At 49.8% G+C, this 71427-nt stretch overlaps 1 protein-coding gene across 1 annotated transcript; it reads left to right on the top strand.

Annotated features, from left to right (window-relative positions):
* The first annotated feature begins 26957 nt into the window (after window positions 1–26957).
* Window positions 26958–36882, top strand: TBXT (T-box transcription factor T). Its single transcript, XM_052645993.1, is given in 12 exon segments — window positions 26958–27163; window positions 27794–28058; window positions 28984–29118; window positions 30160–30221; window positions 30335–30396; window positions 32850–32872; window positions 32874–32930; window positions 32932–32994; window positions 32996–33029; window positions 34294–34386; window positions 34389–34422; window positions 36609–36882. Coding segments are annotated over 12 exon segments (1308 nt in total).
* Window positions 36883–71427: the final 34545 nt, after the last annotated feature.

Here is a 71427-nt window from a genome sequence, read left to right as displayed (position 1 = left end):
GAAGCCCGATGGGTGGATAAGGGCGACACAAAAGCAAATATTAAAAAGACACATACTTTTTTTTTTTTTCAATCAGCTCTTCAATCACTCATTTTAGTCACATAGAAAATACGCTCCATGCTGTGTTGACAGTTTGATGGTAAGATGTTTAAACATCAAGGTAGGAGATAAAAATGACAAGTTATGCAGTGAAGTATATGAAAAGGTGTTTACACTGACATGTAATATCTAGGTTGATTTACAGCTAAACAATAGCTGTTGTAAATCTCAGAGCAGGCCTCGAGGCCGTGGGCCACATGAGTTGATGTGGCAGCTCAGCATGTCCGAAGGGACCTGGTCCCACGTGGAGGGAGATGCTGTGCTGATCAGACGCTGGTCAGGAGTGCGCGGGGGCTGCCTCTGCGCCCCTTCCCTGGGGGCGGGCTGCCTGCATGCATGCCTCTCAGCCCTACCTCAAAATTTAGTTTTCCAGATTTTCGTATTCATAGAAGTGTCAGATGCCCAGCCAACCATTTTGTTTTAAGACATGGGACTTCCCTGGAAATCCCATGCTTAAGACTCTAAGCTTCTGACACGGAGGACACGGGTTTGATCCCTGGTGGGGGAACTTGGATCCCACATGCCGCAAGGCAACTAAGCCCGCACGCCATCAATAGGGAGGCCAGCACTCTGCAGCTAGAGCAGCACAACCCAGCTCATCTTTAAAAAGTAAATTAATAAAACACATTTTTCTGATTTAAACCCTCCCAACCCTGCAAAAAAACAAGAACAAGACCTAGTTTCCCCCTCAGTCAGTCTCTCCTATCAGGAGTCTTCCATAAGCCTCTTATCTTTCTCTGTCAGAGGGCAGACACGATGAAAACCACAATCACAGAAAACCTGCCAATCTGATCACATGGACCACAGCCTTGTCTAACTCAATGAAACTATGAGCCATGCCGTGTGGGGCCACCCAAGATGGACGGGTCATGGTGGAGAGTTCTGACAGAATATGGTCAACTGGAAAAGGGAATGTAAACCACTTCAGTATTCTTGCCTTGAGAACCCCATGAACAGCATGAAAAGGCAAAATGATAGGATACTGAGAGAGAAACTCCCCAGGTCAGTAGGTGCCCAATATGCTACTGGAGATCAGTGGAGAAATAACTCCAGAAAGAATGAAGGGATGGAGCCAAAGCAAAAACAATGCCCAGTTGTGGATGTGACTGTTGATAGAAGCAAGGAAGGTCCGATGTTGTAAAGAGCAGTATTGCATAGGAACCCGGAATGTTAGGTCCATGAATCAAGGCAAATCAGAAGTGGTCAAACAGGAGATGGCAAGAATGAACATCAACATTTTAGGAATCAGTGAACTAAGATGGACTGAAATGGGTGAATTTAACTCAGGTGACCATTATATCTACTACTGTGGGCAAGAATCCCATAGAAGAAATGGAGTAGCCATCATGGTCAACAAAACAATCCAAAATGCAGTACTTGGATGCAGTCTCAAAAATGACAGAATGATCTCTGTTTGTTTCCAAGGTAAACCATTCAATATCACGGTGATCCAGTAACGCTGGAGAAGTAACCGACCAGTAACGCTGAAGAAGCTGAAGTTGAACAGTTCTATGAAGACCTACAAGACCTTCTAGGACTAACACCCAAAAAAGGTGTCCTTTTCATTATAGGGGATTGGAATGCAAAAGTAGGAAGTCAGGAAACACCTGGAGTAACAGGCAAATTTGGCCTTGGAGTACAGAATGAAGCAGGACAAAGGCTAACAGAGTTTTGGCAAGAGAACGCACTGGTCATACCAAACACCCTCTTCCCACAACACAAGAGAAGACTCTACACATGGACATCACCAGATGGTCAATACCGAAATCAGATTGATTATATTCTTTGCAGCCAAATATGGAGAAGCTCTATACAGTCAGCCAAAACAAGACTGGGAACTGACTGTGGCTCAGTTCATGAACTCCTTATTGCCAAATTCAGACTTAAATTGAAGAAAGTAGGGAAAACCATTAAATCATTAAGGTATGACCTAAATCAAATCCTTTATGATTATACAGTTGAAGTGAGAAATAGATTTAAGGGATGAGATCTGATAAACAGAGTGCCTGATGAACTATGGATGGAGGTTCGTGACATTGTACAGGAGACAAGGATCAAGACCATCCCCAAGAAAAAGAAGTGCAAAAAAGCAAAATGGCTGTCTGGGGAGGCCTTACAAATAGCTGAAAAAAGAAGAGAAGTGAAAAGCAAAGGAGAAAATGAAAGATATACCCATTTGAATTCAGAGTTCCAAAGAATAGCAAGGAGAGATAAGAACACCTTCCTTAGTGATCAGTGCAAAGAAATAGATGAAAACAACAGAATGAGAAAGACTAGAGATCTTTTCAAGAAAATTGGAGATACCAAGGGAATATTTCCTGCAGAGATGGGCTCAATAAAGGACAGAAATGGTATGGACCTAAAAGAAGCAGAACATATTAAGAAGAGGTGGCAAGAATACACAGAAAACTGTACAAAAAAGATCTTCATGACCCAGATAACCATGATGGTGTGATCAGTCGCCTAGAGCCAGACATCTTAGAATGTGAAGTCAAATGGGCCTTAGGAAGCATCACTACGAACAAAGCTATTGGAGGTGATGGAATTCCAGTTAAGCTATTTCAAATCCTGAAAAATGATGCTGTGAAAGTGCTGCACTCAATATGCCAGCAGATTTGGAAAACTCAGTAGAGGCCACGGGACTGGAAATGGTAAGTTTTCATTCCAATCCCAAAGAAAGGCAATGCCAAAGAATGCTCAAACTACTGCACAATTGCACTCATCTCACATGCTAGTAAAGTAATGCTCAAAATTCTCCAAGCCAGGCTTCAACAGTATTTGAAGCGTGAACTTCCAAATGTTCAAGCTGGTTTTAGAAAAGGCAGAGGAACCAGAGATCAAATTGCCAGCATCCGTTGGATCATCAAAAATGCAAGAGTTCTAGAAAAACATCTACTTCTGCTTTATTGACTATGCCAAAGCCTTCGACTGTGTGGATCACAATAAACTGTGGAAATTTCTTCAAGAGATGGGAAAGCAGACCATCTGACCTGCCTCTTGAGAAATCTGTATGCAGGTCAGGAAACAAGAGTTAGAACTGGACATGGAACAACAGACTGGTCCCAAATAGGAAAAGGAGTACGTCAAGGCTGTATATTGTCACCCTGCTTATTTAACTTATATGCGGAGTACATCATGAGAAACGCCGGACTGGAGGAAGCAGAAGGTGGAATCAAGATTGCTGGGAGGAATATCAATAACCTCAGATATGCAGATGACACCACCCTTATGGCAGAAAGTGAAGAACTAAAGAGCCTCTTGATGAAAGTGAAAGAGGAGAGTGAAAAAGTTGGCTTAAAACTCAGCATTCAGAAAACTAAGATCATGGTATCTGGTCCCATCACTTTATGGGAAATAGATGGGGAAACAGTGGAAACAGTGTTAGACTGTATTTTTTTGGGCTCCAAAATCACTGTAGATGGTGACTTCAGCCATGAAATTAAAAGACACTTACTCCTTGGAGGAAAAGTTATGAGAAACCTAGACAGCATAATAAAAAGCAGAGACATTATTTTGCCAACAAAGGTCCAGCTAGTTAAAGCTCTGGTTTTTCCAGTGGTCATGTATGGATCTGAGAGTTGCACTATAAAGGAAGCTGAGCACAGAAGAATTGATGCTTTTGAACTGTGATGTTGGAGAAGACTCTTGAGAGTCCTTTGGTCTGCAAGGAGATCCAACCTGTCCATCCTAAAGGTAATCAGTCTTGAATATTCACAGGAAGGACTGATGTTGAAGCTGAAACTCCAATATTTTGGCCACCTCATGCGAAGAGTTGACTCATTGGAAAAGACCCTGATGCTGGGAGGGATTAGGGGCAGGAGGAGAAGGGGCGACAGAGGCTGAGGTGGTTGGATGACGTCGCTTACTTAATGGACATGACGGGTAAACTCCGGGAGTTGGTGATGGACAGGGAGGCCGGGCGTGCTGCAGTCCATGGGGTCGCAAAGAGTTGGACACGACTGAGCAACTGAACTGACTGAACTCTTCAAAAACAGACCCATACTGTGATAATGGCAGAGAGAGGCTGAGGAGATTTCCAAGCCTCTCCATCAGGCGAGACTTTGGAAGCCTTTGTTGGAAAAGGCTGCAGGTCAAGGGTTGGGTGCTGTCCTAATTCATCTTGATTCTGACCTGGCCTTGCTGCCACTGTGCTCCCCACAGCCACATCCCCCGACCCCAGTCCTCCCACCAGCATGCTGCACCCCAGCGCTCTGCTTGCTGGGGAGGCGGGACAGCTGGGGACAGGCAGCCTTGGGGCCGGTGACCCCAGTTCAAGTCTTGCCGTTCAGGGCGTGGCCTCGGGCCCGTTCCGTGCTGTGTGTCCCTTGCAGCCTGAGTCCTTAGGGGGACGGTCTCGGGAAGAGAAAGGCAGTATTTGCCTCCCCAGGCAGGAGCACACGGATGCCCCGTGGGGCACACCGGCACCCCGCTCCAGCCTCGCCCTGGCCGCTCAGCTGGCGTCCGGGGGCGCCCTTCTGTGACAGCCCCTCCTGTGACACCGACGATGCGCCGGGAGGTGTGGACGCCAGCGCTGTGCCTGGTGTCACGCAGATCTTGTCACTTCTCCCTGGACGTGTAACAGGAAGAGGAGAACTTTGTTCAAACTGGAGGCCCTCGTCTCTTCTCTAGGAACAGGCTCTGGAGCCGGCCCGGCTGGACACCACCTCGGAGCCGTTTCCCGTGAAGCGACTTCACAGATCTCACAGCCTGATGACTGGGCGGAGCCCGCGGGTTCTTGGGCGAAGGAGTGGCCTTGTGGGCATTTGCAGGGAAAAGTGTCTCCCTCTCTTAGTGGCCAATTTAGGCCCTGCGATTAGCATTTGAATCAGGCCGCCCTGCTGTTTTGATTGAAAAGAGAAACCCAGCCTTTGTTGTTGCAATTCAGGGGCGTAAGTGATTTTCTCCCCTCCTTTAATCAGGGCAGAGAGTTGGGGGAAATGGCGATATATACGGGGGGTGGGGTGGGGGGGAGGGGTGGAGGGGAAGGTGTGGTCTGGCCTCGGAAATGCAAACGCAGCTCCTGTCCCAAAGCTGGAGCTGCCGGAGACCAGCCCCTCGTAGGGCAAGTGACGCTCAGCCTGGGAGACCTCCGCCCCCATTAACCTGCTGCCCTGTCTGTCAGAGGCTGGCTGGATATCTTCAAAATATTATTCTCTTGTTTGCGTTAGACCAACCCCAATAATTATGGCTTCCCAGGTGGCGCTAGTGGTAAAGAATCCGCCTGCCAGTGCAGGAGACATGGGTTTGGTCCCTGGGTCGGGAAGGCCCCCTGGAGGAGGAAAGGGCACCCACTCCAGTGTTCTTGCCTGGAGAGTCCCATGGACAGAGGAGCCTGGCGGCTGCAGTCCACGGGGTCACAAAGCGTCGGACACGCCTGAAGCGACTGAGCATGCACGCCCAGCGGGACAGACATAGCCGGGAGGTGGACAGTCCAGGCCTCCTCTCTGCTGGCTGATCCGTGGCCTGCGCGCAAGGCGGGAAGGGGCAGCTCCTTGGCAGGTCCAGAGGTGACACCAGCACACCCTGGAAGCCAAGGTCCTGGGCCCAGGGAGCAATTTGCTTTTAATTTGTGTGCATAGGAGACACTCTGTTCACTTTCCTAGCGAAGAAAAGCTGCAGACTTTTAAATTGATGCCGGGCCAAGTTCTCAAAAGCCCTCACTTGCCTCATTGGTTCCTTTATTTCGCTCACATTTTCTCATATTATGCACACGCAGACATGATGATTTTGGATTCTTAGAAACACAGATGACTAAAGGCCACCCATCTTGTGAAAATAAAGGTCTTTGCTAAGTTGATGAGTTGGTAGCCAAATTCAGAGCTGAGGTCAGCAGGATGGCTTACTTCTGCACCCTGACACCCAGGCTGGGCCGCCACCCTCCAGGAAGCTCTTGGCTGCTCTTTAGGGCCTACGACTCCTGGGCCCTGAGGGTGACGGGCTTGGCGACATCCCCACGGAGCATCCGGAAAGCGAGACTGTAAAACCCTAGGAGTCACGTGAGCCTGAGGCCCAGGGGAGGGTCCTGGACCCATGGTCTCAGCTCCAGCTGGGGGGAGCCGAGGCTGCCCTGCTCTGCTCTGCACGTTCAGAGATGAGACGCTTCTGGCCCTGCTCTGTCCCAGGTCCAGGCTCAGCACAAGGAGAAACTGCTCCCACATCACCCTGGGCCTGCAGAGGGTATCCGAGCACACCAAGCAGCGTCTTGTCACGGGTCCAGCTGAAATAGTCCCTAGCTTCCTTTCCCCGCCTACTTTGGACATCTGCAGAATTCCCCTCTCTGAGACTGGGTTGACCCGTCCCCTTCAACTCCCCTTCTTGTTCACAAATCACCACTTCCAGGAAGTCCTCCAGGATGCCTCCCCTTCACTCCCGGGTTCCCACCTAAGCCAGGGCTGAGACCACCCTTCCACCAGTTGCATTCTTCAGCTATGTGAGCTCTGTAAAGACCTCAAAGGCAGGCACCGTGTCTTCTAATGATTGTGTGTCCTCCCACAGGCCTGAGCACTTTCCCGAGGAAAGCAATTTGTCAAGCAGCTGCTCCCCAGGAGGGAGAAAGGCTGTTTGTTTCTGCCTCGGTGTTTGCGGTGTCGTGTGTACAGAAGACAAACGGCAGGCCGGGCGTTCAGACACCTGTCCCGTCCCAGCATGCGGGCACCCGTGCCAGGGAACCCCACTTGCCCCCTGCTGCTGGTGCCAGCACCCCCGGAGCTACCCCCTGGGGCAGGGGGCCGGCTGTGCTTTGCCAGCTGCCCCGCCTCTCCGGGAGAAGCTACTCGGGAAGGAAGGGTGAAACGCTGGGGGTCTAGTTCCCCCACCCGGTCTAGAGTCTGTTTCCTCAGAAATCAGTGACGACCCCATCGCTCCGTGTTCTGGCGGAGCTGTTGTGAGACCCAGGGGAGAGGGCGTGGGGCCACTGACAGCCACGGAGCTGGGACACGTCCTTGTCACCGTCCCCGGGGGGTCCGAAATGGGCCCCACGCATAACCCTCTGGTCCCAGCGCCCTGAAGCGAATTCCCCATGAGACCACAGTCTCCTGGCCTCCGGCCTCAGCTTCCCAGGCCCTCCAGGATGCAGGTGAGAGAGGCAGACGGGACGCGGCCTGGTGACGAAGGCTGCCCCTGCTGTTAGCATCGGCAGAGAGGCGGCACCTGGTGGGACTGACCAGGGTCCAGGCACTGGGCACGTGGGTCCCTTGTCCCTCGCAGGCCTCTGAGTCATCAGGGCTGCAGGTCAGAGAGCAGGCTCAGAGGGGATTCTCAGGGCCACAGCAGCGGGCAGCCTACCTGGGCTGAGGGTGCAGGTCAGGGGACCACATCCTCACCCGCCTCAGGGAGGCCCCCTCCAGCCACGCGCTCTCCGTCAGCCCCTAACTTTCTGCATTCAGGCGCAGTTTGTGCCGGTTTTATTACTGATGCTCTGGAAGAGGAAAGGGAAAATGGGGTCTTACGATGGTGGATTCAACATGCTTCACACGGAATCCGTGTAGATGGCTGACACGTGAACGCACGCTGCACGGGGTCGGGAATGCCGTCCCCCCTGGTTTACTGTTGCTTCTTTCACGAGGAGTGCGCGCGCTCGGCTTCCAGCCAGGAAAAGCCTCGAGGCGTCCTGACTAGGCGCTGTGTGCTCGAGGCGCCCAGCCTGACAGCTTCTTCTGTTTGCTTTTCTCTGTTTGGTGCTACCCCGAGCAGCCTGCTGGAGGCGAGCCACCGGGGTGCAGACGTGGGAGCGGACGGTGCAGACCTGGGCGCAGACGGCAGAGCCGGTGGTCTGGTCAGTGTCTGGGTCTGGCAGGCGCACAGGGAGGCTCTGTCCCCGATCTGGGTGGGGCGGGTGGGCAGGGGCCACGGCTGCACAGCACACCCCGCCCCTCCCACTGCTGCAGGTCAGCAGGTTGTACGGTGAAAGTCCTGATGCACCCAGGAGGGCTGCCTGGAAGCAGCGGCCACCGTTTACAACCTAGGATGAAGGCATGTCCATCTGCATTCTGGGTCTTGATGTGGTGACCAGAGGACAGAGCCGTTAGGTCTGGGTTTAGAGACACAGATCTAACCTTGACTCTGATTTAAAACCAACGCCAAGCCAGAACCACACCTGCCTTTCTGCTCTGAGTTTTCTCCCTCTCTTCTCCACCCACCCTCACGACCCAGCAAAGCTCCCCACCCCTTGGTGGGCGATCATAGACAAGATGAACTCGGGGACTTCAGTGGTATTTATTGTCATGATTTATTAATAGCAATAGGTACTGTCTTCCAAAATATCAAAAAGAGTCTAATGAAAATTTGAATACACATTTTAGTGATTATTGCTGGTGCAACTGTATCAAGATCTTTTTTAAAAGTTGTTTCTCACATTTTGAATGAAATGAAAACCATAACCACAAAAATGACGCTTGCTTCCCAAAGTGGGACCCCGCGTTCCTCAGTGGACACAGGCAGCACCAGGTGCAGCCCCCCAAAAGGCGGCCGGAGGGTACCCAGGCCTCTGGTCGTCAGCACGAAGCCCGGCCTCCTCTCGTCTTCCTGAGATGCGACAGCCTGGCCAGTGGGAAGAAAGATTCCAGTGAGAAGGCAAGAGGACACACGGCAGCCCTGGGTGGCATGTGAGTGGTCTAGAAAACTGCCGGAAATGAGAAATACTCCAAACAAAGAGGAAAAATTAAACAGAACAACCCCTGCTATTTTTTTAAAAAAAGCTTTTTATTTTGTATTGGAGTGTAGCTGATTAACCATGTCGTGACAGTTTCAGGTTAATAGCAAAAGGGTTCATCCACACATCTCTCATCCATGTATCCGTTCTCCCCCCAAATCTCCCTGCCATCAAGAGTTCCCTGTGCCGGTAGGTCCTTGTTGGTTATCTATTACAAACACAGCAGGGCGTGCGTGTCCATCCCACACTCGCCGCCTCTTCCCCCCATCCTTCCCCCTGGCAGCCGTAAGTTCGTTCTCTAGGTCTGTGAGTCTGCTTCTGTTCTGTAAACAAGTTCATTTCTGTCATTTCTTTTTAGGTCCAGCGTATAAGGGATGTCATACGATATTTCTCTTCCCCTGTCTGACTTACTTCACTCAGCATGACAGTTGCTGGGTCCAACCACGTTGTTGCAAATGGCGTTATTTCTTTTTCAGTTCCGTTCAGTCGCTCAGTTGCGTCCGACTCTGCGACCCCGTGAACCGCGTTCTTTTTAGTGGTTGAGTGATAGTCCATTCTATGTGCGTGCCACACCTTTATCCATTCTTCAAAACCTCTGCTGTTTTTGAGAAGAATTTGGCAGGGGGAGGGGAAGAGACTTGGGAGATTGCAGACTGTGGCTCCATTTGAGATTTCAAGCCGGGTATCACCTCCTCCAGGAAGCCTTCTAGGATGCCGGTAGCAGGGAGTGGGGCCCGCACTGGGCCCCTTCCTGCCCCATCCTCCCCATCTGGTGTTTTCCTCCTCTCATCACCGTGGAGGGAGGGATAATGGCTTATGATCTACGCCCTCCTCTCTCCCCCTATCCTCCCCCCGTGTTGGAAACCAGTGAGTGTCTCGGTCACTGCAGAGTCCCCTACTTCAGGAACAGTAACTGGCCCGCAGAGGAGACCCATGACTTGTCCCGAATGAACGAGTGAGTGAGCTCCTCCCCGTTCCGCTTTCCATCCACCAAGTCAGTGCACTGCCCCCCTCTTCTCACGCAGAGGCCGGTCCTGCTGGCCCCGTCTCCCCACGTGGCCTCAGTGAGGTCCGCCCGTGGTTCTGAGCAGTGTCCTTGTTCTGAGCGGTGGGTACAAGGGCGCCTGCTCCAGGGTTCTTGTGAGGATGAACTCAGCAACGCAGGCAAGGTGCACACATAGCGCCTGCTCGTGGTGCAAGCTCTTGACTGTTCAGCACTTTGTACCGTGGGTTGCATCCATCGAGATGGTGATGTGATGGAGCGTGCCCTCTATGCCAGGCAGGACCTTTCCCAAAGTGAAAGTGAAAGTCACTCAGTCATGTCCGACTCTGCGACCCCAAGGACTATACAGTCCATGGAATTCTCCAGGCCAGAATACTGGAGGGGGTAGCCTTTTCCTGCTCCAGGGGATCTTCCCAACCCAGGGATCGCACCCACGTCTCCCGCATTGCAGGTGGATTCTTTACCAGCGGAGCTATGAGGACAGCCTCATAAAGAGTGGGAAGGGGAGGCCTGGGCTTCCAGCTGGAGCCGCACTGGTGAGGCGGCCTCTGATGAGGAGAAGCTCGGCTGTGGCCTGGCTGCTGGTCTTATCTGATTGTGTCTGTGAGAAAGACGCTTTTGGCATGAGCTTAGCTTCACGTAGCAGACACAGGAAAGCCAAGACAAGACACTGGGGTTCCACATCTCACTACTTTGCTAACTGGTCAACTCCTCTTGTCTTTTTGGAGAGAAATGAACAGAGTTCTTGTTTTTAAGGCCCTTGCACTGTAAAGAAGCCACCATAACTCAGAGCTGGGCCTTATGGAGAGACTGGGAAAGTCAGGATTCAGGGGGGCCCTGGGAATTCCTGAGATAAGGCTTGTGTTGAATCTAGATGACTTTTGGTGACATTGAAATTTTAATAATATTAATTCTTTCGGTCCATGGACATGGGATAGCTTTGCATTTATTTGTATTTTCTTAGCTTTCTTACATCAACGGAGAAGGCGATGGCGCCCCACTCCAGTCCTCCTGCCTGGAAAATCCCATGGGCGGAGGAGCCTGGTGGGCTGCCGTCCATGGGGTCGCTGGGAGTCGGACAGGACTGAGCGACTTCACTTTCCCTTTTCACTTTCATGCATTGGAGAAGGAAATGGGAGCCCACTCCAGTGTTCTTGCCTGGAGAATCCCAGGGATGGGGAGCCTGGTGGGCTGCAGTTCATGGGGTCGCACAGAGTCGGACACGACTGAGCGACTTCACTTTCCCTTTTCACTTTCATGCATTGGAGAAGGCAATGGCACCCCACTCCAGTCCTCCTGCCTGGAGAATCCCATGGGGTCGCTGGGAGTGGGACACGACTGAGGCGACTGAGCAGCAGCAGCAGCAGCTTGCTTACATCAAAGTCTTACAGTTTTCAGAGTAGATAGCTTTCATCTTTTTGGTCAAATTTGTTCCCAAGTATTTAATTGTTTTTGACGTTATTGTAAATGCAATTGATTTCTTTCTCAGAAGATTCACTGTTGGTAAATACAGTCTTTAAGACTCTGTCTCTTTCCTTCAGGAGTAACCTTCCAGAACAAACGAGGAGTAAGCCTGCCTCTTCAGGGATGACCACAACGCCCCCCACCCTGGAACAAGCAAGTCAGATGTGCCGTGTTCTGGTTGGCTCCTGTCTTTTCTCTGCCCGTAGAGTTAGACGGTGTAGTTCCCAGGAGATCGAAGAAACAAGTTAAAGTGGGAGTAAAAGCAGGAGATGCCCAAGGTGGGAGGCTGGGGCCAGAGCAGGACGCTGAGCTGAAGATTAGCGTCGGAGCAGCTCTGGGCAGTGCCTGAAGGCAGGAGCGTGAGCGCCTGCCCTCCGTGGAGTAGGGGTGAAGTCACGGCGGTTTTAGGGAGACCGAGTGAGACGGGTGAGCAGCCGGAGGATGGGGACGTTCCCACGAAGACGCAGCAGGAGGGTGCAGGGCCGTGAATTGCCCCCCAGTTCCTTGGTGAGTGAGAGCAAATAGCCAAGAATCACAGTTATAGTAGAGGCGAGGGCACATCCCCACGGCACTTTGCCTTCAGAGTTTATATGTAGTTTTTTCCTTTCTTGATTCTAGGAGGCTAAGACAGCAAGTCGATACTGGACTAACTATGTGGATTGAGAATGCAAGTGTAGTGTCCCACCTGCATGAAAAGAATGCATAAATGTTGAAACTCCCAGAGAAATAATTAAATGGCAGATTTCTTTTTCTTCAAAGTTATGACAAGAAATTATGGTATTATCTAGTAAATAATAATATAAACCCAGAAACATGAATAAAAATCAGTAGAAATAAGAATCAGCTGAAGTAGGTTCACAAAAAAATCAAGATAATGGAAATTATCATGTGTGGAAAATACAATAAATATGATTGATATGGTTAAATAAAATTTTACAAACAAATTTTAAATCATGAGTTAAAAATATGACACTATGAAAATGAATCAAATTTGTTTGAAAAAGAAATTTTTAGAGGGGAAGATATAGTAAGTAAAAATAGCAAGTGGGTTAAAGAGTATATTATGCATATGTGAAGATAGAATTAGTGAACTATATAGATCAATAGAGGGCTTCCCTGGTAGCTCAGCTGGTAAAGAATCTTCCTGCAATGCAGGAGACCCCGGTTCAATTCCTGGGTTCGGAAGACCCACTGGAGAAGGGCATAGCAGCCCACTCCAGTAGTTTTGCCTGGAGGATCCCCATGGACGGAGGAGCCTGGTGGGCTACAGTCCATGGGGCTGCAGAGTCGAACACGGCTGAGAGACCAAGCACAGCACACAGATCAGCAGAAATCACCCTAAATAGAGCACAGGGAACCCCAGTGGCCGAATCCATAATGCAGAGGCCAGCGGCGCCCACGCCAGCACTCCTGCCTGGAAAATCCCACGGATGGAGGAGCCCCTTAGGCTGCAGTCCCTGGGGTCGCTGCGAGTCGGACATGACTGAGCGGCTTCGTTTTCACTTTTCACTTTCATGCATTGGAGAAGGAGATGGCAACCCACTCCAGTGTTCTTGCCTGGAGAATCCCAGGAACGGGGGAGCCTGGTGGGCTGCCGTCTGTGGGGTCGCTGCGAGTCGGACACGACTGAAGCGACTCAGCAGCAGCAGCGGCATTAAGGACATACAGCCCAGAGTAGGAAACTCCGACATGTGCTCCATCACGTTACTAGTAGAGATAAACAAGATGAGGAAGAAGCAATATTTGAACATTTTTGTTTTCAATTTCAGAATTGATAAAGGACACCGATCCTCAGATTTAAGGATTCCAAAGAACCACAAGAGCAATAGATTAAAAAAAAAAAAAACCACCAAAAGCAAAGTGAAAATTTTTAAAGATGCCAGAGAGAAAAGACACATCACTCACAAAGAAATAGATTAAAAATTAGAAATGCAGATGACATCTCAAAAGCAACAATAGACAAGTTACTTTAGTAAAGAGAAATAGAAAATCCAAGTAGTCTTACAATTATTTAAAAAATTGAATCCGTAATTTAAAAACCTTCCCACAAAGAAAACTGTAGGCCCATATGATTTCATAGTGAATTTCAGCCAAATATTTAAGGGAAAATAATGTCAGCTTTTATAAGTAAACTCTTTTAGAAAATGGAAAAAGAAGGCAAGTCTTCCACCTCTTTTTGTGGTGCCTGCAAAACCTAAAAGAAAAAAAAAAAGGTAAATCTCACTCAAGAATACAGCTCCAAAAATTTTAAACATAATATTAATAAATTGAGCCCAATAACTATTGTTTATTTCAGTAATTTCTACTCATAGCGAAAATGATAGCAAAGTATAAATAAGAGGGAAACTTCTTAATCGGTTAATATGGTTTTAAAAATATTTGTAAATAAACACTGTACTTATGGTGAAATACTGAAACCTTTCCTTTTGAATTTTGGAATGATAGAAGGAAGCCTGTTTTTTCCTTTTTCTATTCAAGCTTGGACTGGAAGTTTGACCAGTATAAAAAGGAAAAAAGAAATGAAAATCATAAGGCTCATGAAAGATAGAAAATGTCTTTTTTTTAATAGAAAAATTCCAGCACAGAAAAGCAAGAGAATAACTATTATAATTTTCTGGAAAATGTTTAACGGGGAGGTAAAGGCTTGTGATTAGGAAGGGAACCTATGGTTGCTGAGAATGGGGTGGGGGTTACTAATGCTTGTTTCATAATGAGTCGTTATGTGACATCTTGTAACGAGATAAAAGTGCTTACAGACATTGTTGAGGGCTCCCCTGGTGGCACAGTGGTCAAGAATGTACCTGCAGTCCAGGAGATGTGGGTTTGATCCCTGGGTCAGGAAGATCCCCTGGAGGAGGGCAAGGCAACCCACTCCAGTGTTCTTGCCTGGAGAATCCCATGGACAGAGCAGCCTGGAGGGCTACAGTCCACGGGGTCACAAAGAGTCAGACACGACTGAGCGACTAAAGAACAAAACAAAATATTATTGTTGTTCAGTCGCTCAGTCATGTCCAACTCTTTGCGACACCATGGACTGCAAGGCTTTCCGGTCCTTCACCATCTCCTGGAGCTTGTGCAAACTCAGGTCCATTGAGACGGTGATGCCATCTAGCCATCTTCTTGTCTGTCATCCCCTTCTCCTCCCACCTTCAATCTTTTCCAGCATCAGGGTCTATTCTAATGAGTCGGTTCTTCCTATCAGGTGTCCAGAGTATTAGACTTTCAGCTTCAGCATCAGTCCTTCTAATGAATATTCAAGATTGATTTCCTTTAGGATGGACTGGTTGGATCTCCTTCCAGTCCAAGGGACTCTCAAGAGTCTTCTCCAACACCACAGCTCAAAAGCATCAATTCTTCAGTGTACAGCCTTCTTTACAACTCTTACATCCATATACAACTACTGGAAAAACCATAGCTTTGACTAGATGGACATTTGTTGGCAAAGTTATGTCTCTGCTTTTTAATACACTGTCTAGGTCTGTCTGAGTTTTTCTGTCAAGGAGTAAGTGTTTTTTAATTTCATGGCTGCAGTAACCATATGCAGTCATTTTGGAGCCCCCCCCCCCCCCCCAAAATAAAGTCTCTTACAGTTTCCACGGTTTCCCCATCTATTTGTCATGAAGTGATGGGACTGGATGACATGATCTTCATATTTTGAATGTTGAGTTTTAAGCCAACCTTTTCACTTTCCTCTTTCATTTTCATCAAGAGTCTCCTTAGTTCTTTGCTTTCTGCCATAAGGGTGGTGTCATCTGCAAATTTTAGGTTGTTGATATTTCTTCTGGCAATCTTGATTCCAGCCTGTGCTTCATCCAGCTGGGCATTTTGCATGATGTACTCTGCATCTAAGTTAAATAAGCAGGGTAATATACAGCCGTGACATACTCCTTTCCCAATTTGGAAGCAGTCTGTTGTTCCGTGTCCAGTTCTAACTCTTGCTTCTTGACCTGCATACAGATTTCTCAGGGGGCAGGTCAGGTGGTCTGGTATTCCCATCTCTTTCAGAATTTTCCACAGTTTATTGTGATCCACACAGTCAAAGGCTTTGGAGTAGTCAATGAAGCAGAAGTAGATGTTTTCTGGAACTCTCTTGCTTTTTCGATGATTCAACGGATGCTGGCAATTTTATCTCTTGTTCCTCTGCCTTTTCTAAATCCAGCTTAAACATCTGGAAGTTCACGGTTCACATACTGTTGAAGCCTGGCTTGGGGAACTTCAAGCATTACTTTGTTAGTGTGTGAGCTGAGTGCAATTGTGCAGTAGTTTGAGCATTCTTTGGCGTTGCCTTTCTTTGGGATTGGAATGAAAACTGACCTTTTCCAGTCCTGTGGCCATGGATGAGTTTTCCAAATTTGCTGGCATATTGAGTGCAGCACTTTCACAGCATCATCTTTCAGGATTTGAAATAGCTCAACTGGAATTTCATCACCTCCACTAGCTTTGTTCGTAGTGATGCTTCCTAAGGCCCACTGGACTTCACATTCCAGGATGTCTGGCTCTAGGTGAGTGATCACACCATCATGATCATCTGGGTCATGAAGATCTTTTTTGTACAGTTCTTCTGTGTATTCTTGCCACCTCTTCTTAATATCTTCTGCTTCTGTTAGGTCCATACCATTTCTGTCTTTTATTGAGCTCATCTTTGCATGATGTTCCCTTGGTATCTCTAATTTTCTTGAAGAGATCCTTAGTCTTTCCATTCTATTGTTTTCCTCTATTTCTTTGCATTGATCGCTGAGGAAGGTGTTCTTATCTCTCCTTGCTATTCCTTGGAACTCTGCATTCAAATGAGTATATCTTTCATTTTCTCCTTTGCTTTTCACTTCTCTTCTTTTTTCAGCTATTTGTAAGGCCTCCTCAGACAGCTGTTTTGCTTTTATGCATTTCTTTTTCTTGGGGATGTTCTTGATCACTGTCTCCTGTACAATGTCATGAAATTCTGCCCATAGTCCGGCACTCTGTCTATCAGATCTAATCTCTTGAATCTATTTCTCACTTTCACTGTATAATTGTAAGGGATTTGATTTAGATCATACCTGAATGGTCTAGTGGTTTTCCCTACTTTCTTCAATTTAAGTCTGCATCTGGCAATAAGGAGTTTATGATCTGAGCCACAGTCAGCTCCCAGTCTTGTTTTTGCTGCAAAGAATATAATCAATCTGATTTCAGTATTGACCCTTTTATATAGGTCTTTTTAAATATCTCTCAATAATTTTTATAATTTTGCTCAATTTCAGAAGTGAAATTCTGTTTCTCCACTGTTGCGTCTCTTAGACCTCTTTGCATGTGTTGTGGAACCTGGGAGATGTTTTTCCCACACGGCTCTCTCAGTTTACTTTTTTATCAGTTTGTCAGTGTGCCATTACAGTGCTGCACTCAATACGCCAGCAAATTTGGAAAACTCAGCAGTGGCCACAGAACCGGAAAAGGTCAGTTTTCATTCCAATCCCAAAGAAAGGCGATGCCAAAGAATGCTTAAACTACCGCACAATTGCACTCCTCTCACACACTAGCAAAGTAATGCCTAAAATTCCCCAAACCAGGCTTTAACAGTACGTAAAGTGTGAACTTCCAGATGTTCAAGCTGGATTTAGAAAAGGCAGAGGAACCAGAGATTAAATTGCCAACATATGTTGGGTCATCGAAAAAGCAAGAGAGTTCCAGAAAAACATCTACTTCTGCTTTATTGACTCTGCTAAAGCCTTTGACTGAGTGGATCACAACAAACTGTGGAAAATTCTTCAAGTGATTGGGATACCGGACCACCTTACCTGCTTCCTGAGAAATCTGTATGCAGGTCAAGAAGCAAGAGTTAGAACTGGACATGAACAACAGACTGCTTCCAAACTGGGAAAGGATTACGTCAAGGCTGTATATTGTCACCCTGCTTATTTAACTTATATGCAGAGTACACCATGTGAAATGCCGAGCTGGATGAAGCACAAGCTGGAATCAAGGTTGCTGGGAGATATATCAATAACCTCAGACACACAGATGACACCACTCTTATGGCAGAAAGTGAAGAGGAACTAAAGAGCCTCTTGATGAAAGTGAAAGGGGAGAGTGAAAAAATTGGCTTAAAACTAAACATTCAGAAAACTACGATCATAGCGCCCAGTCCCATTACTTCATGACAAATAGATGGGGAAACAATAGAAACTGTGAGAGACTTTATTTTGGGGACTCCAAAATCACTGCAGATGGTGACTGCAGCCATGAAATTAAAAGATGCTTGCTCCTTGAAAGGAAAGCTAAGACAACTAGACAGCATATTAAAAAGCAGGGACATTCCTTTGCCAACAAAGTTCCGTCTAGTCAAAACTATGGTTTTTCCAGTGGTCATGTTTAGATGTGAGAGCTGGAGTATAAAGAAAGCTGAGAGCTGAAGAACTGATGCTTTTGAGCTGTGCTGTTGGAAAAGACTCTTGAGAGTCCCTTGGACTGGAAGGAGATCCAACCAGTCCATCCTAAAGGAAATCAATCTTGAATATTCATTAGAAGGACTGATGCTGAAGCTGAAACTCTAATACTCTGGACACGTGATGGAAAGAGCCAGCTCATTAGAAAAGACCCTGATGTTGGGAAAGACTGAAGGCAGGAGGAGAAGGGGATGACAGAGGATGAGATTGCTGGATGGCATCACTGACTCGAGGGACATGAGTTTGAGTAGGCTCCAGGAGTTGGTGATGGACATGGAGGCCCGGCATGCTGCAGCCCCCGGGTTCCAAAGAGCTGGACACGACTGAGCGACTGAACTGAACTGACATAAAAGGGATATCATCCTCATGGAGAGAAACACTATACATTTCCAAGATTTCAGTTCTCCCCAGGTCTGATCTTTAGAGGTAAAGCAATTTCCATAATTTTTCATGGAACATGACAAGCTTATGTTTATATAGAAGAGCAACCAGTTGTAACAGGTGAGACCTACCGGAAGCAGAAAGCATCGAGGCGCAGGGCTTGCCCTCCTGTCCGCCCGATTCAAAGCCGCAGAACAATGAAGACAGTGCTTCACTGGCGGGAGTACAGGTAACAGCGTCTGTCAGCGAATCAGAAGAGAGCCCAGGATCGCAGCCCCAACTCAGATGCAGAACAAAGACTGCCAATGGCAGATTTATCGCTGATTGTTTAGCGAAATAATGAATGATTTAATAAACAGTGCCTGACAATCTGTTTTCCGCATTGAAAGTGGACCTCTTTCTCATCTTAGGTGCAGAAGTTCATTCTGCATGGTTTAAAGTCCTAAATGTAAAAAGGCAGAGCTATACAACTTTAAAAATCCAAGTGACTATCTTGGGAGATGGCTCTCCTAAACAAAGACACAACAAGTATAAAGTGGAAAGGAAAAATGTGGGACCTATGACCTTATTGAAATTGAGAATTTATGTTTTGGCAAAAAAAAAAAAAAAAAAAAAAAATCATTGAGGACCTGAAAAACTAGTCATGAAGAGGGAGAATAAAATCAAGAAATGGTGAGTATCAGCATTAAAGAAAACGCCTGTAATTAAACATTTAAAAAAGATTCAGTGGACAAATTCTGTATATTTCTCATACGCTATCTAAAATATGACACAGATGAACTTATTTACAAAACAGAAACAGACTCACGGAAGATGAACTTACGGTTACCAAAAGGGGAAAGGGGGTGTGGGGAGGGGTAAATTAGGAGGTGGAGATACACACACCTACATGTAAAATAAACAGAAGGCCCTTCTGTGTAACCCAGGGAACGAACTTCAGTATCCTGTAATAGACCATAGTGTAAAAGACATGAAAAAGTTATAGAAATACAATAAACGAAATCTTTCCTGTAAAGCAGAAACTAACTCAACGCTGTGGATCAACTTTCCTTCAATGAAAAGAAAAAGACTCAAAGCCTTTAGTGCTCCAGGAAATGCCATCTAAAACCAGGACATTCTTTTTCATTCCCTTCAGACTGGAAACATGGTAAAATCTGACAGGATTAGGTGCTGGCTGGGATGCAGAGAGAGAGGAGGCCTCCTCACCGCGGGGGGCGTATGAAACTGCTACAGCCTCTTCTGGAAAGCAATTCAGCAAGTACTGTGAGTACCGAAGCGGACCTAGAAATCCCCTTTGTAGTCTTATAGCTCACACACGAGCACTCTCACACACAGGCATCACAAGATCTATAACCTGTATTCAGACCTCAGCAGACAACTGTCCAAGTTCCCACACCGTTTCACACCTTTAATCTCACCAACACCTCTAGCACCCAAAGGAGGCAGCTACAATAGCAGATTTTTTTTTTTTTTAAGCCAGCTTCTGAGATTTTCGATGATGTTTGAAAGTTATAGAAGTTGACAGAAATGAATTAAACAAAGACCAAGGAACACAATTTGAGTCTTCCTACTTCTGTTCCGGAATGACACTAACCTAACTTTGGAGTTCCACATGAGCTGTGTGACCTTGGGAGACTTCTTTACCTCTCTGATCCACACTTTATTATGAAGATTTTTAAAAGAAAGGGGATAACTATACTGACCTTCATAGGGTGCTTTGGAAACACAGGGATGATGTATTCAGGCCTAAGTATTATTTGGCTTTTGCTTTTCTCTGAAATCACTAGCACCTCTGCTGGATTCTAAGTTGTGTAAGGGAGTGGTTGTCCAGCTCCTATTACACTGTTATCCTTTGCATAGTGAAACATTTTTCAGATTTTGAAAGTATTTAAGCCAACCACTTTCCCCTCTGCAAACACACACACACACACACACACACCAGATTCCATTTATAAGTAGTTTTATGAGTGTGGTGGGTGGGAAAGAGAAAAATACATGTTTCCACTTGCTATATATTTAACCTAGTTTAGGTGAGTGAAAACAAGATGAGTTTTAAAGTAAGACAAATCAGAAGTCCCGCTGGTCCCCATTTTTCCCTCTCTCTGGAGTCCTAGTTGGTTTAGAGGCTCAATCATGCCCAACTCCTTCGTGACCCCATGGACTGCAGCCTGCCAGGCTGTCCGTGGGATTTCCCAGGCAAGGATACTTGGGTGGGTTGCCATTTCTTTCTCCTGGGGATCTTCCCCACCTGGTGTCTCCTGGGTCTCCTGCACTGGCAGGCGGGTTCTTTACCACTGAGCCATCAGGAAGCCCCTGAGGAGCCTTGAGAAGCCTTAGTTACCTGAATATAAAAGAGGAGTTTCAGGGCCTTGCAGAGCTGACGCCTGGTGATAGCATCTGCAGAACTCCTTGCATATAATAGAGCACGGTGAATGCTACTTCCTCCTCCCTGGGTTCTGGGCTGCGACGGCTGGGACCCTGGAAACGTGTGGGTTTAGGTGGCAGAATGTGCTAATTCTAATTTCCAAATGGGCTTCCTCCTCTGAGGCTTCTTTTCAGCTGGCAAAGTCCCCGCGGTGGGAACCACTGACCGGGGCTCCTTTCTCACAGACATGCTAACCCTCCCCTTTGTCCCGTCTTGCTTTTTCTGTCAGTCTGGTACTTGATATGGAAGGAGGCTGCCCCTTAACCCCGCCCCCGGCTCTCCCCACCGGGCGCTCCCCAGGGTCTCCCTCCAGCTTCCTGCTCCCACCCCAGCTGCAGCCACCCGCCCTGCCAATCCTTCCGCAGGCATCTGCTCAGGGCTGCCCCTGTCTCCCTCCTCTCCCGGGCCCAGCTGAGCCCTCCCCACATATCCCTGCCCTTGGACCACTCTTTGTCTTCTCCCTTGCGTTTGTCTCTGTCTACAGGATTTATGCGAATTTCTGCAGGAAGCCTCTGAACGTGCCCCAGAGTGTGTACGATACAATGCAGACCTTTCTAGAGTTCCTGCTATTAGTCCCTGAAGACCCCAGAAGCCCACCCAGCGCCCCAGCCCCACGCCTGCCGGCTCACCTCTGACCTCCCGTCTCCTCGTCCCAAACCACCTAGCTCACGCTTGCCTCGCCATGAACGCTCGTCCACTCAGCCCTCCTGTGTTCATGTCCCACTGCTGCTGAGTCGCTTCAGTCGTGTCCGACTCTGTGTGACGCCATAGACGGCAGCCCACCAGGCTCCCCCGTCCCTGGGATTCTCCAGGCAAGAACACTGGAGTGGGTTGCCATTGCCTTCTCCAAAGCATGAAAGTGAAAAGTGAAAGTGAAGTCACTCAGTCGTGTCTGACTCCTAGTGACCCCATGGACTGCAGCCCACCAGGCTCCTCCATCCATGGGATTCTCCAGGCAAGAGTACTGGAGTGGGGGGCCATGGCCTTCTCCACATGTCCCACTGGTTCTTACTAATTAGATGACTGTGTCCTTGGAGCCTCCGCTGTCATTAAAAGTACATGCTCTCTTGGTTGTCCTCAGTTTATGTTAACTTTTTAAACTTTTGTATGAGTTATCTATTTTATACATGTTGTTGAGTCACTAAGTCGTGTCTGCCTCTTTTGTGACCCCGTGGACTGTAGCCCGCCAGGCTCTGCTGTCCATGGGATTCTCCAGGTAAGAACACTGGAGTGGGTTGCCATGCCTTCCTCCACTGGGCTACGTTTTGTCAGAATTCTCCACTATGACCCATCTGGGCAGCCCTGAACGGCATGCCGCATAACTTCATTGAGTTACACAAGCCTTTCGCCATAGTAAGGCTGTTATCCATGAGGCGGAAGCCTCACGTGCTGCAGTCCACGGGGTGACAAAGAGTCGGACACGATTTAGTGACTGAACAGTAACAACAGCAACCAGGTTACATCTACCTGCATTTATTCCCAGCGTTCTTTCCTGGAAGAGAATTGGTTTGGGACTTCAGATATAATTTGTGCGAAAATTAGATCCTCCAAACTAAGGTAAATAGAGAGGAGCGTGGGGTGAGCAGTATTCTATAGAGTCACTTTCAAGCCTAAAATCCTACCTCTTCGCCCTGATCCCGTCTCTTGAAAGAGTTCATTTCTTTTCATTCTCAGGCCTCCTTTTATACTCAGCGCCCACAGGGGCCCTCCCCTTGCCGTCTTCCCGACAACAGGCGACTTGAGTCCGCGATAATGGCTGAGGAAAGGCCGCTGTGGCTCCCGTGGCTGCTATTTCGGTGAAAGTTAAGGGTTCATGTTTCGTCTACACTGCTGTTAAAATGCTGCTTGGCAGGCCTGGGTGGGGGTGTGGGGGAGGGTTGGAGCTCTAGCTTCTCCTTAGATGCCCGTGGGGGGCTGCTTTCCAATGTTGCCCACCCAGTCACTCCACAGGGACCCCTTGGGCCCCCAGCGGGAGTCAGGCACTGGTTTGAGTGACTAAACAGACCCTGCGCCTTGCCTGTCTGCAGGGTGGCCGGGAGGGGTCCTCAGGGCGGTGGGCAGGCTGGGGAGACCGACCAAGGGCAGAGGAGAATGTGGGGGGTAGAAAGTACCAGGGAGCGAGGCGTTCGGGGCTGGGACCAGCAGCGGGCTGAGTCCTGAAAGCCAGAGGCGAAACAGCCGCTGGAAATAATCAGTGACAAGGAGCAGAAAGAAAGTCAGCGAACAGGTTGGCTTCCTTTCCAGTCAGACACAAAAACCATGGCCTCTAGGAAAAGGAGACTCCCAGGGACGAGGGAATCAGGATTGTCAGAAAACCCACCCTACGGCTCAGAAAGAAATCCTGCACCGGAGGCGATAAAAACCAAACGTGACGGGAAAAAGCAAACTGACAGAAGGAAGTGGGAAAATTATCTCACAGGCTGCACGATTTGTGCAGAAAGGTCTAAGGGATGCAATGGTGGAGAAACGGGACAGGCAAGAAATACGACGGGGAAGCACAGATACGCCTCTAGGTAGGAACAGGACTGAAAATGGGGACCACAACGCAGGGCAGAGCTGAGACTCCCAGCCCTCCGAGCAAAACCAGGAAACAGAGATTCTTCCCTCGAGACAGCTGCCAATTCAGAGGAGTGAAAACTCAAGAGCCCAGGACGGGCGACCCGCCGCAGACGGGACCACAGTTCAGCCACCTCCAGAGCCCCTTCTCAGCTGAGTCCGGGAGGGGCCAGACTTGTACAGAGCAAGCTCACCGTCCTGAGCTTCAGCCTCACCAGGCTTGTTTGTTTTTAGTGTGTGAACTCCCGTCAGGAAACTGCGCAGTGTCATCCGTGGCAAACTCTGCAAGTATAGCCAGGATGGGTTTGGTCTTGAAGCACTGCCTCGGGCTAACAAGGCTGCCCCTCGCCGGCAAAGGCCACACCCTCCCATGCAGTTTCTGGGAGAGACTTCCCGAAGCTCAAAAACGGTAGCCCCACAGCCTGGGCTGCAGGGCTGGGTCAGCCAGGTCCAGGGCCAAGACACTGTGCTGAGAAAAGACTTTGGAAAACAATCTTGGCTCTTTTCCACAAACCAGAGATGTCCCTGAACAACCCAATGGGCTTGGAAAACTTTCCGTGTGAAGGAGTCTACAGAATTGCATGGTACGACTTTAAAAGCCATAACAAAACCCATCCGGCTTCTTTCAGTGGGATAGACATACACCAATGGTGACGGAAAAGAGATACTGTCAAATGCCTCTAACATGCGGTCTGAAATTTAGGGTGCAGATGCTATTGTTACGTCTGCTTAACCAGAATGGAAGAAGAGCTCAGCAGAAGAACGAAATGAAAAAAAATAAAGTTGAAGAAAGCACTCACATAGGCACAGCGGTTAGTGGTTGAGGTTTGCATCTTCACATAAACACACACACATACAAGAGTGCACATGGGATGCGCGTGCAGACAGGTACACACACAGACGTGTATAGCATCTTCTACAATGAGCACAAGTTATATAATCAAAAGTAAACTTATTTTCACTCTGAAGAAGGAAGCTGGAGGGCATGGTGGGGGTCCCACCAGAACAGTCCCTGCTCCGTGGGACCATCCTCCAGCCTATTAGGGCACCAGTGATACCCGCTCCCACAAGACAAATGGCTTCGTGGCTTGAGAGGGGGTCGGTCTGGGGGAACCGGTCTCTCTGGGAACTGAGGGGTGTGTGTGTGTGTGTGTGTGTGTGTGTGATTTCTTGTAAAATGCTTCCTAAGTTATTTGTTTGTGAGGGTGACGCCCAGTTGCATTCTGAGCCCCAGCCATAAAACCTTTGCTTATTTTTTCTGTAAAGAAGAGATAGAGCTTGGGAAAGATGTGCCTGGGGAGCCTTGGCCCCCCTCCCCACAAGGAAGCACCTTGTTATTATCTCAGAACTCTTTACAGCTGGCCCGGAGGAAGGTTTTGGCTGTAAACTGTCATGCACGGCAGCCTTCGTTGAAAGGACCCCGAGAGCCGAGACGCTGGTCCTGGGAACCAAGGAACGAAGACCCAGAAACCCCCGCCCAGAAACGAAAGGGAAAAACCTGGGCGCTGACCGTCCGGGGGACCTCCGCAGCTAGGCGCAGCCCTGCGCCCCAACCTCTCGGCCAGCCGCGCGTGGAGCCCTGGGCGGGGGATCCCGAAAACCGGCCGTGCCTGCTGGAGAGAAGAAATGTCCTCGATGGACGTTGGAGAGCTAACATTCCCTTCTGCCGGGCTTTTCCTTCTTATTCGGCCGTGCCACGCCGCTTTTGTAGAGCCGAACTGAAATCGGAACTACAGTTGGCAGGAGGGACCCGAGAAACCCGGGGGTCCTCACCAGAGCTTCCAGACTTTGGGAAAAATCGACCCCCAAGCGTCAGCGCCAAGAGCTCCCCGCCTCGGGGTCAGGGAGCGACCTAAACTTCGCTCTCGAGCCAAGGTTTTGGAGAACCCCCTCCTCCGCGGCTGCCTGATATTCACGCTTCTTCCCCCACCACCTCACACCCAACCGCCTTATTCTAAGTACTCAGGCTTGAGCAGTCCCAGGCAGCAGAGAGCAACTTCTTAATTTGTCCAAAAAGACACGTAAAGCCCCCTAAAGCCCGTGGCCCAAGAAGTCGGGTGAAGGTGACTCAGCAGGGTCTGGGTGCCGCGAGCATATGAGGTCATTTCAGTGTCTCCTTCCAGAAGGAAACTGTCCCCCTCGGGCCAGCCCCTGGGCATTTCCTTGTTCCTAGACAACAAAGAAACTGAGAAACGCGCCGGAGTCGAGGCGCGGGGCTACCCGACTCCCGGCCAGAGTTGGAGAGGGCTGGGACGGCGGGCGCGCGGGGTCGGCCGCGGTCCTTCCCGCGGTGCCCCCACGGTTCTCCACGGCGGAACGAGGCTGGCCCCGCGCCGGGCGGGGAAGGGTTAGCGCGGGGCGCAGAGCCCCCTTGTCAAGGCGCGAGGTTGTTCTGAATGGGGCGCCCCACCGACACGAGGCTTCTTCCAGAAAGCCTGGAGGTGGGGTGCGCACGGAGCAGACGCGGGGGACCGAGGCTGCGGCCACGCTGGGCTCTTTCGAGCCGCGGGCTAGCGAGTCCGAGGCGCGCAGTTCGCGGCGCGCAGTCCGCGTACCCACGAGGAGCGCCTGCTTCCTTCTTTGCTGGGCTCCCGCTTCAGGAGGAATGTTATTGTCTGAAGAGGCCCCATTGAACTATTTCCTGCCCATTGTCACCTTTCCTGCGCTCTCCTCCCGGTCCTCGCGGAAGGTAATAAACCACCCGGGCCTGCCACCCCGCCAGGCGCTCCGTCGCGGCCCGCGCGAGGAGACGCGCCCGAAGCCCGCTCGCGGGGAAACCCTGGCCCTTCCCCTCCCGCTCCCATCTTCCGCGAAAGCAAAGACCAAGACCCACAGAAGTCGAGCAGAGTCTCGGGTTACAGCCAGTGCACGCACAGACCTCGCCACCAAAGTCCCGCTTTTATGGGGGGAAGCGAGAAATCCTGAAGGCGGGGCTGGGGGTGTGTTTTACTGATTTCAGCCTCTTTCCCTCTCCCGGCGCGAGGTGGGCTGAGACTTGGAGCGCGATTTCCTTTCCAGACCCGTGAGGGCTGCGGAGAACTGGGGGCGCCCGGTGGGCTGGTCCGTGGTCGAGGGCGCTGGTGGGGTCACCTGAAGCGCCAAGGAACGTGTCAGGCCGGGCCCGGGCCCGGTGGCAGCTGAGCCTTCGGAGAAGCGCGGAGACGAGCCCGACTCGGGCCAGGCCCTGCGCTCGCCCTTAGGCCGGGCTGCGCGTGGTGGTCGCGGGCTCCGGCGCGCCCGAGAGCCGCGGTGGGACTGACATACCTGTGGGGTCCGGGACGCCCTCGGAGAGAGGGGAGGGGATCGCGCGCGCGAGAGAGTGGGGGAGCCTCGCGGGCCGCCGAGCAGCCCCTGGGCAAGGTGCTGGCAGGCGCGAGCTCGCGGGCCGGCCAGTCCGCGCCCATCCCGTCCCCCACCTCCTCCCGGCCTTCGGGGCCCGCCCAGACGCTTTGATGGAGGTGCAAACATTTGGGGGAGGGCGGAGGTGTAGGGGCTGGGCCGGGGCTCGTAGGGTCCGGCTCCGGATTTACAAAAAGCCGGCGCGGGAGCCCATTGATGGCCCCCCGCCTCCGCGGCCCGCCCGGCGGGGTCTGATATGGCCGCGCGCGGCCAATGGGCGGCGGCCCCCGGCGCTTCAAAGGGCTCGCGGCCCAATCCGCCGAGCCCCCCTGCGCCACGCTGCAGGCTCTATTTATGCCGAGGGGCGATTTTCCTTCCCAGGAGACCTACTCTCGTCCCTCCTTGCGGGAGTTCAAGTGGAATAACCTCCCCCTACCCCTCTCCCCCGCCCCCTCCTCTCCAGATCGTCGCCCTCCACGCAGGTCGGCGCTGGGTCTGTGCCGCCGCGGGTCTGGGCACTTGTTGGGTCTTTTTGGAAGAGCGGCCGTCTGCGGCGGTGAAGGTGCGCTCGCGTAGCCAGTTGGGATTCAGCGGGGCGTCGGGGCGCGGGCCGGCGGGAGGATGACCTCCCCGGGCACCGACAGCCCGGGGAAGAGCCTGCAGTACCGCGTGGACCATCTGCTGAGCGCCGTGGAGGGCGAGCTGCAGGCGGGCAGCGAGAAGGGCGACCCCACGGAGCGCGAGCTGCGCGTGGGCCTGGAGGAGAGCGAGCTGTGGCTGCGCTTCAGGGAGCTCACCAACGAGATGATCGTCACCAAGAACGGCAGGTGGGCGCGCCGGCTCCCTGCCCGGCAACACCCTCGCCTAGTCTTTCCGCTCGTCCCGCTCGGGCTGGGAACAGACTCGTGTGGCCTCTCCCTCTCCCTCTGGGCCTTCTTCGCAGAATTGTCACTTTCCTGGGGAGGACGAGGTGGCTCAGATAGTAAAGAAGCTGCCTGCTATGCGGGAGACCCCGGTTCCGATTCCGGGAAGATCCCGTGGGGAAGGAAATGGCAACAGGCTCCAGTATCCTTGCCTGGAGAATTCCGTGGACACCGGAGCCTGGTGGGCTACAGTCTATGGGGTCGCAAAGAGTCGGACACGATTGAGAAACTAACACAACCCTGGGGAGGGGGACTCCCCCGGAACTCGGGGGACCCATGCCTCACCCGCTCTTGCCCCCGGCCTGACCCGTGTGCTGCGGCCTCTGCCAGGTCCTGTCCCACCTGCCTCCGGAGGCCGAGGGATGAGGGATGGTGGGGTGGGCGCATGCGGATCTAGGTGAGCCCTGGGAAGGAGCACCGTGCGTGGCCCCTTTTAAGTTCCCAGGGGGAGCTTCCTGCCCCAAATGACAGATGCCCCTGCCTTCGGCCTCACGATCCCATCCGGGGTCCTCCAGCTGTGCCCCTTCTTTTCAGGAGGATGTTCCCGGTGCTGAAGGTGAACGTATCCGGCCTGGACCCCAACGCCATGTACTCCTTCCTGCTGGACTTCGTGGCGGCCGACAACCACCGCTGGAAGTACGTGAATGGGGAGTGGGTGCCGGGGGGCAAGCCGGAGCCGCAGGCGCCCAGCTGCGTCTACATCCACCCCGACTCCCCCAACTTCGGGGCGCACTGGATGAAGGCACCTGTCTCCTTCAGCAAAGTCAAGCTCACCAACAAGCTCAATGGAGGGGGCCAGGTAGGTGTGAGGGCTGGAGGGTGGGGGCCGACTCTAGGAGGGGCCTGTGACTCTGCACCTTCTTGTGGCAGAGAGCTGGAAGGGCGCTGCTGGCCTGGAGGTGAAGTCTGCCTTCCTCAATTAAGCCCTCAGTGTTGTTTATAGTAAGCTGACGACAGTAACACCTGGGCCTGGAGAGCGAGCGGGGAGAGGGCGGGCAGCTCTCAAGCTTTGGGGGAACTTCTGCCTCCTAGCCTTCAACTTCCTGGGGTAGAGAAAATATGCATGTCGAGGGTAAGTGCTCACTTCAGAGCTGAATGTGCCCGCGTACTGACTGCGCGGAGTCTGAACAGACTTGCAAAGCTGTCCTTTTCTACAGATAGTCTTTCCTTGGGGAGTGTTTCCAAAAACCGTACTGGCTCTCAGGCATTCCAAGCTGTCTACAGCTGCCCTGGAAGCTCTAGAACTTTGTTCTACCAGGTCAAGCACGTCCTGAAAGGCAGGCGTTGCCTCTGATGGTGTGCAGCGTCTCTCGTTCCTTTTCCGACCTAGTCGCGGGAGCAGCACCTGACGGGCAACCTACCACCTTCAACTCGCTCAGTCACTCAGTCGTGTCCAACTCTTTGTGACCCCAGGGACTGTAGCCCGCCAGGCTCCTCTATCCATGGGATTTTCCAGGCAAGGATACAGGAGCGGGTTGCCATTTCCTCCTCCAGGGGGTCTTCCCAACCCAGGTATCCCTCGTCTCCTGTGCCTCTTGCATCTCCTGCATTGCAGGCGATTCTTTATGCCCCGAATCACCAGGGAAGCCCCTGGTGTCAGCAGTAAAGACATTTTCCTGTGAGCTGCAGGAGTTTCTGCGTTTACATCAGGGCAAATGGAAGTTTTGTTGTCTTTAACGGTGGAACTTTGAGGATCGCAGTTCCTGTGTTTGTGTCTCTCTCAGATCATGTTGAACTCCTTACATAAGTATGAGCCTCGAATCCACATCGTGAGAGTTGGGGGTCCACAGCGTATGATCACCAGCCACTGCTTCCCGGAGACCCAGTTCATTGCGGTGACCGCTTACCAAAACGAGGAGGTGAGGCATGGGCAGTCAGCGGGCTTGTGTGTGTGTGATGAGTGTCCTTTAGAGTCTAAAGTTTAGATGGATAACTAATGCCTTTTCAAATAATTTCCCATAACAGTACATACCAAACAGGACAGGAGGAGAAAAGTTTTAAAATAAGTACTCATTCAAGCACTTTCTCCTTTAGTTTTCCCTAAAAGTGTCTAAATCTAGAAGCATCCACTAAATGCTCCAAATGAAAAGATGAATCAAACATTCAGGTTCAGGACTGTAAGATTTCTTGAAAACAAGACTTCAGAGAGAGAGAGAGAGAGAGGTGTCTCCTTACTCTGAAAACCTTCCTGAAAGGGTCAGGGGCACCCCTCCAAGTCTGTGCTGTGTGAATAGTCAGCTAGATACACAGTTTAGTGCCTGTGAATCTGTGTCTACACCTGACCCCAAAGGAAAGACAGTGGGTGATTAGCTGATCAGGCTGTGGGTGTTGACCGCCAGCCAGACTAGAAGTCACTCTCCCTAATGGACCTGCGTTGTCGTTTGAGCCATGTTTGTTAGACTGATGCACACAAAATATTGTCAGTAGTGAAGAAGTGAAGTGAAAGTCACTCAGTCGCATCCGACTCTTTGGGACCCCATGGACTACACAGTCCAGGCCCGAATACTGGAGGGGGTGGCCTTTCCCTTCTCCAGGGGATCTTCCCAACCCAGGGACTGAACCCAGGTCTCCCACATAGTGGGCAGATTCTTTACCAGCTGAGCCACAAGATCTCTCTCAACAACAACAACGGAGGAGGAGGAAAAGAGAGATTCTCTCGTCAACAACAACAAACGGAGGAGGAGGAAAAGAGAGAGATAAGCTTTACATAAATGCGCTGTTCTTTATGAAATATTATAATTACTTGGCTACTTCAGATTCAAATAGGAAAATATACATGAAAGAAGTCTGATTATATTTGAATATTTAAAGGGGGTATTGGTGGAGCCTGATTTCTTGGTGCCTAATTAAGTCCTCTGACTAAGGAGCAGATACTAGTAGATGCAACTTCTTGTTTTCAGATCACAGCTCTTAAAATTAAATACAATCCATTTGCAAAAGCTTTCCTCGACGCAAAGGAAAGGTGAGAGACGCTAACGATACCCTTGGGCGAAGAAGTGGCAGAATGATGAGCTACTGCCGCAGATACTGTTTCCTGAATTGTTCTCCTTGACCATTCAATACACTTCTTGACAGAAGCGATCACAAAGAGATGATGGAAGAAGCGGGAGACAGCCAGCAGCCTGGGTACAGCCAATGTACGGTTTGTTGCACTCTGCCCAGGCGGACCTTGTCTCAGGGACCAGCCTGTCTGGGGCAGGGGGCTGGGGATGGAGCAGACGGAGCTTCTGGGTGCCCTTGGGGGGCACACCGCTCTTGGCTGTGCAAGGCAGTGGCCCTGCGTGTTGATGCTGTTCCTACTGGTCATCGAACTGCTGGTCCCCAGCCTCTGCTCCACCTGGGGCTTCCGGATGCCCCCCACCCCCCTGCCAGCTCACGGGATTCCTGACAGAGGAGCCTGGGTTCTTTCGCTTGAGGCCACTCCAGAGGCTTCCTTCGTGGCATGATGGTAAAGAGTCTGCCTGCCAGTGCAGGAGACGAAGGAGACACAGGTTCAATCCCTGGGGCGGGAAGATCCCCTGGAGGAGGAAATGGCAACCCACTCCAGTATTCTTGCCTGGGGAATCCCATGGACAGAGACGCTGGAGGGCTACAAATCCATGGAATCACAGAGTCCGTGGACACGACCGAGGGCTGAGCACACACGAGGCGGCTCCAGCCATGGCTAGGATGGATTGCTGAGACCCTGATGGGTGTTCAGACTCTGCTGTGTTGGGCAGGAGAAGAACTTGGCTCTCATCCACTCTGAGATGGTCTGTCTTTTTGTTAATGGCTGAGAACAGAAGGACCATCTTTGGGACAGTGCTTCTGATCACGTGTAGCTCTCCTCCAGCTTGCTTTGGGGCTGGAATGGCCTGCTGGGTCTTGCTGGAGACAGCGGCTCGCAGGATGGGCAAGGCTGATTTCAGTCTAGCCTTCTTTAGAGTTAGTGAGGTGTTCAGCGGAAGTGATGCAGGTCTACAGCAGAGTCCTATCGGGGAAAAGGCTTTGTCTTACCCACCCAGGCAGGGCCGGGGACTCAGAGATGAGAAACTGGCAAAGGTTGGGAGAGAAAAGTTATTGCTGGCTGCTCATTCTAAGTTCGGGCGGAACCAGAGCAGCGGCTTCCTCAAAGAACCGTTTTCCCTTTCTTTCTCTTTCTTTTCTTTCTTTTCTCCCTCCCTCCCTCCTCCCTCCCCTCCTCCCTCCCTCACCTCCCTCCCTCCCTCCCTCCCTCCCTCCCTCCTTCCCTCCCTCCTTCCCTCCTTCCCTCCCTCCTTCCCTCCTTCCCCCTCCCTCCCTTCCTCAAAGAACCGTTTTCCCTTTCTTTCTCTTTCTTTTCTTTCTTTCTTCCCCCCTCCCTCCCTCCCTCCTTCCCCCCTCCTCCCTCCATCCCCCCTCCCTCCCTCCCTCCCTCCCCCCTCCCTCCCTCCTCCCTCCCTCCCCCCTCCCTCCCTCCCTCCCTCCCCCCTCCCTCCCTCCCTCCCTCCCCCTCCTCCCTCCCCTCCCTCCCCCCTCCCTCCCTCCCTCCCTCCCCCCTCCCTCCCTCCTTCCCTCCTCCCTCCCTCCCTCCCTCCCCCCTCCCTCCCTCCTTCCCTCCTCCCTCCCTCCCTCCTTCCCTCCTTCCCCCCCTCCCTCCCTCCCTCCTTCCTTATTCTTCATGGAATACTTAACAAACAGCTCTCCTAAGTGGCTCACGGCTGCCACCTCGCAGAGCAGAATATGAGCAACTGCTCTGGCCGCCGATGGGCCCGAGCTTTGTGGCCACTGTCTGGACCTCTTCTCGCTGGAATGCTGTCTGCAGTTAGAGTTGGGAATTGGAGCCTGAGCAGTTGTCTTCCTAGTGGTTGCTTTTCTGATTTTTTTTTTTTTGAAGAAAGAGGAAAATAAAGGGAATGGAGAAGAAACGGGAGCTGTAAAGGAGGGCAGGGCAGTGTTGGAATGATTCTCTGATTGACCTGTAAGGTGGGAAAGGGTGAGCTAAACGCAGAAGAAAAGCGAGGAGAACACGGGTGCCGGTCCAGGCAGGACGAGACTCCTCCGCGTGACGGTGTGGTCTGCAGCGGGGAGGGAAGGGGGGAGAAGCCTGGGGGCAGGGCTCCCCCTGTGCGTCCTGAGTCTGAATTTTGTCTGTTTTAACATTTATTCGCGCTCAGTAGTTTGGCCTTGAAAAACTGACCTGCCTGGAGGGACAGAACGTCAGGGGGGATATTCTGGGAGGATTCTGGGAGGGGGCGGTTTTGAGGAGCCGCAGGGCTGGCCGAGGTTGGGGTCAGTCTCCCAGGTTCTCGGGTGCCCTGCGCGTCTGGACTCCTTGGCCCTTCTCTGGCCGCACGGCTGACGCCCACGACCCCTGAAGCCTGGTCAGGCCCTCGATGTCCACGGACCCCGAGGAGGAGACCCACCGCTCCCTGGCCTCTGCCCCGCTGTCCCTTAGCTTCGTTTCCGGCCACGTGGCTCGTGGGATTTTAGTTCCCCGAGCAGGGCTGAACCGGGGTCCTCCGCAGTGAGAGCTCGGAGTCCTGGGCTCTGGACCGCAGGGAAGCCCCGTCTTGCCCGTTCGATGACGGGAGGGAGGCCGAGCGGGGTCCGCAGCCTGCTTCTCTCACAGCAGGGGGCTGGCTGATCCCCGGAAACCAGTAGCCTGTGTCCACCCGCCACCCCCCACCCCCAGTTCGGAGGCCCCCTCTCGCCTCCCCTCCACGCACGGCTGCGAAAGGTTCCCGGCCCTGAGGAGCCACCGGCCAGCCCCCTACCCCCAGCCCGTACGTGCATCGCAACAGCTCTCCAAGTAAGTCCCAGCGGAAGGCAGCCGGGTTGGGGATGCTGGGAAGACTTCGGGAAGGGAGCGGGCTCTTGACTGGCTCAAGAGGGCCCATCTTTCGTGTCCACGTCGCTGCTGGCTCGACCACAGAGACCTCCAGGCCAGGGGCCTCAGGGCTGAATGTGACTGCTACTGCTTGAGCCTCTTTACTTTAGGACCCTGGGCCCCAGTTTGCGTATTTTGTGAGCCCTGTAAGGTGATGATGCCGGGCCAGCCAGGCAAGAGGATTACTAGCTTGATGAGACGCAAGTGTGTTCTCCAAGTATGAGGCCAGGGGTCAGTGGCTCCAGCATCATCTGAAAACTCCCCAGACCCACAGAATCAGACGCTCTGGTGGTCCACCACTTTGTGGTTTAACGTGCCCCTAGGGGATACAGGCTTATCCCTGCCCCTAGGTGCAGGCCTTGAGTGGTATGAACACTGGGCCAGGCCATGAAGACCCCCGGACCTAATTCCCTCTAACACCACGGATGTCCCAGACTTCATTTTGTCTGGCTCTGAAAGGAGGAAAAAAGCAAATGAACGCCATAAAACAATTAAGCAATTAAAGCTGATTGAAACGAAAGAAGCTTATTTGGGAAGGAAATAGCAGTCCAGCTAGAGGCTAGATCATATTTTAAATTTTGCCTTGTGTAAATGGTTTCAAAGCGCTTTTAATTCTTAAGCGATAATCCTTTGCAGAAAAGACAGGTAAAAATTACACTGATTTTTCAGTGTAATCAATTCTTAATCATGTGACTGTAAGAGTCCATTTCTACAGCATAGCTATTGATCTAATGATAAGCAAAAGCCTGGGTGCTGGAATATATTCCAGTATGTACATTTGACAGTGAGTATTGGCCTTTGACGGAGAAGCCAATGGCGACCCACTCCAGTACTCTTGCCTGGAAAATCCCATGGGTGGAGGACCTGGTGGGCTGCAGTTCATGGGGTCGCTAGGAGTCGGCACACTTTCACTCTTCACTTTCATGCACTGGAGAAGGACATGGCAACCCACTCCAGTGTTCTTGCCTGGAGAATCCCAGGGACGGAGGAGCCTGGTGGGCTGCCGTCTCTGGGGTCGCACAGAGTCGGACACGACTGAAGCGACTTGGCAGCAGCAGCACCAGCATTGGCCTTTGATGACCGATTAAGCAGGTGCTGACACAGCTCCAGCTGTTGGTAGCATTTCAGTGTGTTTTGTCGCTCTTGGAAGCCCTCATCAGTAATGACACTTTCTTACATCTGTAGCCTATTTCCGACAGTTCATCTGCATGTCTGTCCATGCTCCAGCCCCATGACAACTGGTCCAGCCTTGGAATGCCTGCCCACACCAGCATGCTGCCATGGGTCCGAACGCTGGTCCTCCTGCGGGCTCCAGGTAACGCACGTCTGGGGAGTGATGCAAAGTGTCCGTGGGAACGGGAGTGCCTGTGATGTCCTCCCATCCCATCCATTAGCCTGTGTCCTGCTCTTCACTTACGGGTGATGGGTTTTTATTGGTAACTTGACCACTAGCCAGCTGTGTCCGGGACCCCGGGTTACATGACTGCCGTGAGTTCCTGCTTCAGCCTGTCCTCTGGGAGTTCAGTGGCGCTTTCAGGGTGGATGGAGCTGGAATCTCATGGAAGGGAGCAGGGACCCTCTCCTGGCTCTGCTGTTTACTAGTTCATGTGATGGACAAGTCTCCTGAGCCTTGCTTCTTCAAGAAAAGGGCACCAGATAACCCCAGCCTCAGCCCACCGTCATAGGCTTGTAGGTGTACAGGATTGTGGGGTCAGTAGGTGAATCTTGAAGACAAGTTTCCAGAACCTCTTTTGACAGGCGCTATCAAATTAAGGAAATACATTTGTTGGATTTCTGTGGATATAGAATCAGTGTGTTTCTTCACATACTTGCTAGGTAACTTGAAAAGAATGATGACTATTTTATTATTAACTTGAAAATTGTATAGAGGGAGGTTGGCTTCAAAAAATCGAGCTGGTCGTTCAGCGTATTATATTTCTTCATAGGATTATTATAATAAAAACTAAAATGACAAAGCGAGAGCCCTTTCCACGTTTTCTAAGGAGGAAATGAGTCAACGGTATTAAATGATTGAGCAAGTTGGCTCACAGCAGAGTGAACCTATGGACAAGGCACCTTGACCTCAAAAGCAGTGCAGCTTCTGTGTGGGTGCTTGCTCAGTTGCTCAGTTGTGTACGATTCTTTGCAACCCCGTGGACTGTACAGAATATCAGCATTTGCCTAAGACCTTAATTCTTTATGTTTAGGAAGCAGTTCCTTTAAAGTTGGAATCTAATGTCTACTCTTCAAAATAGAGCAAGCACTGGGTAACCAGGAAGCCTTTCCAGGGCTCCAGGGTCGCCTAGAAGACTGCAGTGAGTCAGATGACCTGCAGGCTACAACGGGGTCCCCCGAGGACTTCAGTGCATCTCGGAGCCTCACTCCATGGAGCCTCACTCCATCACGCCTGTGTGCAAGTCCAAGGGCATCTGAAGTGTAGGACGTGGCCTGGTCAACCACATAGCCCCCCATAGCCTAAGCCCTCCTTGTTCATTTACAGAAGGATTGATTCTGCTAGAAGAGAGGGACATTTTCCAGAAGCAAAACTTCAGCCTGGTCTAGTGTTGGTCAGACCTGTGTTCTCAGACAGGGGAGGGCTAACGTCCGTTTCCAGTTCCTTCCTTCAGGGATGTGGAAGCAGGGCCTCGAAGGTGGGCTCGGGGCCAGGCTCACCGGGCGAAGTGGGTTAACGGGGGTTTGCTTCCAGGTCTGAGTCCTGGGGCTCTTCCTTCTCCCGGGTGCCACGCTGACGTGTGCTGACACGTGGTGCCCACAGGGAGTCACTGGAGGATGACCCCCACCATCTGTGTTTGTCTCCCTCGAAGGAATGGCAGCTTTTTTTTAAAAAAAGATTTGTTTATTTACTAATTCTTCTGGCTGTAGTAGGTCTTCACTCTACACGGACTTTGTGGTGAGTGGGGGCTTCTTGTCGCGACGCCCAGCCTTCCCGCTGCAGCGCCTGATTCCGTGGCTGAGCACGGGCTCCAGGGGGTGTGGGCTTCAGGAACTGCGGCTCAAGGGCTCTCCAGAGCAAGGCTCAGTAGCTGTGGCTCGTGGGATGATTGCTCTGGGGCACGTAGGATCTTCCCAGACCAGAGATTAAACCGGTGTCCGCTGGCCTGGCACGTGGATTCTTAACCAGGACCGCCAGGGAAGCCCCAGAATTACTAGTCAACACAGATGCGTGTGCACATTCTCAGAAACATTGGACTCGGTGCATCTGAGAACTTGGATTCTCAGCTTGAGCACAAAGCTGGAGTCTTTGGAGCGGAAGCTAACAGTGCATGTCAAGGCGTTTTTAGACGGCTCCTAATGATTTTGTTTCTTGTGGGCAGATGAGACGTGACCTCTATCCATGTCCAAGTGTGATTTAATCACACAGAAAAATGAGCCATTTATTCCCCGGCCGTCTGGGGTGGGGTTGGTGGGGGTCTCTTTCTCCCCTTCTGGAGCGCCTGCCCAGGTCTCTGACCCGTCTGTCTCCCCACTTTTCTGTTTCAGCCAGTACCCCAGCCTGTGGTCCGTGAGCAGCGGTGCCGTCGCCCCGGGCGCCCAGGCGGCGGGTGTGCCCAGCGGGCTGGGAGCCCAGTTCTTCCGAGGCTCCTCTGCCCACTCTACCCCCCTCGCCCACCCGGTCTCAGCGTCCTCCTCGTCGGGGTCCCCACTGTACGAGGGGGCCGCCACGGCCACAGACGTTGCCGACAGCCAGTATGATGCCTCGGCCCAGGCCCGCCTCCTGGCCTCGTGGACGGCCGTGTCGCCCCCGTCCATGTGAGCCGGAGCCTGTGCCTGAAAGGAGGCCGGGACTGCAAGTGTTTGAGCGGCAGTCTCACGGGGCGTGGGAAGGGGGTCAGGCCTGCTAACCGCCCTTCAAAGGAAAGAGGAAGAAGGTTCATGTTCTGTTATGTATCAGGGGTCCCACCGCCAGCACTGTGCTTCGTCCTCCGTGGTGGCGGTGCGTCCTGGGTCCTTTCTGTGCTGCGGGTGAATGCAGGTGTGGAAGCAAGGCGGGGGCCTCCCTCGCCAGGACCCGCAGTAACAATGACCGGCCAGCATCCAGAAGCCGTGTTTCTCTTACATACAGCTGGAGGTGCCTCCGGCGCATCAGGCTTTGTAACTTCTCCGGCCATACTCTGGGGAGGTAAAAAGCACACTTTCAGTTCTCCCTGTTGCTTTCCAGTAGCTTCCAGGTCCCTTTGGGACCCCTGTGGCCGGGATCCTAGTCAGAGCCCAGCTGAGACAGAATTGCGCCACTCTTAGGGGACAGCAGATGGCCGTTGAAACAGCAGTGTCCAGCTCTGCCTGCTAGAATGTTCACTTTTGAGCATGGGTAGCTGATCTCTTGTACTGTTAAACCGACAGCTGTTTATGTTTTTCTTTTGACAAACTAGCCAAAGACAATCAGCAGAAAGTACTTTCTGCAAAATAAAGGCAATGTGCAAAATCCGGCTGGTCTAGTTATTATTTAAAACCCTTCTTCTTTCGGAACGAGACTTTGTTCCTGCTTACGACTGTCCTGGAGGAGCTTTTCAGTCTGTGATGGACTTTAACATTTTATCCAATCAGTGGCAGGACTGGAAGTGAAATGTTCATTTATTTATTTACTCAATAGATAGATTACTTTGCCACAAAAATGCAAATGGTGTTAAATGGTTTTCAAGAGAGCCAGCGCTGAGGGGGGAATGTGGATACTGACAGGATGTAGAACATTATGATGCCATGAAGATCAAATGGGATGTTTACTCCATTCAAGCAAAAATACATGGAGTGAACTGGCAAAAGGTTACAGTTTACAGGTGTCAGGTGTAGCCACCAGTCATTGGAACAATAAGGCATTTGTTAATACCTTCCCTGCTAGAAAGGTTTCCCAGCAGTGAGTCAGCACCACGCCTGCGCTAGATCGGGGCAATTTCTCCACCTAGTGGCAGAAGCCTTCCTTTAATCCTAGCTGTTCAATCTCGATACTCTGAGCCTCCGGTGTCTGTGAGTGTGAACCTAGAACTGAAGTGTAAAGGGCCGCACCTTTGGTGTGTCTGTGCCTGCTTTCAAGTTGGGCCATGCTTCTTGTAAATTATTTGCCACTTGAAAGTTCTTCTTGGTTTTACTCCTGTGTGTGTGTGTTAGCCGCTTGGTTGTGTCTGAGTCTTTGTGACCCCGTGGACAGTAGCCCGCCAGGCATCTCTGTTCATGGGATTCTCCAGGCAAGAATACTGGAGTGGGTTGCCATTCCCTTTTTCAGGGGATCTTTTCCCACCCAGGGTTTGAACCCAGGTCTCCCGCATTGCAGGCAGATTCTTTACTATCTGAGCCACCAGGGAAGCTGGTTTTAATGCAACTCCTGTAGAAATACCCTAGATGAGAAGATCTGATATTATATAAAGATATAAAGTGCCTTCCCTGGTAACTCAGCTGGCAAAAAACTCTGCCCACAGTGGAGGAGACCTGGGGTCAATTCTTGGGTCAGGAGGATCCCCTAAGGAAATAGCAACCCACTCACGTATTCCTGCCTGGAAAATCTCATGGACAGAGGAGCCTGGCGGGCTATAGTCCGTGGCGCCGCAAGAGTTGGCCATGACTTAGTGACTAAACCACTAAAGACACAGAAGTATTGAAAGAGTATTTTAAAATAAACAACTGCCCAAGAGGGACTGGGAAGTAAACTGGCCCCAGACGCGAGGTCTGCAGGAGAAGAGTGAGGCAGGGAGGGAGGTGGCGGGATGGGGCGTGCTGGGGTTTCCTAGAACACGTCACCTGACTGCTGTCCGCAGGCTGGGGCCGTCCCCGGCACCTGCCCCTTGCCAGGCCTTCAGGAGTGTTAGTGAGCGATGTCCGAGCTGCCGGGGAAGAGGAGCATGCCTCCAGGGAGACTCGATGCTCTGGGTCGCTGGGAAGCACCACCAGGAACGGGGCCCTGCCCCCGCTGGTGGCTGCAGGGACACGGGGCCTCCACTCTGGGCTTTGACATGTTGGAGTTTCTGAAGGTGACCCAGAGAGCAAATTCAAGGAGTTAATATTTTAATAAATCCAACAGCATCCTTTCGGCCGTGTAGCGGGGCAGTGGCAGCCACAAAGAGCACGGAGCCGGCAATTTTGGTCCAAAAGACCTGGATAGGACTGTTCATTCTCATCCCTTGCTGTGGGAACCTCAGGAAAGTTAGCTATGCTTCTAGAAGTTGAAGTTCCTTATCTGTCCAGATGCAGAAAAAAAACACCTGGGTGCTGTCAAAATGAATCTGTGGATTTCCCTGCCCGGTCCAGTGGTTAAGTGCTTTCACTGCAGGGGACGTGGGTTCAATCCCTGGTCCAGGAACTAAGATCCCCAAAGCGAAAGGACATAGAAATAAAGTCAAAATGCATGTTTTACCCAGAAAACTCACTTTTCGGGAGCACAGTCGGTCCCACTGGCCAACTGAAAAATGCTGTGGACTCTATCAGGAAGAAGACACCTAACCTAGAAGACATCAGGGAATTTGATCAACAGTATACCAAGAGAAGGGACTGGGTCACACAGGAGGAAAGAGGCCCCCAGGGAAGGAGACGCAAGAGCCTGTGAAGAGGGCTTGGCTCTGCTGGGAGGGGAGCTGCTTCTGAGCCCGGCTGGGCTGAGACAGCCAGAGACGGTCACAGACAGGAGAGGACAGCTCACCCCTCTTCCCTCCTGCCCTGCATTGGAACCTGTAATTGCCGTCCACCTCTGATGGACAGAGGACCTCTGTTAGCAAACATTCCTCTTCTTAAAATTTGGCTCTAAAACCAAGAGGGAGAAAGCAGTGCAATCACAAAGATATTAATGTGAATAGTAAAGTGAAGTCGCTCAGTCGTGTCCAACTTTTAGCGACCCCGTGGACCATAGCCCACCAGGCTCCTCCATCCATGGGATTTTCCAGGCAGGAGCACTGAAGTGGGTTGTCGTTTCCTCCCTGAGAAACCATAAATACCGGTAAAGCAAAACAAAACCTGCAGGGGGACCCTTCCACGTGGGAAGACGAGAGGTCCTGGGGTGAGGGGGTGCAGGGGGCCGGGACACGGGACCCCCGCGGTACAGGGACTGCAAAGGCATGTCCGTGGCCTTGTTCACGGCAGAGCCTCCTGCCCTGGGGAAAGCTGGAGTGGACTCCTGCTTCCTGATCCTCACTCCCGGGCTTCCTTGCTCCTAAAGCTGCTCTGCTTGAGAAGGGCCCTGCAGTGGAGTCCCCCTTCCCAGCCCCATCCCTATTGCCCTTTTTCCACTTGAAAGAAAGGTTTACTGCTGACTCACCCAGCTCTTCATTGACTCAGGTGTAAAAACCTCCAGACATCAAACGGCAAGACAATTGTTCCACCCTCAGGCCTCATAAAGGCCCCCAGATTCTCCTCCCCAACAGACCCCGTGAAGAATCCGCACGGTAGAGGTGCTGGCTTCCCACACCCAAGCGCACATCACCTGCTTCCAGCCGGCCTGGGGGGAGCTCGCCCATCTGACTCGCAGTTTATAAACTCTAAATTTACTATTATTAGTTTTTATTCTGGCTGGGCCTTGTGTCATGCTGGAACTTAGTTCCCCGACGGGGATTGCAAGCCCGTGCCCGCTGCAGTGGAAGGGAAGGTCATAACTACTGGACCACCAGGGAGGCCTCCTGACTCCCAGTTTTAAATTCTCTGGAGATGACAGCTGTACAGTCTGGGGTGCTTAGTATGTGCCCGTCAGTGTTCTCAGAGGCTTCCCTCATAGTTCAGTTGGTAAAAGAATTTGCCTGCAAAGCAGGACACCCGGGTTTGATTCCTGGGTTGGGAAGATCCTCTGGAGAAGTTATTTAATCGTGTTGGACTCTTTGCGACCCCATGGATTGCAGCCCAGCAGACTCCTCTGTCCATGAGATTCTCCAGGCAAGAATACTGGAGCGGGTTGCCATTTCCTCCTCCAAGAGTCGGACACGACTTACCAATGAAACCACCACCACCACTGTTCTAAGTACATTGCCTGTGTCTCTGACCTCCTATGAAAACTCTCCTCATTTCATAGAAAAGCAGGTGGAGAGCAGAGGCGTGGAATGGCCTGTCCCAGGTCACGTAGACGGTGGGCGGAGGGGTGGGAGGCGCGGCCAGGGGATCTGCATGCAGAGCCCCCGCTTGCTACCCGTGTGCTTGGCCGGCGAAACAGGTCGGGCGTCTTCCCTGGTGCTGCCACGTGGGAGGCTGAGGGAGGTACGGAGCGCCCCGGTGGTTCCAGGAGGAGCTCTGTTGCGCTGTTAGAATATCGAGGCATCTGATAACAGTTTGACCGTATCCAGTGGAGACACGGCTTAACTCCACCTCACAGGGACCCACGGCTGGCTGGATGCTGGGGCGAGGAGGGGGCTTGAGGGAGGGGTGCTGTCTACATTGGTTTAAAACTAACTGGCCGTACAAGTGTGGGTCTATTCCTGACTATTCTGTTCCATTGATCTGTCTTCCTATCTTTATTTCAGTCTTGCTTTATAATAATGCTTGAATTTAAGGAATGAAAGCTCTCCAACTTTACCCTTCTTGATCACTTTAAATATATGTTGCTGCTGTTGTTGAGTCAGTAAGTCGTGTCTGACTCTTGGTGACCGTATGGACCGTAGCCCACTAGATTTTCCTGTCCATGGGATTTCCCAGGCAAGAATACTGGAGTGGGTTGCCGTTTCCTTCCCCAGGGAATCTTCCCAACCCAGGGATCAAAGCCATGTCTCCTGCATGGTTAGTTGGATTCTTTACCACTGAGCCACCTGGGAAGTCGATAATAGGCTTATGCCCCCAGATTGTTATTAGTTTTGGTTTAAATGATCAGTGTGTGATGTGATATTTACCCTTTCTGGTAATCTGCCTCATTTCCTTCAGATTTGGAGTTCCATCTGGGAAATTTCTATCAGTATTTCTCATAGCATGGGTTTGCTGGAGATGAATCCTTTCAGGTTTTGTCAATGACCATCTTTATTTCACTTTAACTTTGAATACTATTTTTTCCAGGAATAGGATTCTCGCTTGCTGGCTTGTTTATATCCTGCGGGTGTTTCTCGGCCATTCCCTAGCCGTCCGACCGCCATGGTCTCTGGCGAGAAGTCAGACGCCGCTCACAGCGGCATCACGCACTGTGCTGTCCGTTTATCTCGGCACCCTACTCTTTTCCTGGTGCTTTTAAGATCAGTCATTTATCTTTTGTTCTCAGCAGTTTTACTATGATGCTCCTAAATTTATTTATTCATGTATTTTTTGCAGTAATCCCGCTTGGAGTTTGCTGAGAATTTTGTATCTGCGAGTTAGTGTTTTTCACCAGTTTGGGAATGTTCTTAGCTGTTGTGTCTTGACAGGTTTTCTCTGTGGCGTTATCTCTCTCCTCTTCTTCTAGGACTCCAGTCATTTGCGTGTTTGATGTTTGACTTTTTGATCTTGTCCCACAAATTTTGTGGGCTCCTGACTGATTTTGCCTCTACTTTCTTTCCCTTTTTATTCAGTTTGGACTCTTCATTGATCTGTCTTCAATTCACTGTGTCTTTCCTTTGCAACATCCAATCTACTATTAAACCTATCAGTGTGTGTACATGCTCAGTTGCTCCGTCTTGTCTGATTCTTTGTGACCCTATGAACTGCAGCCCATCGGGCTCCTCTGTCCAGGGGATTCTCCAGGCAAGAACACTGAAGTGGACTGCCATTTCCTCCTTCAGCGAATCTTCCCAACCCAGCGATAGAACCCGTGTCTCCTGCATTCGTGGGTTGACGGGGCCACGTGGGGAGCCTGTCTAAGGATTCGTTTATTACTAGTAAGTTTTATTTCTAACATCTAGCATTCGAGAAATTGGTCCTAACTTCTAGTGTTCTATCTGCTGAATTTAGCTGTCTCTTTACACAAGCTATCTTTTTCTTTTTTAAACACTTCTTATTTTGTATTGGGTTGTAGCCGATTAACAAACAGTGTTGTGATGGTTTCAGGTGAAGGTGAACAGTGAAGGGACTAAGCCATGTATACGTCCATTCTCCCCCAGACTCTCCTCCCGTCCAGGCTGCCATGTAACACCGAGCAGAGTTCCATGTGTACACAAGCAGTCTTTTCCCACAGTGCAATTTCACATTTTTAACATAGCCATTTTAAAGTCTCTGACTCTTTAAAACTATTTAAAACTGAGCTTACTGATGATTCCTTTTTTTTTTTTTTAAACATGAGTTTCTTTTCCTACTGTTTCATATGTCTTGTAATTTTTGATTTTCTGCTGGGTATTTTTGTAGAAAAGAATAGTAGAGACTAAAATAGATGATCAGTGATCAGTGCAAAGAAATAGAGGAAAAGAACAGAATGGGAAAGACTAGAGATCTCTTCAAGAAAATTAGAGATACTAAGGGAACATTTCATGCAAAGATGGGCTCGATAAAGGACAGAAATGGTATGCACCTAACAGAAGCAGAAGATATTAAGAAGAGGTGGAAAGAATACACAGAACTATACAAAAAAAATCTTCATGACCAAGATAATCATGATGGTGTGATCTCTAATCTAGAGCCAGACATCCTGGAATGTGAAGACAAGTGGGCCTTAGAAAGCATCACTACAAACAAAGCTAGTGGAGGTGATGGAATTCCAGCTGAGCTGTTCAAATCCTAAAAGATGATGCTGTGAAAGTGCTGCACTCAATATGCCAGCAAATTTGGAAAACTCAGCAGTGGCCACAGGACTGGAAAATGTCAGTTTTCATTCCAATCCCAAAGAAAGGCAATGCCAAAGAATGTTGAAACTACCATACAATTGCACTCATCTCACACGCTAGTAAAGTGATGCTCAAAATTCTCCAAGCCAGGCTTCAGCAATACGTGAACCGTGAACTTCCAGATGTTCAAGCTGGTTTTAGAAAAGGCAGAGGAACCAGAGATCAAATTGCCAGCATCTGTTGGATCATGGAAAAAGCAAGAGAGTTCCAGAAAAACATCTATTTCTGCTTTATTGACTATGCCAAAGCCTTTGACTGTGTGGATCACAATAAACTGTGGAAAATTCTGAAACGGATGGGAATACCAGGCCACCTGACCTGCCTCTTGAGATATCTGTATGCAGGTCAGGAAGCAACAGTTAGAACTGGACATGGAACAACAGACTGGTTCCAAATAGGGAAAGTACGTCAAGGCTGTATATTGTCACCCTGAGTATTTAACTTACATGCAGAGTACATCATGCGAAATGTTGGGCTGGATGAAGCACAAGCTGGACTCAAGATTGCCAGGAGAAATATCAATAACCTCAGATATGCAGATGACACCACCCTTATGGCAGAAAGTGAAGAACTAAAGAGCCTCTTGATGAAAGTGAAAGAGGAGAGTGAAAAAGTTGGCTTAAAGCTCAACATTCAGAAAACAAAGATCATGGCATCTGGTCCCATCACTTCATGGGAAATAGATGGGGAAACAGTGGCTGGCTTTATTTTTTGGGGCTCCAAAATCACTGGAGATGGTGACTGCAGCCATGAAATTAAAAGACGCTTGATCCTTGGAAGAAAAGTTATGACCAACCTAGACAGCATATTAAAAAGCAGAGATATTACTTTGCCAACAGAGGTCCGTCTAGTCAAGGCTCTGGTTTTTCCAGTGGTCATGTATGGATGTGAGAGTTGGACTATAAAGAAGGCTGAGCAGTGAAAAATTAATGCATTTGAACTGTGGTGTTGGAGAAGACTCTTGAGAGTCTCTTAGACTGCAAGGAGATCCAACTAGTCCATCCTAAAGGAGATCAGTCCTGAATATTCATTGGAAGGACTGATGTTGAAGCTGAAGCTCCAGTACTTTGGCCACCTGATGTGAAGAACTGACTCGATGGAAAAGACCCTGATGCTGGGAGAGATCGAGGGCAGGAGGAGAAGGGGACAATGAGGATAAGATGGTTGGATGGCATCACCGACTCAATGGACATGAGTTTGAGAGGACTCCGGAAGTTGGTGATTGATAGGGAGGCCTGGCGTGCTACAGTCCATGGGGTTTCAAAGAGTTGGACGCGACTGAGCAACTGAACTGAACTGAACTGAAAGTAGATGATATTTACCTGCAGACAGAGGCAAACTCTTGTTCTGTTGGGCTGAGGTAAGCATGTCAGTCTGATCTGTAGTTCAGGGCAGTCTGAGGTTTGCTGCTGTTTCTGTGTGATTCAGTTCACTGCTGGTTTACGTATTTTGATGGATGGGATTTGAACATGGGTGTGGTTCCAGAAGCTGTCTCAGCTGTTTCACATCTGAGCTGTTGCCCTGCCATCTCTAAAGGCTCAGAACACCTAAGACGGAATGCTTACAGCTCTCTGTGCCCCTCTGGACTTCAGAAAGGGATTCCTTGTACCTGGGTGAGGCCCCACGCACCTGACTGAGCTCCCTTTGAGCTCTTGTTCTCTGATCAGCTTTTGTTCTCAGCACCCAGGGAAGCACTCAGTGGAGGCCCGGGGAGAATGGTTGGTGGTTCGGTGCAGAAAGGATCTGAGACTTGGGCTCCCAGGATTCTATCCAGCTCACGTGCAGATGTGAAAACGTTGACTATTTCTTCTTAGCCTCATCCGAGGTAGATTCACCCTGGCCTTACCATTCTGCTATGAATGAGTGCATTCTTGGGCGTCTTCCCTCCTATGGACAGCTCGTCACTTTCTTATGTGTCTTTGTGTCCTCAGAATTCTAAACAAGTGCTATCATTTTGTAGCTTATCTCCTTTTTCTTGTTAAGTTAAAATAAATGGTCTCAGATAACTTCTTTTTTAAAAATTTAAATCAGAGTCAAAAATCCCTCTGATGTGTTACTCATCTACAAAATGCTTTCCATTTTCTTTCCACTGATTCCCCCCCACCCCCTAATTTAAATGTTTAGATATTGAACTCTTTAGTTTTTTCATTGCTCATCTTTACACAAAATGAGTTTTGTTTTGTTTTTCCTGGTCAGCTTTCAAAAGGAGAGGGTAGGACCATGCTTTCTGTCCATGTGTAGCTGTGTACGGCTCTGTGAGCCCATGTACTGTAGCCCTCCAGGCTCATCTGTCCGTGGGATTTTCCAGGCAAAGAAACTGGAATGGATTACCATTTCCTACTCCAGGAGATCTCCTGACCCAAGGATTGAACATCTCCAAGTTGCCATCTCTGGCTGAAAACAGAAGCCTTTCACTGGAGCTGCCCCTGCCCTGAGGCTCCCATGGTTGCCCTGGGACGTCTGCAGTGGTGGAGGTGAAGTGCGGCTGGCATATCGCAGAGAGCGCGCCCCTCTCGCTTTTGTATTTCACTCTGCGAGAAGAGCTCCAAAAAATGTGTTTGTCCTTTGGGGACTGGTAGAATTTTTAGTAAATTTTTTTTTTCCAATTTGAAAAACTCTTACATCTGTCTTCTGCCTAAGGTACAGACATTGGGAGGGAGAGAAACGTTCGCTGAAAATGTGCTGTGCTGTGCTCAGTTGTTCCGTCGTGTCCAACTCTTTGCCACCCCATCGACTGTCAGTTCAGCTCAGTTCAGTTCAGTTCAGTTCAGCCGCTCAGTCGTGTCCGACTCTTTGTGACCCCATGAATCGCAGCACGCCAGGCCTCCCTGTTCATCACCATCTCCCAGAGTTCACTCAGACTCACGTCCATTGAGTCAGTGATGCCATCCAGTCATCTCATTCTCTGTCATCCCCTTCTCCTCCTGCCCCCAATCCCTCCCCGCATCAGAGTCTTTTCCAATGAGTCAACTCTTCACATGAGGTGGCCAAAGTACTGGAGTTTCAGCTTTAGCATCATTCCTTCCAAAGAAATCCCAGGACTGATCTCCTTCAGAATGGACTGGTTGGATCTCCTTGGAGTCCAAGGGACTCTCAAGAGTCTTCTCCAACACCACAGTTCAAAAGCATCAATTCTTCGGTGCTCAGCTTTCTTCATAGTCCAACTCTCACATCCATACACGACCACAGGAAAAACCATAGCCTTGACTAGACGGACCTTTGTTGGCAAAGTAATGTCTCTGCTTTTCAATATGCTATCTAGGTTGATCATAACTTTTCTTCCAAGGAGTAAGCGTCTTTTAATTTCATGGCTGCAGTCACCATCTGCAGTGATTTTGGAGCCCCCCAAAAATAAAGGCTGCCATAGACTGTAGCCTGGACTAAATCTGTCCACGGATTTCCCAGCCAGGAATATTGGAGTGGGTTGCCATTTCCTTTTCCAAGGGGTCTTCCTGACCCAGGGATCGAACCCAAGTCTCCTGTGTGTCCTGCATTGCAGGTACATTCTTTACTGCTGAGCCACCTGGGAAGCCCTCACTGTAAATACACAGCGACAGTTAACACCTTGACCCTGGCTGAAGCCCCTCACACCTGGCTCTTCGGCCAGCATGGAAAGCTGCTTCTGCAGGTCCTTGGCTACATGGGTGCAGATATGCATGCTTGCAGTCCGATACAATGGAGCGTCTCAGTCCTGAGCCCTGCAGCACTATTGCTCTGAAATCTAGGCAAGCAGTCTGCAGGTAGGGAGAATGTCGATATGCCCGTCAGTCTAGATTCTTCCATGCAGCCCATCAACGCTGTAAGTCCACATGGCTCAAGGGATATTTCTACTTGATTTAATATATAAGGAATCTGAAGCTCTGATTAGAATTTATTTATATTTAAGACTGGCATGAGTTTTGCAAAAACCACAAACCTCTAATAGGCCCGGGTAAAGCTGGGATCTTCTTGACATCACATAATGAGAAGCTGGAGAGGAAATCCGGGATTTACAGTGAGGCTTCATGTTGCTCACAGGAACCCAGATTCTTTTCTCTGCTCCACGATCTCTGCCACCTTGAACTTGACCCTTCTGTTTATACCTTTCTGAGGGACTGCTACATTTCTAGGCCCCCAGCCATGTTTCAAGCAGGAAGAAAGAGAGAAGGAAAAACATCCATTACCCGCTATCTGAGTTTCATTCCCAGAACTATGTCCTGAGGCTGCTTCTTCTCAGGAGGCTGAGAAAAGCTCTATAGATCGCTTCTATAACCTCTGTAGTAGTGGCAGGCAAGGAAGGAGGGCTGAGCAGTGAGCAAATGTGCAGAAAACTCAAGTTTCTCTAGGAAATGGAACTTCCAATACGACACGAGTGAGGTGGTGGCCAAGGGGGTATTTTTCAGGGTCCTTCATGAATAACAGCATTATCAATATAACGCTTGTCCGTGCGCCTGCGCAGATGGTACCAGGTATTATAGCTTCATTCTCATCCCTTTTTGTGGCTTTGAACTTATCTCTAATTTTCTGGAAGTGAGAATTCGGCCTTATTTTCTACTTAGGAATGTTGCTTAGTAACATGTTAGAAGCCAGACAAAAAATGGTTCGAAAAATTACATGAGGTGTAGAACAGATTTCTTTCATGACCTTGCTCTTCAGATAATTTCCTCCAGCCCAGAAAGGGCTGCCAGGGTATTTCTGACTAAGTCATATTCTTTTAAGCAACTTCCTGCAGTCCATGGGGTCGCAGAGTTGGACACTTCTTAGCAACTAAACAACTCAGAATGTGGATGTACCATTTCTGTGGCGATATTTAGACATGCCGCTTTCTTGTCAAAGGTCAAGATTTTGTTAAAATCATTTTTGTTGATTCACTGGACAGAGACAAGAACAGACCCAGCACTCTGACCTCTCTCTGGTGGGAATCGGGGCTTCCCTGAGGCCTGCACACACAGGGGCCCCAGCCGTGTGGTCTTGCTTTCGACTGCAGGCAGCATCTCAACCCAGGCTTTCTGTGTGAGCTCTGTTCTTAGCAGCCCGGTGTGGAAACGAATGCCATTCCTCACCTATGTAGGAGAATTTTCTCATCAGGAAAAACACATAGTTCAGACAGCGTTGAGGAAAATTCCTCTGGTCCCAGTGACTGATGCGCGGTGGACTGGAACCCAGCAGGCAGCGTGTGTTCCGACTCAGCAGTATGTGTTTTTGAAGAAATTATTTCAGAGCTTCTAAAGCCTCGTGTTTGGACATGGATAACTAGCTGTTATTGAACCATGGCTGACATTTGACTTTTATAAAGTGGCTCTTATAAAAACAATTGGTAATCATGAAACTTGTTTTGACACTTAACTTTCATTTTAGGGAAAATCTTTTGAGGAAATTGCATACCCTCAAAACATCTCCAAAGAGCAATGTTTTGTGAACTAAGGATGTTTCTGAGATGTTTTTATAAATAATTGCTAGTCAATATATTGAAGGGAAATTAAAGAAAGAGCACACTTAAATTATTTTAGAATTAGAAACAACCTAGTTTTGTCATTTTCAAAAGAATGTCATCTTGAGAGTATTTAAAAGCAGAAATTAATTGCATCTTAAAAAGCTTGTGTTAGAAACATCGCAGGCGCTCATGAAATAGCTTTTTGTTGCAGTTTTTAGCTTACTGCACTATCAGAAATAAACGATTTTGGTCCATCACTTAATTCTGTGCTTCAAGTTTTGGTTTCGGAAATGTGTCCACTATATCTGTGTAAATTTTGCAAAGACACATATTAGCATAATGGCCTTGGTTAGTGTCAGTTCCTCAGTCATGTCTGATTCTTTGAGACCCCATGGACTGTAGTCCACTAGGCTCCTCTGTCCATGGGATGCTCCAGGCAAGAATACTGGAGTGGGTTGCCGTGCCCTCCTCTGTGGAATCTTCCCGACCCAGGGATAGAACCCAGGTCTCCTGCATTGCAGGCAGACTCTTTACTGTCTGAGCCACCAGGGAAGCCGCATGATGGTCTCAGGTGTAACTAATAGTCTCACGTAGAAGAACACTAAGTTTAGGGAGATAAATTCTGTTTTTAGTAGTTACTCCCCTCATGTCTTCCACCTTGATCAGAATTTGTTTCTTCCCATAACGTGGGTAGTCTCCCCTTCTGTGCTTTCATAGCATCTCTTCCACACCTTCATTTTCTGTTTGTGTTACAGATATTGACCCTTCAAAAAGCTGGACGGGACCTTGAAAAAATGTGATCCTCACAGCTCACATCCACAGACTCGCTTACTCTGTGCCAGGGATTATACCCAGCAGCGTGCTCTCAGCTTACCTCCGCACCAGCCCACGGGGGAGCACTGTTCCTACATGCATTTTAGCAGCAGAAGCACGGGACCTGTGCAATACAGCCTGCTGCCAGCTCCAGATGTGAACGTCAGAAAATCAGAGGGGGCAAAGGAGATCCACAGGCCAGTCTTAGGCTGGACAGGGAAGAGCCCTCCCATCTCGATCTGTCCCTGCGATGGGTACATATGCCGCAGCAAGTACATAACCCTGTGTTCCTAGTCTGACCATTTCTTGGAGTTTTCAGACACTTGCCCAAGTTGCTGTAATTAATGGAATGCTGGGAGTGAAACCCCGGTGTGTGTCGGTCTCTAAAGCCTGTGATCCTTCCATGACTTCATGCCTGGGATGTTTGCAGGGACAAGATAGCTCCCATGTGATGCGGTCCCTCTTACCTAGGGTGACTGAATTAAAACTAGGCTATCAGATTAGCCGTTTTAAAAGCCATCCTGCTGCGCAGCTCAGGGAGCGCTGCTCAGTGTCGTGTGGCAGCCTGGACGGGAGGGGAGTTTGGGGGAGAAGGGCCACATGTGTGTGTGTGGCTGAGTCCCTTTGCTGTCCACCTGAAACTGTCACAACACTGTTAATCTGTCTGTACTCCAGTATAAAATAGAAAGATTTTAAAAAAGTCATTCTGCATTATTTTTAAATAGCGTAACTCTTTATAGTATGACAGTGTATGTTTCAAACAGGATGACACAGCTCAATTGCTCAAAAAATTTCTTATGCATCGAAGTTTAAGGTATTATTCTGAAAATTGTTTGGCTTATTTCTTCATCACGTTGGCTTAAGGCCAGGATAACGCATCTGAAGACAGTTTCCAGTGCATAACACTGAATTTCACGGGACAGATTTTAAATCTCCTGAGGATGTGATGGAGCCATATTCACTGAGATGGGTTTCCAGCTTCCTGGAGGTGAGGCCACAGGGACTTTGGCTCCTGCTTTCCGTGTGCTCTCAGGCGGGGTGATGCGCACAGCCAAGCAGCTGCAGCCAGGTTACCCTCTGCGGATGGCGAGGTGGCCGGGCGCCTAATGGCTGCTTTCTAATCGGGACTTGGGTGGATCTGAAATCCTCCCGGGTCAGGCCTGGCGCTGGTCTGGATACTTTGCTTCGTGTCCTGGTGGCGACTCGTGAAAAAGTTTCTGATGGAATTTTTAGGAAAAAAATGTGTTGAGTTAGAACTCTTCAGAATGAGTTTCTCGTTTGTTTCCAAAACACCTCCTGGGTCCTGTAACTTTTAATTAGATGTGACTGGCAGTGTGGAGTCTTCTTTTCGGGTGTGGGTGGGTGGCCGTGGACCAAACATGTCAAAGGGAGCGGGGTGATATATGACTCGGCTTATTGCGGCCCCGGCTGTGAGAACATTCCCTCCAGAGGAGACAAACAGAAGCCGTGTGTGCTCTTGAATGCTTGGTCTTCACGCGGGTAAACAGATCTGGCTGCAGGGATCCTCAGACGAATAGCTGATTTAGCAACTTGCAAAGGCAACTGTGCACAAGTGCGTAGGGGCCCTTGTTCTCGATGCTTTACCTGGTTAAAGGAAAGTCTTGCAACTGCAAAGCTATGAAAAGTGAAGACGGAGACACAGTGGGAGGGACATGAGCTGGGGCCCCTGGGAGAGAGGATGCGGGCCAGCATCCCGGGGGCTGAGGACTGCACTTCACCTGATATTTGCTCCTGAGGATAAACGTCGAGTTCTGTGACATTGCCCTCAATATCTCATAGATTTTAATGTATTCGGGAGAAGCCAGAGAGCAGAGCTGTTGTGGATGTGGGTGGCTGTAGCTGGCCCGAATTGAGTCCATGCTCGTCTGACTCCAGAGCTGATGATTTCCTGTGACTCCAGGCAGTCTCTCTTGCAAGTACAGAGCACAGTGGTGGATAAAGAAGCAACAACATGAAGCTCTCCGTGTAATGGGATGGGTGCGGTGGCTTCAGTGACCACAGAGCTAAGATGCGCTGCCCACTGCCCTCTGCCCTCTGCACAGCCCACCCCTGCTGGCCTTCCTGGCCCTGCCGGCTCTCCCACAACCACTACCCCCCTCCCCAATTGTCTCCTTCAGAACTTTCTCCCACCCTCTCCCATCACCGCAACCGTAATTTGACTTCCTCACTTTACCTCCTACGTAAACACTTTTTTTCCCTTAAGTAAAAATACTAGGATCAGAAACTCTTGACCTGTGTATCCACTTGCAGAAATATTTTATTTCATCACCTAGTTTTAAAAATAATTTGAATTTAAATGCCTTTTCCAGAGAGGTCCCATCAATACTGGTTGTGCAGTTCTTGTTTAACTAGCTGACTGTATCTTCCCGGTTCGTGAAAACACTAAATCGAGACCCTTTTATATAGAGTGTCATCCGTGGAAAAGAAAGTCATTGTCTCACTGCAAGACAGTGGTCCCATTTCTCAGGCAAAGTCATTACCAGGTTCTCACTCAGGTGAGCTTTGTTTTAGGTGGTTTTATTTTTTTCTATATTTCATGCTAGGGTTCCCTTTTGATCTAATTTGAGAGTCTGAGAAGGGAATGGCAATCCACTCCAGTATTCTTGCCTGGAGAATCCCATGGGCAGAGGAGCCTGGCAGGCTACAGTTCATGGGATCACAAAGAGTCAGGCACAACTGAGCGACACACACACACACATTTTAAAAATGAGATTAGTTTAATTGCATTGATTGCTATGGAGGATAAAAGTAGTTTGTCGTGATTTTTAATGTTCCAGGCTGGATGAAGCACAAGCTAGAATCAAGGTTGTCTGGAGAAATATCAATGACTTGAGATATGCAGATGACACCACCCTTATGGTACAAACTGAGCAGGAACTAAAGAGCCTCTTGATGAAGGTGAAAGAGGAGAGCGAAAAGCTGGCTTAAAATTCAGCATTCATAAAACCAACACCATGGCATCCTCCATGGCAAACAGACGGGGAAAGAATGGAAACAATGGCAGAATTTATTTTCTTGGGCTCCAAAATCACTGCAGACAGTGAATGACTGCAGTGATGAAATTAAAAGACAGTTCCTCCTTGGAAGAAAAGTTATGACAAACCTAGACAGCATATTAAAAAGCAGAGACGTTACTTTGCCAACAAAAGTCCATCGAGTCAAAGCTATGGTTTTTCTAGCAGTCATGTACTTGTGAGAGAGTTGGACCATAAGGAAGGCTGAGTGCCAAAAAATTGATGATTTCCCATTGTGGTGTTGGAGAAGACTCCTGAGAGTCCCTTGGACTGCAAGGTCAAACCACTCAATCCTAAAGGAAATCAACCCTAAATATTCATGGGAAGGACTGATGCTGAAGCTCCAATACTTTGGTCATCTGATGAGAAGAGCCAACTTACTGGAAAAGACCCTGATGTTGGGAAAGATAAAGGACAGGAGGAGAAGGGAGCGACAGAGGATGAGATGATTGGATGGCATCAGTGACTCAATGGACATGGTTTGAGCAAGCTTCAGAGACAGTGGGCAGGGAAGCCTGGTGTGCTGCAGTCCATGGGGGCACAAAGGATCACGCAGGACTTAGTGGCTGAACAGCAACAAGTAACCATTTTTATTGCTTATTTAAAGCATGTTTTCCACTAAACCCACCTGTGTTTGTTTTTGTGGTTCCTTTGCCTTATGTGTATACTTCTAGTAAGCTGGACAATTGTATAAGTATTTTGTTCCAGCAGTTACTTTATACTTCCCATTGTGTCTTTTTATATTTAAACGATACTTTGGCTTGGGTGGAGAAGGAAATGGCAACCCATTCCAACATTCTTGCTTGGAGAATGCCGTGAACAGAGGAACCTGGGGGGCTACAGCCTATAGGGTCACAAAGAGTCAGACACGACTGAGTGACTAACACACCTGCTTGGTAGAAAATTCATCAGTCGCATTCTTTCTTTGGAAATCTGTAGGTATTTCTCCATGAATGGATGGAATGCTTCCCAGAGTTATTTTGGAATCAGTCTGATACTTCACTTTTACAGTCTTCATCTTTTTTTGTCTGGATGTTTAAAAGTTTCATCTTTACTTTGGTTTTCAGTAACTCGTGTCCTGGTCTTTTCAGTAACTTGTGTCCTGGTCTTTTCAGTAAATTGTGACTTGTTTTCAATGGCTGTTGTGGGCTTTTCAATCTACAGAGGGTATTTCAGAAATTTCTTGTAACTTCTTGCATATTTCTGTATAGTTTGTGGTTTGACATTAGCTCTGCTGCTTTTGTTCCCCGTTTGGGGATATGCTATACATTTATAACGCATTACGTGCTTGTCAATTGAATTCATTGCTTTTGCTTTTGTTTGGATTACTATTCACGTCCGCTCTGTTTTACTTGCTTCAGATTGTGCCCTAAACTTCTCCACTGTGTCGTAAGCAGTTTTGCTCCCAGCACCGTCCTCATCTGAGTGTCTGTGTTTGTCTGTGTGCGGACAAACTGACGGTAGTTCCAGCAGTCTCCTTGACCCCAGACGGCAGCCTTGACCCCAGATGAAAGCCTTAATAAGATGGACAGGGGAGAAATACAGAAGGACCTATTTCTGCTTTATTGACTATGCCAAAGCCTTTGCCTGTGTGGATCACGATAAACTGTGGAAAATTCTGAAAGAGATGGGAATACCAGACCACCTGACCTGCCTCTTGAGAAATCTGTATGCAGGTCAGGAAGCAACAGTTAGAACTGGACATGGAACAACAGACTGGTTCCAAATAGGAAAAGGGTTACTTCAAGCCTGTATATTGTCACCCTGCTTATATAACTTCTATGCAGAGTACATCATGAGAAATGCTGGGCTGGAAGAAACATAAGCTGGAATCAAGATTGCCGGGAGAAATATCAATAACCTCAGATATGCAGATGACACCACCCTTATGGCAGAAAGTGAAGAGGAGCTAAAAAGCCTCTTGATGAAAGTAAAAGAGGAGAGTGAAAAAGTTGGCTTAAAGCTCAACATGCAGAAAACTAAGATCATGGCATCTGGTCCCATCACTTCATGGGGAATAGATGGGGAAACAATAGAAACAGTGTCAGACTTTATTTTTTTGGGCTCCAGAATCACTGCAGATGGTGACTGCAGCCATGAAATTAAAAGACGCTGACTCCTTGGAAGAAAAGTTATGACCAACCTAGACAGCATATTGAAAAGCAGAGACATTACTTTGCCAACAAAGGTCCGTCTAGTCAAGGCTATGGTTTTTGCAGTGGTCATGTATGGATGTGAGAGTTGGACTGTGAAGAAGGCTGAGCGCCGAAGAACTGATGTTTTTGAACTGTGGTGTTGGAGAAGACTCTTGAGAGTCCCTTGGACTGCAAGGAGATCCAACCAGTCCATTCTGAAGGAGATCAGTCCTGGGATTTCTTTGGAAGGAATGATGCTAAAGCTGAAACTCCAGTACTTTGGCCACCTCATGCGAAGAGTTGACTCATTGGAAAAGACTCTGATGCTGGGAGGGATTGGGGGCAGGAGGAGAAGGGGATGACCGAGGATGGGATGGCTGGATGGCATCGCGGACTCGATGGACATGAGTCTGAGTGAACTCTGGGAGATGCTGATGGACAGGGAGGCCTGGCGTGCTGCGATTCATGGGGTCGCAAAGAGTCGGACACGACTGAGCGACTGAACTGAACTGAACTGGAGATAAGATTGACAGGGGAGAAATATAGAAGGACCTGGAGATAAGATTGATAGAGAAGAAATATAGAAGGACCTGGGTCAGTTAAGACATCCTGGGTCTTCCATACAAACCTTGAAATAACTCCTTCAGGATTTATAAATTAGAGAAAATTAAACTCCATTCTTTAGAAAGATGGTAACACTGACCTTATATGTAAGACAGCAAAAGAGACACAGATGTAAAGAACAGACTTTTGGACTCTGTGGGAGAAGGCGAGGGTGGGATGATTTGAGAGAATAGCATTGAAACATGTATATTACCACATGTGAAAGAGATCGCCAGTCCAGGTTCGATACATGAGACAGGGCTCTCAGGGCTGGTGCGCTGGGATGACCCAGAGGGATGGGATGGGGAGGGAGGTGGGAAGCAGGTTCAGGCTGAGGGACACATGTACACCCATGGCTGATTCATGTCAATGTATGGCAAAAGCCACCACAATACTGTAATTAGTCTCCAATTAAAATTAATAAAAAAACTCCATCTTTATAATCTACTGTAATGTGAGCTATCTTGTCTAGTAATACTTGTCTCTTACTGATATAACAAGGATGCATCACAAAATTACCTAGTTATGGACATTTATCTTATCTGTAATATCTTGCTCCAAAGCATTGCTGAGAATACGAAGGTCTCAGATAAACGGAGAGATATACTATGTTCACAGATTGATGACTATGTCGTTAAGATGCTGGTTCTCATTATATTAATCCATAGATTCAAGGCAATTTCAGTTAAGTCCCAGCAGGCCTTTTTATTAGATGTTGAAAAGCCAGCTGTAAGTTTTAAATGGAAATGATCTAATATGGTGAAAGTGACCTTGAAAAAGGACAAAATCCTAAATAACTTCAAGACATATTATCTACTCAGCTCAGTTGCTCTCCTGGGGCCACTGGTAACCACTTAAAAGCAGAACTATAAACTGCTTTCTCACACTCAAAGGCAGGTCTGGCTTAGTCTGTGGGGCCTCCTTGTGAGCATAAGGCTTTGGGCCCTCCGAGCGTCTCTGGTGGGTGTGGGGTTTGAGTCTAAACGCGATTTTGCCCCTCCTACTGTGTCGCTGGGGCTTCTCCTTTGCCCTTGCATGTGGGGTATCTTTTTTTGGTGGGAGCCAACGTTCTCCTGTGGGTGGTTGTCCAGCACTGAGTTGTAACTCTGGAGTTCTTACAGAAGATGAGTGCACTCCACCGTCTTGGGTGATCTCAACACATGTTATAAAACTACATTAATCAAAGCCGTGTGGTATTGGCATAAAGATAGAAAAAGATAAATTGAATAGAAACTGTAAAAATAGGTCCATGAAGCTAGTTAGTTGACAAAGGTGCAATGGGAATTCAAAGCTAATCTCCTCAATGAATGGTTCTGGGACAACTGGTGGCCACCTAAAAACAAAAGCAAAAATATAAACCCCTTCACACCATTTGAAGCATCAATTTGAAACAAGTCCTAGACCCAAAGGTAATAGATAAAATATATAACTTATAGAAGAGAACAGAAGAAACAATCTTAGTAACCTTGAGTTTGGCAAAAAATTTATTTAAAAGGACCCAAACACCACAAAATAGAAAAGACAAGAAAAGTAGAATTTTTCTTTTAGCTTCACCCTTGCCAAAATAAAGCTTTTTGGTTGGGGAAAGATATATGTGTGTGAATGTGTTTCCCAATCAAAAGTGTAATTTTGGCAAGAGTGAAGTTAAAAGGGAAATAAAGATCAGGGCCCTTAACCACGAGTAGGGTACACACGTGCACAAAGGATAAAATGTTTCCGGTCATTTAGTTCATCCATCAGGAAAACCCAGTTTGGAAAAGCTTAATCATTGCATTTTTAGTCTTTATTACAATTTATTACAATTTCCTCATTCTGCCAATGAAGAAAACGCGTTTCATAGGTAGTAGGGAATTTGCACAATAAAATCCATCAGTGAAAGTGAAAGTGAAGTCACTCAGTCGTGTCCAACTCTTTGCGACCCCGTGGACTGTAGCCTACTAGGCTTCTCTGTCCATTGGATTTTCCAGGCGAGGGTACTGGAGTGGGGTGCCATTTCCTTCTCCGAATAAAATCCATAATTAATATTAATTGGTTAATAATTAATGCACACAGTCCTGACCTCCCCCTTCCCCAAGTCCGGGGCTCTCCTTGGGAAGCCTTTTGCCCGCAGTGGTCCCGCGAGCCTGGCTGCAGGCACTTGGTTCTGATCCTAACCCACCGGCCTGGCTCAGCCTGTGAGGCTGAGGGGGTTCCAGCCCATGGAGGACCCTTCCTGAGGGGCCAAGCGCCCTCCTGCTCCCTGCACCCCTTGATGCCTGCACCTCAGTCAGCCCGATGCCCCGCTGCAGACTTCGCATCAGTCACCCAGGCCCTGCTCCGAGCTCTGACTCAGCTTCTGTACGTGCCCCAGAGCGCCCCTTGGGATTCGGGGAGTACAACCTTGCCAGCTGACCCCACGTGCTCTTACTGCAGCGCTGCCGCCCAGATGGACAAGGAGCCCGTGGGTCTGAGGAGCAGTCGTGGAGACGGCACACTAACAAACCGCCGGGGGCTGTTTCTAGGTGTCCGCCCTCCTCCCTGCCGGCTGGGCCCGCGGTGATGGGCGGTGAGGTCAGCTGTGTCAGGAAGGTGCTGGTTTTCACACCGCCTTCACTTCAGCAACTGGAAAATCGACACATCCCTTTCTCGGTATTTCCCAGGCGCAGCCTGGAGGCGGCAGGGACCCAGACGTGCTCAGGGACAGCTCCCACCTGCTGCAGAAATCTGGGGTCCTCCGGATCCCCCCGCCAAGTCCTCAGCCCCAGCAAGTCCCCCACCCCAGCCCCAGGCGGTCATCACCCATCACCCCCGGCCCCCCCCGGACTGAGTTGTTGTCGCCATGGTGACGGCATCCTGCCCTCCTCCAGAAAGTGATGCTGGTGGAGACGTACCCGCCCGCCCCTCAATTCTGTGTGGTGTCAGGCGGAAGGCTGCCTTCCTGTGCCCCAAGGCGCCTGCAGGCCAGCCTAGAGGGAGGTATCCAGGGAAGGGTGAACGAGATCCGGTGGAGCGGAGGGGCCGCGGCGCGGGGAGGCGGGGCTGAGTGTCCCGGAACCAGGTCCGTTTGCTCAGTGTACGCTGAGATGCTGAGGCTGCTGCAGAAAAAGAGGTTTAAACTCCAGGCAGCCCCACGGGAAATCGGAGAACAAATCTCACATCACTTTTCTCCAGGCTCCGCACACCTCAGACCGCCTCAGACCTCTGCACACCTCTGGTATTTTCTTTTTCCCATAAGTATCCTGAGCCTTTCGCCCTCAGGAGGCGGAGGTGGGATCTGCAAAGAGGTCCGTGAGCCACGGGCCTCTTCACCGCACGCCCGTTCAGAAAATGGCAGGTGAGCCTGCTGAGAGGGTGGAGTTCTTGGCTCCGTGACCTCGAAAGGTCCCTTATCTGATGCTTGCACATGACCAGTTGGAGGGCAGGGGGGGTCCCAACCAGTCTTAACCAGCTTGAGCTGGAATTGGACACGGCAGACTCCAAGTGCCAGGAAAATAACTCAGGCAAACAATTTATTGTTTAGGCCACGTGATACTTGCAGGACGTGCAAGTTTTGTAAAGACAATTAAATCGAGCTCATCAGTGAAGGCGGGTTCCGGTTCAGTACTTATTAAGCAAGCTGCAGTTTAATGGTGACTCAGTGGTAAAGAACCCGGCTGCCAATGCGGGAGATGCAAGGGATGTGGGTTTAATCTCTGGGTCGGGAAGATCGCCTGGAGAAGGAAATGGCAACGCACTCCAGTCTCCTTGCCTGGAGAATCCCGTGGACAGAGGAGCCTGGAGGGCTACAGTCTTTGGGGTGAAAAGAGTTGGACACGACAGCGCCCAGGCACGTGCAGAGTTTATGGTCTAACTGATGGCTACCCTCAATTTCAAGAGGGACACGCAGCTCTGTTACGATCAAGAGGGGAGATGGTGGCAGGATTCCTGGAGCTGGTGAACGTGGGGGGAGACGCATCAGGTGGGGAACAGATGAGCGTGGGCATGTTGTTGGATGTCACTGTGAGACTCACACGTGGATGCTGTCAAACAGCTGTTTAAAGAAGCCGGAACTGGGTGTGTAAGTCTAGGAGTTGCTGGCTGTGGGTGGTGAGTCATGAAGTCAAACAGTGGATGAGATTATTTAGCGGACTTTGAGGGGAGGCCCAGGAGAGGGCGTGGGAATCAGAGCAATTGTCCTTGTATGTTTGGACCATACCCTGAGTTTTGTGGGCCCGTAGTTCTCTGACCAGGTACTGAACCTGGGTCATAGCAGTGAAAGTGCTGAGTCTTAACCGCTGGGCCACCAAGGAAGACCCCCCAAGGACTGTCATTCATTGATCAGAAAGGCAAGAAGCTGGCGGAAACCACAGGATGGCAGCATGGAAGAACCGATACAGCATCAATGGCCCAACAGTGAGGAGGAAGAGTTTCGAGGGGACTAAGCCCCGCCCGGGACGATGTCGGAAAGCTGGGAGCAGCTCCGCCGGGTTAACTAGGTTTAGAAGAAGAACTGTCAGAAAAACAGCTCAGTTTTCCTCCCCCCGCCTTTTTTTGGAAGATTCTTTTTTTATGTGGACCATTTGTAAAGTCTTCATCGAGTTTGTTACAATATAGCTTCTGTGTTATGTCTTTTGGGCCTTGAGACATCTTAGATTCCCCACCAGGGATCAGACCCAGACCCCCTGCAGCGGAAGGTGACCTCTAAACCCCTGGACCACCAGGGAAGTCCCTTCTTCTGTTGTTTCTTATCTGTCGGCAGATCAGCCCTTCCTGTTCACCTTGCTCTCTGCAGTATTTTACTGGATGTTTGATGCCAGCGTCTGGAATCTGGAAGCCACATGAACTTGGTGTGGCTGGTCCAAGGTCCATCCCAACCCTGGAGACCAGGAAGCATTTAGTAACACCAAGAGGAAGCTGAGATGACTCCTGCCAGCTGTCTTTTAGGGCTGAAGAAAATATGAAAGCAGCCTGACGGTTTGAGGAACTGGGGTCTAAACTGTCTCTTTCCTCTTGTTTTCGCTCAGCCCGCATCCACTCCCGCCAATAAGATGGCAGAAGAGCTGTGAAGCTTTCGCTGCGTCACACGAAGATTAAAGCAAGAAGACAATGAGGATCTCCACAGGAATCTAGAGAACCAGGACATGTCGGGAAAATGATGCCTGGTTGCTAGGGACTGGCTACTGTTCTCTGCTGGGGCTGTGAGTCATCAATATGGAAAAAACAGTTCACCCTCGCATGGGGAGCCAGCCAGGGAATCTCCCGCCTGAATGGGCAGATGGCGTCTCTGTGAACACGAAGTCAGCTCGAGGCACAGAAACAGTGGCTCTTGAAGGACTGTCCCTCCTTCTCCATTCAGCTCCCCTTTTTGCCACTCCACTCTTCCATTGCAGGGACAGAGGGCAGCCCAGCAGAAGCACGCCCTTCCTCAGATCCAGCTCGCGATGGAGGAAAAAGAGCCTCCTGGTGGTCATCAATAAATAATCCGCCTGCCAATGCAGGAGACGAGGGTTCAGTCCCTGGGTTGGGAAGATCCTCTGGAGGAGGGCATGGCAACCGACTCCAGTATTCTTGCCTGGGAATTCCCAAGGACAGAGGAGCCTGGCGGGCAGCAGTCCATGGGGCCACAGAAGAGTCATACGACTGAGCGACTCAACAGCTGTAATACAAACAGATTTGCTAACAGTGTCAAGTTTTTCAAACCAGGAGCTCAAATCCTGGACCCTACGAGAAGTTCCCAGGACATCCGTGCACTCATGACCTTGATTGCAGTCATTTTTGTATTGTCTGTTTTCTGTGCATCTTCTGTTTAATAATTTCTGATAAAACAGACACAAGAGTTTCAAAGAACAGTGCAACGTACACCTGAATCTCTGTTATGCAAAACAAAGTCCCCTCTTTAAACATCTTTCTGTCATATTCTCCACAATCCTGACTGCAGGGAGCTGTTCTGAACTATGCTCGTTTCCAAGCAAACACCTATATTTTGACAGCAGACATTTTTATTCTAAAACTATATATGGTATGTTTTAGGTCTGAGAACAATGCCATCGATATTTTGATAGCGATTGCATTGAATCTGTAGATTGCCCTGGGAAGTATGGTAATTTGAGCAATATTAATTCTTTCAACCCATGAGCATGGTCTATCTTCCCATTTGTTTGTATCATACTGGATTTATTCATCAGCATCTTATAGTTTCCTGAGTACAAGGTCTATACCTCCTTGATTAGATTTATTCTTTTTAAAAAAAGATATTTATAACCTCAGATATGCAGATGACACCACCCTTATGGCAGAAGGTGAAGAAGAACTAAAGAGCCTCTTGATGAAAGTGAAAGAGGAGAGTAAAAAGTTGGCTTAAAACTCAACATTCAGAAAACAAAGATCATAACACCTGATCCCATCATTCATGGCAAATAGATGGGGAAACAATGGAAACAGTGAGAGACTTTATTTTTTGGGGCTCCAAAATCATGGCAGATGGTGACTGCAGCCATGAAATTAAAAGATGCTTGCTCCTTGGAAGAAAAGCTATGACCAACCTAGACAGTGTATTAAAAAGCAGAGACATTACTTTGCCAAAAAAGGTCCGTCTAGTCAAGGCTATGGGTTTTCCTGTGGTCATGTATAGATGTAAGTTGGACTATAAAGAAAGCTGAGCACAGAAGAATTGATGCTTTTGAACTGTGGTGTTGGAGAAGACTCTTGAGAGCCCCTTGGACTCCAAGGAGATTCAACCAGCCCATTCTGAAGGAGATCAGTCCTGGGATTTCTTTGGAAGGAATGATGCTAAAGCTGAAGCTCCAGTACTTGGGCCACCTCATGAGAAGAGTTGATTCATTGGAAAAGACCCTGATGCTGGGAGGGATTGGGGGCAGGAGGAGAAGGGGACGACCGAGGATGAGATGGCTGGATGGCATCACTGACTCGATGGACGTGAGTCTGAGTGAACTCCGGGAGTTGGTGATGGACAGGGAGGCCTGGCGTGCTGCAATTCATGGGGTTGCAAAGAGTCGGACGTGACTGAGCGACTGAGCTGCACTGAGCTGAGCTGAGCTGATGTGTCGGTTACCGTTTTGCTCCTTGCTTTCTGCTTGTCTTTACCGCTCTTTCACGCTCCGTCCTTGCTTTGCTCTCTCCTTGTGTTATTTGATGATGTCTTTAGTGTTGTGTCTGGATACCTTTCTCTTTTGTGTGTGTCTATTACAGGTTTTTGATCTGTGGTTACCATGAAGGACACATATAGTAACTTGAAAATACTCATGATTATTTTAAGTTAAGCAATCTCTTAATTTCAACTGCATTTTAACAATCCTGCATTTTTATCCTCTCCACTACCTCTGATGCTTTTGGCATCACATTTTATCTATTTCTGTTTTGTGTCTCCTTCACCTACTCACTGCACTTCCCTGGCGGCTCAGAGGGTAAAGAATCTGCCAGCAGTGCAGGAGACCCAGGTTCGGTGCCTGGAGAAGGGAATGGCCACCTACTCCAGTATTCTTGCCTGGAGAATTCCATGGAGAGAGAAGTCTGGCAGGTTACAGTCCACGGGGTCACAAAGAGTCGACCACAACTGAGCGACTGCCACTCTCACTCCCTGCTTGCTGAGACTGTGGGTGGTTTTGCTCCTTTGCCATTTAACCTTCCTACTGGTTTTACGAGTGGTTAGCCTACTATCTGCGCTGTGTGCTCACTTTCAACAATGAGATTTTTCTTCTCGTAGCTTTCACAATTTGTATATGGCCTTTCTTATCCACTTGGAGAAGTCCCTTCAACGTGTCCTTAAAGCCAGTTTAGTGGTGCTGAACTCTCGGCTTTGGCTTGTGTGTAACTCTTTATGTCTCCTTCAGATCTGAATGATAGCTTTGCAGGGGTTATTAGAGGGTCACAGATAGGCTAGTCTTCTACACATCACTTGAAGTGCAACAGTAAACTCTATGTCAAATGTGAAGAATTAGGTATGTATATTTTAATCCATATAGCAGCCACTATCAGAGAAGGCAATGGCACCCCACTCCAGTACTCTTGCCTGGAAAATCGCATGGACGGAGGAGCCTGGTAGGCTGCAGTCATGGGGTCGCTGAGGGTCAGACACGACTGAGCGACTTCACTTTCACTCTTCACTTTCATGCATTGGAGAAGGAAATGGCAACCCACTCCAGTGCTTTTGCCTGGAGAATCCCAGGGACGGGGGAGCCTGGTGGGCTGCCGTCTCTGGGGTCGCACAGAGTCGGACACGACTGAAGCGACTTAGCTGCAGCAGCAGCCACTATAAATGCACAAAAGACATAGCTGAAAGGCCCATAGATAGATTAAAATAAAATACAAAATATTCAGATTCTCCTAAAGCAGGGAGGCTCAGAGGAACAAAACCAGAAAATAATAAAATGTAAGACCAGGTTCCCACTATGTCAACACTTGCATGAAATGTTGATAATCTAAATATGGTAAGGGGATTGTAAGGCCAAGATATATGCTGGCTACAGGAGACATGCTTGAAATATAAACATATACGTTTAAAGAATTGGAACAAAAAGCATATGTCGGGAGCAAGAAAAAGGATACAAAAAAATTGAGCGGTTCTTAAGAGAGTGTTACCAGAGACATTTCTTTATCGTAATCATGAAAAGTAACAATTCATCAGGAACACTTAGCAATTAGATATGCATGTGTGTTTAATAACAGAGCCTCAGACGATTAAAGCAAAAATGGACAGACCCCGGAAGTACAGACAACGCTGCCGTTATGGCTAAGAGTTACTGCGCCTCTTTCTGCAGCTGGTGGAACAAATGGACACAAAAGCAGTAAAGACTTGGAGGACCGAACACTCCTACCTACTACCTTCACGTAACTGATGCCCAATCAGTCATCCAGCTCTTTGTGACCCTGTGGACTGGAGCCCGCCAGGCTCCTCTGTCCATGGGACTCTCCAGGCAAGGATACGAGAGTGGGCTGCCATGCCCTCCTTCAGGGGATCTTCCCGACCCAGGGATCGAACCCAGGTCTCCCACACTGCAGGCAGATTCTTTACCCACTGAGCCACCGGGGAAGCCACCAGGAATTGATGCTTGTAGAACAGTACCCCGAACAAGTGCAGAATACAAAGTCTTTTCCGGTGCATGTAATATATTCACCAAGACAGGCGATATGGTGGCACATAAATCAAGTCTCAACAACTTTAAAAGGACTAAAATCTTGGGCTTCCCTGATAGCTCAGTGGTAATGCATCTGCCTGCCCGCGTGGCAGACCCGGGTTCAATCCCTGGTCCGGGAAGATCCCACATGCCGCGGAGCAGCTACGCGGGTGCCCCACAGCTGCTGAGCCTGTGAGAGGCTGCTGAGGCTGGGAGAGGCAGCTGACACCGTATTCACCTGTGAAGGCTTAAATGAGCCTCAGCTGGGGAGTCTGAGGTCTCCGGGTGAGAGGTGGAATTAGCGGTTGTTAGCACGAAGGTGTAATGGGCTGACACAAACTTCCCAGGGAGAAAAGCAGAGGCCGCAAGGGACCCCAGGGAACACTGACTCCGAGGCACGTAGACACAGACAGGAAGCTGGGAGAGGAGGAGGGGCGCGTGCAAGGCCTGACTGTGTCTGTGTGTGTGTTAGTCACTCAGTCGTGTCCGACTCTTTGCGACCCCACGAACTGCAGCCTGCCAGGCTCCTCTGTTCACGGGATTCTCCAGGCCAGAACACTGGACTGGATTGTCATCCCTCCTCCACTGAGGTCTGATCAGCGTCTGACTTAGTTCCAGCTGCCGGTGGGGCCAACACAGGAATCTTCCTTTGGAAAAAAGCTGCGAAAACGCAATACCCTGAAAGGCCACACGATGGCGCGAACGCCACGCCGGCATTCCAGGGCCCTCCGGTGAGCGCCCCTCCTCTGCCGTGTGACCTGCACTCATCCACTGGGTCACTTATTGTTCCGGCAACTATTTGTGGAGTTGTTGCCCTGTGGTAGGTACAGGCTCTACCCCTTCGAACAAGACAGTCTGCTCCCCACGTGTGGGGTTGGGGTGCAGGAAAAAAAAAAAAAAAACAAGTAAATAAGTCAGAGTGGGCTTCCTGGTGGCTCAGATGGAGAAGAATCCGCCTGCCAACGCAGGACACTAGGGTTCCATCCTGGGTCGGGAAGATGCCCCGGAGGAGGGCATGGCCACCCACTCCAGTATTCTTGCCTGGAGAGTCCCCTGGACAGAGGAGCCTGGCGGGCTACATCAATCCATGGGGTCGCAAAGGGTCGGACACGACTGAGTGAGTAAACAACGGCAGAATCCAGAAGGGTGATTTCAGAGAGAATCCAGAGGGGTGATTTCAGAGAGAATCCAGAGGGGTGATTTCAGAGAGAATCCAGAGGGGTGATCTCAGAGAGAATCCAGAGGGGTGATCTCAGAGAGAATCCAGAGGGGTGATCTCAGAGAGCAGGAAAGGCCCGAGGCAACAGGACTGCCTCTGGCGAGCAAGCAGAGCTGTGCGCGAGACGTGGCGCTCTCTCTATGGTCAGGACCACACACAGTTCATGCACTGACTCACAACTGTCTGGGCACAAGCAACGTGCACACATCTCACCTGCAAGGCCCCACGCACGTGTGGTCTGACTTTCCTTCTGACGTACAAATCCAGTTTATCTACCCACCTATCTATCCATTTATTTATTTATATCTTCTATTCATCTGTCTGGCCCTGTCTGACCACCCACCCATCCAACCACTGACCCACCCATCCACCCACCCATTCACCCACCCATTTATCCACCCCCCCATCTACCCACCCTTCCACCCACCCATCCACCCACCCACCCATCCACCCACCCATCCACCCACCCACCCATCCCTCCACTCACCCACCCATCCACCCATCCACCCACCCACCCATCCATCCACTCACCCATCCACCCATCCGCCCACCCACCCATCCATCCGCCCATCCATCCACCCACCCACCCATCCGCCCATCCATCCACCCATCCACTCACCCATTCACCCATCCACCCATACACCCACCCACCCATCCACCCACCCACCCATCCATGCACCCACCCATCCACCCATCCATCCACTCACCCACCCATCCACCCATCCACCCACCCACCCATCCATCCACTCACCCACCCATCCATCCACTCACCCATCCACCCATCCGCCCATCCATCCATCCACCCATCTGCCCATCCGTCCATCCACCCATCTGCCCATCCATCCATCCATCCACCCACCCACCCATCCACCCATCCATCCACCCACCCACCCATCCGCCCATCCATCCATCCACCCACCCACCCATCCACCCATCCATCCACCCACCCACCCATCCGCCCATCCATCCACTCACCCACCCATCCACCCATCCACCCACCCACCCATCCATCCACTCACCCACCCATCCATCCACTCACCCATCCACCCATCCGCCCATCCATCCATCCACCCATCTGCCCATCCATCCATCCACCCGTCTGCCCATCCATCCATCCATCCACCCACCCACCCATCCACCCATCCATCCACCCATCCACCCATCCATCCATCCATCCACTCACCCATTCACCCATCCACCCACCTACTCATCTATCCACCCACCCATCTATCCGCCCACCCACCCACCCACCCACCCACCCATCCACCCATCCACCCACCCACCCATCCATCCACTCACCCACCCATCCATCCACTCACCCACCCATCCATCCACTCACACATCCACCCATCCATCCACCCACCCGCCCATCCACCCATCCATCCACCCATCCACCTATCCATCCACTCACCCATTCACCCATCCACCCATACACCTACCCACCCATCCACCCACCCACCCATCCACCCATCCATCCACTCACCCATTCATCCATCCATCCACCCACCTACTCGTCTATCCACCCACCCATCTATCCACCCACCCATCCACCCACCTACCCACCCATCCATTTATTGCCTCATTCCAGCCAGGAATCAACCCTCTCACTTGCATCTTCATGAAGAGCACTCCTCTGTGTGCTGGACGGATCCTCTCAGACAAGCAGAGTTCGCAGTTTAGACCTACGTAAGCTGGGGCCTGCCCGGGGGCAGGAGAGTGGAGAGCAAGAAGTCATGTCTCATGCACTGCAGTTGGAGAAACAGGCTATTACCTGGCGAGAAGAAACCTCAGAGCTTTGGGGTGAAGTCGGGGCAGGTGAGAGCCTTCCGTGCCTGGAGCGCTCATGTGGAGGTCAGGGAGGAGGTCTACTGTGCTGACCTCAAGGGCAGGGATGAACACAGCTGTCAGAGCCAGTCTGGATGTGATAAATTTCAGGTCTTTCCATGGGGTTTGCTAGGCGGAGGAGCAATGCCCATCACAAGGGCATTTAAAGAGGGACATGGAGAGGGGAGAGGTCACACAGTAGATGGCGGTTGATCCAGGTACCTTTGGAAATGACTTGTCCTCCTGAGATTATCTTATTTTTAAGAGAAATTGAAGAAGTCAGGAGTAAGTAGAGAGCAGAGTCAAGAGAAGAAGCCAGACAAACTGGCGAAGCTGGAGTAAAGCAAGAAAGTACAAGTGGGATCAGGAAGGCCAGGGAGGGGAGCTATGTATTTACGCACTAGTCGTGAGATTGCAAGGGGTCAAAGAGGGGAGCTGAACAGCAGACAACGTGTAAACATGTGTGCCCTGCGGGGCAAGGGGGGCCTGGAAGAAGGGAGGGGGAAGCTGGGAGGAGGAAGGGATTCTCGTCTCTTGGTGTTCTTGTTTGTTGGTTGGAGGATTTTGTGAGCTGAGGGGTTCACCAGCAGAGAAGCTGGACAGGACACCACTAAAGGTGTGAGTGATCATGAAACAGCGGGCTTATCCAGGAGGAGGCCCGTCACTGTCATGGGTGCTCTGTATCCCATCTGGGCAAATGTCAGTGGTGTCTGTGATGTCCCTGCAGCAAGATGGTGTGAGAGAGGTGGCTGGGAAGCCCGTGAAGAGAGAGGGCTGGGGACCGCAGGCAACCAAAACCGCGCTTAGTGAAGGACAGGGAAGCCTGGTGCGCTGCAGTCCATGGGGTTGCAAAGAGTCAGACATGCCTGGGAGAATGAACACCAACATCAGTAACCTGGGCTTGAATCCTGGCTCAGCCTCTTAAAATTGTTGGCATCCTGGGCAAGTCATGTACACAGAGGAATCTTCGGTTCCCATCAAGTAATAATGAAACAGTTGCTATAGTTTGTTGTTTACTAAGACCCAGGGCTTCCCAGGTGACCCTACTGCGAAAGGACCCGCCTGGCAATGCAGGAGACATGAGAGGTGATGGCTCAGTCCCTGGGTCAGGAAGATGCCCTGGAGGAGGGCATGGCCGCCCACTTCAGTTGGGTTGACTGGAGAATCCCACGGACAGAGGAGCCTGGCAGACTGTAGTCCACGGGGTCGCTCAGAGTCGGACTGAAGCAGCTTAGCACACACACAAGACCCAGCGCTCTGCCAAGCGAGCGCTCCAGGGGTCAGGTTCATGGGATTCTGAACCCTGCGGGCATCAGGTTAAATGACCTCCAAGGTCACAAAGCTGATCCGTGCCTTTTCCTCCAAACAGATATACAGCCCCGCCCCCAGTCTGCCCCACACAGTTTGTTCTAAGCGCTAAAAAATCAGGAATATTCAAAGTAGTCCTGAATTACTGTAGTGGGATAAATGTGCTTTATTAAGAGTGCCCAGGGTTGCTAGTAACTGAGTAAGCAAATGAGTAATTAAGCTCTGGGGGAATCTGACTGATTTGGAAAATCAGCAAGCAGGTTTATGGTAATACATTCAAGAAAGAGAGAGAAAGCAATTCCTCGTTTTCAGCATGTGTGATGCTGGCTCACAGGTGAAGGAAGCCGCCGGGCAAACTGCCCGCAGTTGAAGTTTCACTGCTGACCTGGCGCTCACCTCCCACCCCTTTAACGCTAGGGAATTTCCGTTTTGTTTTCTTTTAGTCTGGGGGCAATGTAACCTCCTCCCTGCAAGGGCCCTCCCTGAGTCGTGACCACTGCATTAGAGAGCCACCGGAACTCCAGCCCTGAGCCCTCTCCTCCTCCCTGGCACGAAGAGCAGGAATTACATGTCTCGTTGACTCCTGTTTCTGGAAGCCTCTGTGCTTCTGAACAGCGCACAGAGTATCTCAGATCCTGGAGCCCAGGAAAGGAGCTGTTTCTGGGTTTCTAACTCCCTCTGGTGGCTTTTCTGTGGCATCTCTTTGGACGACCTTGAGAAGGTGCTGCTGCTTGTGGACAGTATACCAGCTTGAGCCGCGCTGACTTGGTCCACACGCAAGCATTGTGCACCATGCCTGGGAAAAACGTGGTCTCCGGCGTCTAGATCTTGGGGTTGGGAAGTTTTTTTTTTTTTTTTCTCACAGTGAGGCATTCTCCTACGGTTCCAGTGTTTCCTCCAGTGTTTGTAGTTAATCTTAGAGGGATGGCAGGAACCAGTGTTAGTAGCTCAGTCAGGTCTGACTCTCTGGGACCCACCAGGCTCCTCTGTCCATGGGATTCTCCCGGCAAGAATACTGGAGCTGATTGCCGTTCCTTTCTACAGGGGACCCTCCCAATCCAGGGATCGAACCTGGGGGATCTCCCGCATTGCAGGCAGATCCTTTACCATCTGAGCCATAGACGAGGTGATTGTCCAGAAAAACAGTGAGTAGTTTATTGCTTTAAAACATGCAACCACGCAAGGAGTGCAGAATGCAACTTGAATAGGTGAATAGGAAACGTGTGTTTCCAACCTGGCAAGTGCTGTAGTGATTTAAAAAGCTGGGCTGCAGCGTTTTCATTCTCTTTTCCAAACATACTAGGCTGGCCAAAAATCTCTTTCCCTATTCATAACCGCAAGTTTGTTTCCTAAGTCTGTGTGTTTGTAAATAAGGTCATCTGTATTTTGTTTTAGATTCCACATGTAAGTGATGTCACCTGACGCTCATCTTTCTCTGGCTTACTTCACTTGGATGGGTTTGGTTTCTGACTTACAGACAACGGTCCATTTGGAGAAGGAAAATGTATTTTCTGTTTCTCCTCTTAACGTCTCCTGAGGAGGTGAGCTCAGACTTCGAGGTCCCCCTAACTCACTGTCTGTGGAGCTTTTTGAAGTTAGTTGATAGTAGGAGTCACCCAAAACCTCCCAGGTCCCTGGAGGAGGAAATGGTCAGCCACTCTGGTGCTCTTACCTGGGAAATCCCATGGGCAGAGGAGCCTGGCGGGCTACGGTCCACGGGGTCGCAAAAGACCGAACATGCCTTATCGGCTAAACAACAACAGTGCAAAAAGAATCGACATTTATTTTTTCAGAAAGAGTAAACACACTTTTTAAATAGGAGCAAGGCTGATATATCTGTAGAACATATAATAAAGATGTGTTTTATTTTGAATAAAGCAATTCCACATTTAAAAATAAAGGCCTCACGGGTTTGGGACTCTCTGGGTTGTTTTTATTAAAACATGTATTTAAAACTTTGCATATAGTAAATCACTTTTTTGGGTGTGCAGTCCTGTGGGTTTTCACACGTACTGATTTTTGTACCCACCACACAAACAGGATACAAGGCGATTCTCACAGCCATGAGCTCTGCACTGTGGCCCCCGTGAACCCCGTGAGCTCCGCGCTGTGGCCCCCATGAACCCCGTGAGCTCCGCGCTGTGGCTCCTGATCGTAGCAATGCCTGGCGTGCTCTCT

The sequence above is a fragment of the Budorcas taxicolor genome, chromosome 9 (genome assembly GCF_023091745.1).
Source record: "Budorcas taxicolor isolate Tak-1 chromosome 9, Takin1.1, whole genome shotgun sequence".
Taxonomy (NCBI): domain Eukaryota; kingdom Metazoa; phylum Chordata; class Mammalia; order Artiodactyla; family Bovidae; genus Budorcas; species Budorcas taxicolor.
Note: the sequence above shows the minus strand (reverse complement) of the source record. Positions and strands in the feature narration are given on the sequence as shown.